Source organism: Sciurus carolinensis, unplaced genomic scaffold (genome assembly GCF_902686445.1).
Source record: "Sciurus carolinensis unplaced genomic scaffold, mSciCar1.2, whole genome shotgun sequence".
NCBI classification, from domain to species: Eukaryota; Metazoa; Chordata; class Mammalia; order Rodentia; family Sciuridae; genus Sciurus; species Sciurus carolinensis.
In genome coordinates this window covers 582,657-654,745 of record NW_025920140.1, presented here as the reverse complement: position 1 = coordinate 654,745, position 72,089 = coordinate 582,657, and the positions used below count along the sequence as shown (strand labels likewise).

Here is a 72,089-nt window from a genome sequence, read left to right as displayed (position 1 = left end):
ACCCATATCCCTTTCTCACACAAGATGATTCTAATGGCCCACTGATAGGCAGGTTTCTCCCAACTTCCCTTGACATATACACAAGTGGATATGGTTACAATAACACACCCTGAAGCTGGTCCCCAGACTGTCCCAGGTGTATCCAACTCACCTGGTTTGGAGAGACAGTTTGAATCAAACCCATTTCCTCCTTCTGGCCATGTGGGTGGTCCTGAAGAAGTCATTATGCCTTACAAGACCTGATCACTTTTGCCATTTATTCCCTGGTATTATTCTAGGATATGGATTTGAAGTTGTCATCAGGTGTATAAAGCCATTTATATTATACGTACTATTTGGGAACCCTAATATTTGAGTCATATGTGTGTAATGTACCAACATTCAGAAAACACAACACAGAAAGGAGAGGGACAAGGGATGCCATACAATTCTACCATGATGTGAGTTGAACAGTGAAAGAGGGGAAATCAACTTCTACCTTGTCCTTGTTTCCATTCTACCCCACTGGAAATTTGCAATGACTGACTTTCAGAGATAGAGAGCCATAGACTTTCCAATGTTTCTTGTGAAAATTAGAATTGTTTCAATATTTCTTCTCATTGTATGATATGGGTACACTACAATGGATCACTGGCACCAAGAGTTCTATTGTCCAAAACCAGTAGCTTCCCCATCTTATTGAATCCACATCAGCATCTGGTTTCAAAGAAAAATAAATCAGCAAGAGCCATGGTATTTCACTTCCAAGATGTAGTCATCAGAAGTCTCATTTCTTTGTCTCCATAGTCCGACAGCAGTGGGACTGCTGTAATTCCAAAGATTTTTGGAAAAGTTTGTGTGGCAGCAGGCAAAGTTACAGGGACCCCATTAAATAGCAAGGAACTGGCATTTCTGTTCCATTTCTAAATGCCTCACATAGATAAAAATATTTTGGTTATAAAATTCATGAATGCAATTTTTATCAAGAAGAAATGATAGTGTGAAATTGCCAAAATTTGTTCAATACCATGGTCATAACCATGGGAGTGGAATTCTCTATTTCTTTATGGAACATCTGTACTGCTTCTTTCAAAGTCACAGCAGGTCACTTCTATTTGTGTGTATTGTTGAAGACAGTTTATTTCTATTCTTCTATCTAAAATTTGGAAAGGAGGCCCAGTAGAAGAACAAAGAACCAACTCAAAAGTCAATATTTATTCAACAGCTAAGGTTACTGGAGCAGAGAGAATGACTGACAATTCAGTTTTGATAAATGGAAAAGGACAACGTAACCACTCTCTTCAGGGGATAGTCATTAATCTAATGCTGGTTTCTGAGTAACCTGTGCCCACTTTTGAATGAACACAAGAAGCTGATCTCTTTCTCTTCTATTAAGAAATATCAAAAATTAGCAAACCATCTCAAAGATTTAGAACTATCTTGCTTGTGCACACAGAAATAATTGACTTCTCATTACCATCCCACAAAGGTGAGAGTCTGATGATAGACTACTGGTTTGGAAAGACTCATATGAACAATCACCCCTGTTGAGGACTCCCAGGATAGTGCATTGCTGAAAGCTTCTGTGTTCCTTGAAATTTACTGGGGAACAAAAATGGAGAGGATCACCACAAAAAAGTCCTGCAACTCTGAATGGTGCTGAGTTTGGTAAGGCCTGAGGCACCAGTGAATTCAAGAAAAGGAAAGTCCCTGTTTTTTAGGCTGCTAAAAATCAAAGTCATGGAAAATTCTCCCCACTTATCTCCTTCTCCTATAGGTATTTATCTTATGACATTATGGCATTATGTGATAACATTCCCTATCCTCTAAGTTTCTTCAGGAAGGAGAAAGAGCCCTGTATGAACTTTGGCAGGTCTGATAGGACCATGAAATGAGCAAAAGTTCAGTTAATTTCCAAGTCACTGTAAAAAACCTTTAAGCTAACAAGGTCAGCTAGTGATAATTTATCTTCATTGATAACTCTTGGAAAATGCCTAAAAATTGATTTGCTGGGATCATTGCTTAATTCTCCAAAACAGGAGAAAAAAGAAATCACAGAAAAGGTGTGATAAATCCTGGGTTCCAGAGTGGTTTGATTCCACAGAAAACAGATTCACTGTATTAACAAAGAATTCCCATGAACAAGTGTATCAATAAAGCCTTCCTGAGTGTTATTCCCTTGTCTCTAATACAACTTTCTACCAATATCCTCAAATGGTTCTGTACCCAGTTGTCCCAGTCCTGACTTTCACACTCTGAAGCACAACATCACCAGATTCAAATACTGAGGCACAAAGCTCTGATGGTGTACTCGTCCCTTTCTAAGAAGGGCATCCAATACAAAGGTGTAGTGCACCAAACTCTCTATAGAAAAATCACCAGAACATGCACTTTTTTAAATTATGATTTTTCTGACAGCTAGACCAATATAGACAAAATAAAAATTTTAATGTAATATATTATGACCACAGCTTCCCTACTGAAATACAAATTAGGCAAATCTCGTGATTAAAGGCCACAGGGAGAAGCCCAGAACAATCAAGGTCAGTGTGAGATGGAGACACCCTGGAAACACAGCCCACAGACTTTGCCCTCTGGTCTTGTGTTAGCAAGGAGCAGCAAGGCAATGCAGGCTACATATGTCTCTCTGCATGTCCTCATATCTGCAGCTGTGTACTCAGGGTTTGGTGATCCTGACAAAGAGATCATGGAATTTAGGGACTACTTGGTTTGTCTCAGGTGCAAGACTGCAACTCACACCTGAAGTGTCAAATGCCAGGTAGCATGAAGCCCTGTGTATGACTGAGAAATGTTTCATTGAATTTGCATTATTGGTGACAGGTTCCTCCCAGAGAAGTGGGACAAAGATCATGCTTTTTATGTGTCTTGATCAGCTGCCCTCTGAACTCTCTCAGTTACTGAGCATGGATTGTTTCTAATGGAGTCCTGTTGAGAACTTGCATCCTGGTTCCAGTTAGTGCTCTGTCTTACCTCTCTGCTTGATGCCAATGAAGCTCATGAATAGCAGCACTAATCATGAGAATTCTATAATAATATGGATTCTATAATAGGACTACAATCCACAGGACAACTATTATATCACTTTTGGATGGTGTAGTATTGGTATTACTATTAATAACTAAGGACAGATATTGCATTATCTTGAGGTGTTTTATTATGATATTATTTTTGCAAAATAGACTACATAACAGCTATTATATTTGTTATGGATGTTCTTGCTCACCTCTTCTATCAATATCCAAGGTCTTTAGAAGCTATTATGTAATATTAAATGCTATACTATGGAAAATGTAATAGTATTAAAATCTCAGGGCCATTATTATATTAGTTGTACTTCCTATAGAATGAATATTACATCAATTTTAAAAGGCAGCTATCATATCAGATTGATATGTCATAGTATTGATATCATATTAATATTAAAAGTCACAATATAAATTTTTAGGTCATTTTTAGAAACTCAAGTATGCATATCTTAGGATTAAAGTCAACATGGTAGTTAATACATTAATTTTAATGATAACTCAAAATTATTTAATGCCAAAATGCAGATATTTTATTAACATAATATTGTATAATATAAATATGCTAATGTTAAATGCTACAGAACAACGATTTACTAGTTTTAGATGTTATATCAAGGATATTAAGTGAATATTAAAATCCACAAGTAAGTTATTTTATTGGTTCCAGGGTTTATAAAAAAGATGGCATAAAGTAATATTAAAGGCTACAGGACATATATTTCATTGGTATTGTAGGTGATAATATAGATGTTATATTTGCGTTTCAAGGTAGACGGGAGCTAGTATATTCATTTTAGATGCTTGGTTATGAATAACACATTAGATTTAGAGGCCACAGCACAGCTTCTATATTCATATTTGATACTCTAGTATGGATTTTATATTAGTATTTGAGTACTCTGAATGGATGTGTTATCCATTTCTGATGTTGTAATATCAGACAAATTATATTATTATTAAAGGACAGAATAACTCTTGTATTGTTTTCCATGCTATTGTATGCATATATTGTTGAAAAGAGGACATGGAACAGCCATAATAGGAATATTGTATTATTATTGAAGTTTACAGGGGAGCTATTATATGTGTTTTAGATGGTCACTGTGGGTATTATAATGATATTTAAGGTCCCAGAGAATCTACTATATTTGTTTAATGTGGAATAGTAAGAATATTTCTTTAATATTAAAGACCACATGGCAGCTATTAGATTTAGAGGGTACAACAAGTTTATCATATTCACATTATGGGTACCAGGCAGCTATTTTGTTAGGTTTAGATTTTATAGAATGGAAAGCATGTTAGTATGAACAGCCAGAGGCCAGTGATTACAGGAGTTTTAATGCTATAGTATGAATATAATATCAGTATAGAAAGAACAAGGGATAGTTTAGAAAAGTAAGATAATTCTTTTTTAAATTTAATTTAATTTATTTATTTTTTATGTGTTGCTCAGGATTGAACCCAGTGCCTCACTTGTGCTAGTCAAGTGCTCTAACAGTAAGTCACAAACTCAGCACCAATGGACAGTTTTTTATATGAGTTTAAGAGGACACATATTCCATATTACATGAATTTGAAAGGACTCAGGGGAAACTATTAATTTTGCGTGTAAAATTATTGATAATATGTTGGCATTAAAAGTCAAATAACAATTACTATATTAGTTATAAATTCTAATGTATGAATATTATATTAATACTAAAGGACACAGTGCACACTAAGAATATTATGTGAGTGTCAGCAGTCACATTAAGGGTGTTAGTGTCTTCAGTCACAGTGAGTGTATTATGTGAGTATCAGGTTCCCAGTGAGGGTATTATGTTAATGTCAGTGGTCAAGTGTAAATATTATATGAGTGTCAGAGGCCAGAGTGAGGGTATTTATGTGAGATTAATGTGTCAGAGTTATGATAATATATGAATGTAAGTGGTCAAGTGAGGTAGGTATTAGATTTTGTTTTGATGAATATTCATGTGTGGAAAAGCATGATATTCACAATGATCTCAAATACATAAACTGTGATGTTGGGTATGTATACTCATGACCTGGAAGCCATGTCTGAGTAAGCTGCTTGCAAATTAATAAGTTTGTTCTTTGCTTATACTTTCACTTTTTCTGTAATTTACATGTTAATCTTTAAAAAAATGGTATTTTTTAAAAAGTGGTCAAGTGAGGATTGTATATGAATGTGAGAGTCCACAGGGAAAATACTTTGTGAGTATTTTAGGCTACAGTAAAGATATTATGTGAGTGTTAGAGGTCAAGGGATAATATTATGTAAAAGGAACCAGAATGAGGATAAGTAAGTGTCAGACCACATAAGGATATTCTGTGTCAGTGGCTATAATGAGGTAATTATCAGAGTGTCAGAGGCATAGTGAAGGTATTATGTGAGTGCTGGTAGGCAGATTAAAGATATTATGTAAATATGAGTTGCTGGAGTGAAGATATTATGTGTCAGAGGCCTCAGTGAGGGTAATATCTGGTTTTCAGTGGCTATAGTGAGGACAGTTTGTCAACATTAGCGGTCAGAGTGAGAATATTATGTGAGAACCTGAGGCCATAGTAAGAATATTATATGAATGTCAGAGGCCAGATAAGGACTTTATCTGAGTGTCAGATGTTATAGTGAGGGTAATATGAGTTTAAAAGGTCACATGGAGGATATTTTATGTGTGTCAGAAACCAGAAGAAGAATCAGAGCTTACAGTATGAACATTATGTGCATATAATTATTCATAGTGAGGATATTATGTGAATGTCAGTGTTCAAAGTGAGGATATTATGTGAGTGTGAAAGGTCATATGTTGTGTGAGTTTCAGAGGTACAGCGAAGATATTATGTGAAAGTCAGAGGCCACATTGAGGTTTTTATGTGAGTGTCAGGGGCCATAATCAGGGTTTTATGTGAGTATCAAGATAACACTAAGGGAATTTTTGAGTCAGATCAAGGGAAGATATTATGTAATTGTCATGGCAACAGTGAGTGTATTATATGAGTATCAGAGGACACAGGAGACTATGTGAGAGCCAAAGACCATAGTGAGGTTATTGGGTGTCAGAAGGCACAGTGAGGATTTTATACAAATTTTTGAGGCCACTCTGATGACATTATATCAGTGTCAGAGGTCACACTATGTTTATTGAATGTCAGAGGCCTCAGGGAAGATGCTCAATGAGTGAAAGTGGTCACAGTGGTCACATGGAGAATATTATGTGTCATTGGTAAGAGTGATGATATTATGTGAGTGACAAAGGCTACAGTGAGGGAATTATGTGAGTCTTATTGGTCAAAGTGGGTATTATATTAATATCAGAGGCCACATGGAGGATATTTTGTGAATATCAGAGGTTTAATTGTGTATATTATGTAAGTGTCAGAGGACACAGTGGTGGTATTATATGAGTGTCAGAACCAAATGAAGATATTATGTGAGTGGCAATTGTCCCAGAAAGGATATTGTATGATGCGGGGGCATCCGGAATTCCATCCAGTGCTTGACAAAGATCCTCTGGAGGATGATTGCAAAGGCTCATCCTAAAAGGAATTGCTGGATGTTTTGCTCTGGAGCATAGTGTTTTTTCTGCTGTGTTTTTCTGATAATATATTACTCATTTCAGTCTGAACGGATTACTTAAGGGGACGAGGGGAATACAACAAAATTCCAGAAAATATTACTTACAATATGAAAAACAATGGGTCTTTGCCACTACAAAATTAAAAATAATTTTGCAACCATGCAATGAGTCCCTGAAAGTCTCTGGAGAAAATAGTTGTAGATCTGCCTTTGTCTCCAACAGACTGGTTAAATTTTAACGATGGTTTTGTTCATGTGTGGTGGTGAGGTAAGAAAATAAGGTTTCACAACATTCCTTCCTTCCTACAAAGAATATGTCACCCCTATAATAAACATTGGTACACAATTACAATTGGGATGGCTGCCCTACTGTAACCCTTAACTCAGCAATTTAGATATTAACCAGATGGACCTAGTAGAGATGGTCACATGAGATTACTTGTCTATTGTTTTAACCACGAGAATAATAACCACGAGAATAATAAGAATAGTCTTAGGTCACATAGAGTTTAGAAATTAAGGAAGTAAATATTGTATTAGTTCATCGACATACTTAGATAATCTTAAAACAATTGTTATTAGGTAAGGATAATCTGTAAGGTTGCTGTTTTCTGCCTATGCTTTGGAAACTTCTTTAATATTAACCATAAGACTGTCATTATAGCCTGAAGAAAAATGTATATAAACCCAGCCTTCCCCAGAATAAAGTGGGATTGATTGTACCAGAACTAGAGTCTGTGTCTTTCATTCTCCATCCATCGCCGACGCTGTCTCCCCACGCCCCGTTTACCAGTGTGGAACCCATGGACTCCTGCTAGGGCTGGATCCCGGCAAGTGACGCCCAATGTGGGCCCTCTGGTAACCCACCCATTTATTAATATTAATTTCTTTCCTTTTCAAGACAGCTAGGATCCTGCCTGGGGTGCCGCGGATCCCTCAGTAGAGAAGGCTGAGAAAGGATAGGCAGGGATAGACAGAACAGCTACCATGGGAGGTAGTGAAAGCATAGAAAGAGCATTATTTATTGATATTGCTAAGCACTTATTAATTAAAAGAGGAACGCATGTAGAAACAACTCAAATAAAAAGATTTTTTCATTTTGTGCAAGAATGTGCCTCTCGGTTTACTGAACAGGGAACCTTAGATGTTAAAACCTGGGAAAAGGTAGGCGATGCTATGCATACGCATTATAGATTATATGACAATGAAAGAGTCCCTGCTGATGCTTTTGCATTGTGGAATCTTTTTAGGGACTGTTTAGACCCTAGACATGAAAGTGAGCAGCTAAGTAAAAGGGTAGGATCACCAGACGAAATGTTAGAAAAGGAGCCTTTGCTGACAGCCTCCATTAAAAAATATACAGAAGAAACTCAGAGTGAAAGTGAAAGTGAATCAGATGATGATGAAGATGGAAAACAGGAGAAAGGTCTACCTGATTAGCTCTCCCTGTCTGATGAGGAGGACTTGGAAGAAGCTGCTTTCAGATATCATAATGAGGATCCACCTTTGGTGGCTCCTGTTGTGACAGCCCTTCCTAAACCCCCAGATAAAATAAAAAGGAAAGTCCAAAAGGTAGGATTTCTAGGTGCTTTTAGTGAGGCACAAAAACAGGGAGATGAGGACTGGGGAGATAGCTCAGCTGGTAGAGTGCTTGCCTCGCAAGCACAAGGCTGGGGAATTAATTAACAGCCTGGTGTTGGCATGATGAGCAGTTTCACAGGGCATAACAGCAGGTTTGAACATAGACTTTGCTGAAACTGGTATGGGCCAAAATTTCCAAATTGAATATTCAAAATAGAAGAAAGGATATTTGTGGGGCAAAAAAGCTGAAGGTTGTTGATCCTGGAAAACCACTTCAGAGAAGAGATGCCATGAAACTCGCCATTGTTCATGGTCAACCCACAAACTCGATGACATATATTCAGCCTCAACCTACACTACAAATACAGGAAGTAGTTTATGCCTGTTCATTCTCTATGCAACCACGAATACTGATCCTCATTCCCCTTTTAAGGACAACAATGACCTTGCAAATTCCTGTCTCTTTTCTGTTGCTCCCAAGGGACAGCCAAATATATGTGTGATGATACTTATTTTTTCTGGCACAAGAACCATGAGCAAAGGCTTTCCCAACTTCACAGCACCTTCCCCCATGGCCTACCATTTAAACCAGTTGATCCTGGGATATGCAACACTAATCCCTGGCTCTCCAAATGAAGAGTGCTCCAAAAATCTCAGAAAATTATTCACCAAAAGTTTACAAATATTCAAGTGTGAATACCCTACACCGGCAAAACCTGAATATCAAATTGCAGTTGTTCCATAATAACCAACATGTAACAGAATTACTGAGAAGAAAAGTGTACCTCAAGCATTTGAAAATTGTCAAATCCATTCTTCTCCTTGACTTGTTTCTATCCACCACCAACATGCCTCATGCCTAATGTCTCTGATTTCATTCATCTGGTGTGAGTTCTTGCAAAGAGGGGCTCTTGTGTCTTTCCTTACCCTCCAAAGCACAATGCATTAATTCCCAGATCTGTGTTAAACATGAGAACAACACACAACCCGAGTTGTTGTTATGCTTCACCCAATTCTACACTGCATCTCTTGAGGACATCCATCAATATTCACTAGAGTCTATAAAAGGCCTCCATTCCTCTTGACACTGCAGGTTCAATGATATTGGGTGAGTAGTTTGTAAATTCCCCATGATCCACCTGAGTGGTCTCAAGAGAGGCTAACATCGATTGAGCACCAAATCCTCACATTATTCCCCAAGAAATCACAAACAAGACTCTGCAAGGCAAAAGTGTGAGAGAAATTCCAGGGACAAATGTGGCTGTCTTTTGTGTTCACCTCTTGGATTTTCAGTTGACATTGAGGTTCACGTGGAAAGTGCTCCAGTGTGGAAGTCCCCTTCATTGACAGAGAGTATGGCAGTGTGTCCAAGAGGCCTGGATAGTTCCAGGTACAAGTGCAGTTGTCATTTTGAATTGCCTTCCACTGAAACCTGGTGCACAATGTGCAGCTAAAGAAGGTGCTGAAGAATTATCCTCATAAGCATACTCATGAGAACCCGTGATCTCTGTCATAAAGAGAGTAGAGTGAGGTCATGGAACAAATACTCTGAAGAAATGCAGGTGACAGGGCAGCACTGCTGTGTTGGAGTGCAGTGGTCTGCTGAAAGGTGTTGGTGGAATTGGGTTGCATATGAAACTGGTGTTGTTTTAGAGTGTTGATTCCTTTTGTGGCATGAGGAGAAAAGAAAATGAAAAGGAGAGAGGATGGAAGGTTCAGAGGCTCAGAAATGGTTTCATTTGTTTGTTATTTCTGCTATCCCAAAGTGCTGGGGACTCGAATCAGGGCCACAAGCGTGCGAATCAGGCACTCTACGTGATGGGCTATATCGCCAGCACAGAGATGATTCCTGTGAGTCACAACACTTGACCACGTACAGACTTGCTTTGTGAAATTGTGTGCAGATAAACAATCATGAACAAGCCAAGCAATGGCTAAGCAATTCTTAATTCTCCTGTTCACAACAATCCAGCTAGAATCTTCTTGCATGGGAATACACATGTCTAGCGCTGAGTCCTGACGGAAAGGTTGTTCCCCTCTTCACTTAAGGACGAAAACTGATGTAGCTGATTGAACTTTGAGCAGAAAACCAAATCAGGCATCCAAGTTTCCCATGAGCAGGGGCAGAGGCAGGACTATGTGGGATTGAGAATATGCTCAATTGGTGAATACGAATGCAGATATTGAGGATCATTCACATAAGAATCCCTAGCCACTACACTGAAAATCTACTGACACTTTCCTCGAGAGTATGTTTTTACTTATTTTTCCTTTTGACCTTTTTTTGAAAATTCTACACAGCGGAGAGCTGTGCATAATGCACAAGCCAGTTCAGGTGCTGGATCTTGCCCCTCATCTCAGGAATGGGTGAGGGAGAGGTAGTTATGCCTCCTGTGCAAGCCCTTTTTCCCTCAGTAGGGCATGCTTCAGCAATTTAGCCAGATGCTGTTGGGAGTTATAAACAGACAAAGGCATGTGGTGTTGGCTCATGTGGTCTGGGGTCCCAGAACAGAAAATTGTTGGCAGAAAGAAAACCTTCCTCATCCAATTTTCATCTTCTCCTCGTTATGTTTTCAGTTATTACCCTCAAGATTTATTACAGAGAGAAAAGAGACTAAAGTTATATCCTTGATCCTTCATTCATTCTGTTGCAATCAATTCCAATCAGAAAAATGTAAAATTTGGTTAGCAGTTCTCCTATGACATGAGAGCCATACATGGGAGAACTCCACAAATCAAAGGGGAAGGAGCAGGCATTGGTCAGCTTGGTGTGAAAGGTGCGTGGTTTCCAGGCTCTGGTAGGAGAAGGCACTTGATTGCACTCTCCAGGGTGTTTGTGAAGCCTTAGTCAACATGAACTTTGTTGAGTGGCTCCAGTGATATGGCGTCTGCACCCCAGATTCCACCTGAGGTCACAGAGGAGCAGCTTGAGAACATGGTGGTGTCACAGTTCCCATGGCAACCAGAGATCATTCAGCTCCTGGCCACTTCAAACCCACATTCAAGACATTAGGCGGCTCAGCTGTGAGTGTAAGAGGATAGGCAAAGGGAGCGGGTGCCAGGGTATTGGGTTTTTGAAGAAATGAGTGTATCCTTGTTGCCCAGGCGATGAGGAACTAGGCTGTAAATGGTATGGAGTCCTGTGACTGATAAATCCCCCCATATCCAGACAGGACAAGGGATCCCATTGAAGTCTGAGAGCTCGCAATTCCACCAAGGTCTGCGAGGTGGGGCTGTGCTCTGTTGTCCACACCATTCATGCTGACAGGCACTCATCTGGCTCCAGATGCAAAATATTAGCCCTCACAAATTCCAGTGGAACAAGCTGGTACCGACGGGTGCTTTAGAGCACTTGGGTCAAAACTCTTAGCACTGGCACAATTGGATTTGCTCTGCTTCCCCACACCTCCAGGACTGGGACAACCTGGGTTTCTTCAGACTCAGGACACTAGCCTATGTACCTAATAGCCTCAGGGAGAGATGGGTGGGGAGTGCTGGGCTCAGTAGAGCATGCAGTACAGTGCCATGTTTTAGGCAATCATTGATTTGGGTCACATCACATTCCATCTGTGGGGTTTCTCCACCTAACCTATGACATCTGGAAAGGAGACAGCTGGTACATGGGACATACATGTTCCGTGTGAAGGTGAGTGGCTCCTCTGGTGGCTCATGAAGGGAGGAGGGAGTCATTCACTCAGCATATTTGAAGGAGGACAGGTCGAATCCTGACATGCAAGGAGAGTTGTTCTGTGCTCGCTCCAACTGCTGGAATCCTCCTCCTTGGCTGTTGCCTTACAACTGGGCTGCACCCAGAAACTTACCTGCTGGGAATTTTCCAGGGGCACAGCAAATCTCCACAAGATGCAGAATTGTCTTGCCAATCTGTATTCACAAAATGGCTCATCTTCTTGACCAGAATAATACCTCTCTGTCACAAGAGCCTGTGGGATATTGCCAGGAGCCCTCTTACCAGCCCGAGGAGGAAGCACAACACAAGTTGGGGATGAAATCACATCCTGGTGATGGCATTTTGAGCACAGTTCCACAGGGCATAACACCAGCTTTGAACATAGACCTTGCTGGAAGTGGAATGGTTCAAAACTTCCAAGCTGAATATTCAAAAGAGGAGAAAGAATGTTTGGGGGGCAGAAAAGCTGAATGGTGTTGATGATGGAAAACTACTTCGGTGAGGAGACACTATGAAACTCACCATCGTTCATGGTCAACCCATAAAACCCACGACATATATTCAGCCCCAACATGCACCAAAAATATAGGAAGTACTTATTGCCTGTTCATTCACTATGCAACCATGAGCACCGACCCTCATTCACCTTTTAAGAACAACAATGACCTTGCAAATTCCTGTCTCTTTTCTGCTGCTCCCAATGGACAGTCGAATATATGTATGTTGATTCCTATTTTTTCTGGCACAAGAACCATGAGAAAAGGCTTTCCCAATTTCACAGCACTTTCCCCCACGAACTACAATTTAAGACAGTTGATCCTGGGATATGCAACAATAATCCCTGACTCTCCAAATGAAGAATTCTCCACAATCTCAGAAATTTAATCACTGAAAGTTCTGCAAATATTCAAGTGTGAAGACCCTACATCAGCAAAACCTCAATATCAAAACAGAAGTGCTTCCATTGTGGGGGCATCCAGAATTCCATCCAGTGCTTGACAAACATCCTCTGGAGGATGATTGCAAAGGCTCATCCTAAAAGGAATTGCCGGATGTTTTGCTCCAAAGCATGGTGTTTTTTCTGCTGTGTTTTCTGATAATATATTACTCATTTCAGTCTGAATGGATTGCATAAGGGGATGAAGGGAATACAACAAAAATTCCAGAAAATATTACCCAAAATCTGAAAAACAATGGGTCTTTACCACTAACAAAATTAAAAATAATTTTGCAACCATGCAATGAATCCCTCAAAGCCTCTGGGGAAAATAGTTGTAGATCTGCCTTTGTCTCCAACCTGGTTAAATTTTAATGATGGTTTTGTTCATGTGTGGTGGTGAGGTAAGAGAATAAGGTTTCACAACATTCCTTCCTTCCTACAAAGAATATGTCACCCCTATAATAAATGTCAGTACACAAATAAAATTGGGATGACTGCCCTACTGTAACCCTTAACTCAGCAATTTAGATATTAACCAGATGGACCTAGTAGAGATGGTCACATGAGATAACTTCTCTACTGTTTTAACCAGGAGAATAATAACTGTGAGAATAATAAGAATAGTCTTAGGTCACATGGAGTTTAGATATTAAGGAAGTAAATATTGTATTAGCTCATCAACGTAGTTAGATATTCTTAAAACAATTGTGATTAGGTAAGGATGATCTGTAAGGTTGTTGTTTTCTGCCTATGCTTTGGAAACTTCTTTAATATTAACCACAAGACTGCCATTATAGCCTGAAGAAAAATGTATATAAACCCAGCCTTCCCCAGAATAAAGTGGGATTGATTGCACCAGAACTAGAGTCTGTGTCTTTCATTCTCCACCCATCACCGACGCTGTCTCCCTGTGCCCCGTTTACCGGTGTGGAACCCATGGACTCCTGCTAGGGCTGGATCCTGGCATTCCATAATAACCAACATATATTAGAATGACTGAGAAGAAAAAGGGTACCTCAAGTATTTGAAAATTGTCATATCCGTTTTCCTTCTTGACTTCTTTCTATCCACCACCAACTTGCTTTATGCCTAATGTCTCTGATTTCCTTCATCCAGTGTGAGTTCTTGTAAAGAGGGGCTCTTGTGTTATTCCTTACCCTCCAAAGCACAATGCATTAATTCCCAGATCCGTGGTAAACATGAGAACAACTCACAACCTGAGTTGTTGTTATGCTTCACCCAATTCTACACTGCATCTCTTGAGGACTACCCTCAAAATTAACAAGAGTCTATAATAGGGCTCCATTCCTCTTGACACTGGAGGTTCAATGATATTGGGTGAGGTGGTTCTAAATCCCCCGTGATCCTCCTGAATTCTCTCAATTGAGGCTAACATTGATTCCACACCAAATCCTAACATTATTCAACAAGAAACCCCGTGCAAGCCTCTGCAAAGCAAAAATGTGAAAGAAATTTAAGGGACAAGAATGGCTGTCTTTTGAGTTCACCTCTTGGATATCCAGTTGACATTCAGGTTCATGTGAAAAGTGCTCTGGTGTGAATGTCCCCTTCATTGACAGAGAGTATGGCAGTGTGTCCAAGAAGCATGGAGAGTACCAGATACAAGTGGGTTTCTCATTTTGAATATCCTGCCACTGAAACCTGGTGCACAATGCGCAGCTGCAGAAGGTACTGAAGAATTATCCTCACAAGCATACTCATGAGAGACATTGGATCTCTGTCCTAAGAGAAAGCAGTGCATCCTAAGGAAAGCAGAGTGAGGTCATGGAAGAAATACTCTGAAAAAATGCAGGTGACTTGGTAGTCGTGCTCTCTTGGAGCATGGAAGTCAGTGAAAAGGGAGTTAAACTGCAGCCATGACAGGCTGCATTTAGGGCATAAAAGATTTCAGGACTAGATAGCCAATTCCAGGAAGGCTACTAGATAGGACTGTCCTTTGGCAAACAACCAATCAGGAGCTAACAAGCCATGCCTAGCATTCCAAACCATAAATGTCAATATGTTAAGACCTGGGTACCCTAAGCCAATGAAAACATGCCAAACCACACATGTTGGAAGATCAGCCAACTGCGTACTTTGCTTTGTTCAAATTTTCCGCTCTACTTGGAACTCAGAAAAGTCCCACTGAATTGAGACTCAGGACTCTCAGTCAGTAACTGCAGCATCAGTGAATGCTGTGAGTCTGAGCTCGAGGTTGCAATAAAGACCCTTTTGCTTTTGCATCAGAGATGGCTCCCTGGTGGACTTGGGGATTCGCAATCTGGGCACAACACTTGGGGGCTCATCCGGGATCCCCCAAGACCCCTGGGACTCCCGAACCGGAGGGTCAATCACTGGCCGTTAAGTGTGTCTGTGTTTTTGTGTGTGTGGTGCCTTTTACCCTGAAGAACTTGAAACTGATCAGGTTCCTGTAGAGGCCTTTTGTATTAGAGTTGGCAGAGAACCTAAGCGGATGCAGTGGAGGGTCACCAATGGAGGGTCTTGGAAGATTTTCCAGGCCCTCCTGAAGGGAATGTATGTCCCCCTGAAAAATTTGAAATTGGTCAAGTCCCTGTAGGATTTGAAACCAGTTGTGGGTCACTCCTGCATTACATCATGAGGCTGTTGGTTTACTTTTGGTTCTGTTTTAGGCCGACCTCTGGCATTTTTCTGTTCTTCTTTTGTCCGTTTGTTTTCTTAAGTCTTTTGTTTGTGACTATTTTTGTGACTGAAGACATGGGACAAACTCAGACGACTCCCTTGACTCTGGTGACTGATCATTTTAAGGATGCACACGCTCATGCTCATAACCTGAATGTGGACATAAAGAAAGGAAAACTAAGGATTCTTTGCAGATCTGAATGGCCCACTTTTGGAGTAGATTGGCCGCCTGAGGGAACATTTGATATTTGGAAGATCAGAAGTGTAAAATCAAGGGTCTTTCTCAGAGGACCCAAAGGGCACCCAGAACAAATCCCCTACATTTTGGTCTGGGAGGATCTTGTCGAAAATCCCCCTCCCTGGTTAAAACCATTTATTCCAGCAGGAAAAATTCTGGCACTAAAGACACAATCTGTGGAGGAAGATCGTCCCAAACCTAAACACTCTGCTCCCGCACATTCTTTGTGTTCTATTTTTCAGGGAGGCATGGAGGAAAAAGTCATCTTTCCCCCCTGTATCAACTCAGAGTTCCAGCACCCCCTGAAAACCAGCCCCACCCAGCTGGCACAGCTGTGGCCACCCAACAGGTCGCAGGACCAGCAGCTCATACCCAAGCAAGGAGCCACTAGGCAGGCTACCCTGCTGCTCAAGGACCAGCAGATTCAAGGGTCCTTCCCCTCAGGGCCATGGGACCCCCTGATGAGGAGGGAAACAAGCAGTACCATTATTGCCCCTTTGCCACCAATGATCTCTATAATTGGAGGTCCCAAAATGCCTGATTTTCTGACAATCCTAAAGATTTAATTAGTCTTTTAGATACCTCTTGTTCACCCACCAACTGACCTGGGATGACTGTCAGCAACTCCTCCAGGTCTTTTTCACAACAGAGGAAAGGGAGCATATCCAGATGGAAGCCTGGAAATTGGTTCCAGGAGACAATGGGCAACCAACCACCAACATAGACACCATCAATGCTGTTTTTCCTCTGTCTCGTCCCACCTGGGACTTCAATACAACCGAAGGTAAGGAGAGGCTCCGGGTCTACTGCCAGACTCTAATGGTGGGTCTCAAGGAGGCTTCATGAAAGCACACCAATTTGGCCAAGGTCAGTGATCTGCAGCAAGGTAGAGAAGAGAGTCTAGCCATGTTTTTAGAAAGACTTATGGGGACTTTTAGGCAATACACTCCTATGAACCCAGAAGCCCCTGAAACGAGGGTTGCAGTGATCATGGCATTCATTAATCAGGCAGCCCCAGATATCAAAAGGAAACTGCAGAAGATTGACAGGCTAGGAGAAAACAGTATACAGGACTTGATGGTGGTGGTGGAGAGGGTTTAAAATAACCAGGAGACACCAGAGGAAAGAGAGACTTGGATAATAGTGGAAGAAAGAAAAGTTAGGGCAAATGAAAATGCCAGGCAGGCCTGCAGCATGGCTAAAATCTTACTCTTTCCTCCCGGAGGAAAGAGAAAGCAACTAAGGCAGTTAGCAGCTGGGCAAGACAAGCACCAATACAGGCCTAGAGTGCAGAAAGACCAACATGCCTACTGCAAGCAGATAGGACATTGGGCACGGGAATGTCCCTGTAAGGCAGGGAGAAAAACCCAAGATTTTGAAGGTAGATGCAAGGTGCTGGTGATGGAATCTGGGGACATCAGTGACTGCGGGGGGCAGGGTTTGGTTCCCCTCCCCAAAACCAGAGTAACCCTTAAAGTGGAGGGGACCACCATCAACTTGCTGGTGGACACAGGGGCCCAAAACTCAGTATTATTACAACTCAAGGCAAATTGTCCACCAAGACTTCTTGGGTACAAGGGGCCACTGGGATGAACAAATACTCATGGACTACAAAAGAACAGTGGACTTAGGCATGGGCTGGCACTTGTTCATGGTGATCCCAGAATACCCATACCCACTCCTGGGGTGAGACCTGCTCACCAAGATGGGGGCCCAAATTAGTATTGGGCCTGAGGGAACATCAGTCTTAGATTCATCTGAACAACCCATCTGGGTGCTTACAATTAGTTTAGAGGACAAGTACCGTTTGCACCAGGTCCCCGAGACACCCAGTGATAACTTGTACTATTGGCTCAGAGCCATTCCTCAAGCTTGGGCAGAAATGGGGGAAACAGGTCTGGCAGATCATCACCCACCCCTCTATATTGAATTGAATCCAGGAGCTGAACCTGCCTGAGTCCGCCAATATCCAATGGCAAGGGAAGCCAAACTGGGAATCACACCTCACATCAGGTGCCTGCTGGAGGTGGAAATCCTGAGACCATGTCAGTCAGCCTGGAACACCCCCCGTTGCCCATCTGCAAGCCCATTCAAATGATTACAGACCAGTACAGGACCTGAGGGAAGTTAACAAGAGAGTAATGGATGTGTACCCGACAGTCCCCAACCCGTACACCCTCCTCAGCTCCCTCCCTCCTAACCAACAATGGTATACAGTGCTGGATCTTAAAGATTCCTTTTTCAGCCTACCATTGGCTCCCAAAATCCAAGACAACTTTGCCTTTGAATGGAGTGACCATGACAAGGGATTCAGTGGACAATTGACCTGGACCTGACAGCCACAAGACTTCAAAATCTCTCCCACCATCTTTGATGAGGCACTCCATGAGGTTCTTGGTGAGTTCCACACCAACCACCCTCAGATCACTCTTCTGCAGTACGTGGATGACCTCCTCATAGCTGCAGAGGACTGAGAGACTTGCATGCAGGGCACACGAGATATACTCCAGACATTGGGGAGTCTTGGTTACTGAGCATCAGCTAAAAAGGTGCAAATTTGCAGACAGGAGGTGAGCTACTTGTTAAGGGATGTTAAGGATGTTAAGGCTATATGTTAAGGGATGGTCAGAGATGGCTGACAAATGTCAGAAAGGAGACAGTTCTCAAGATCCCCAGACCACAAACTGTCCGACAGGTTTGTGAATTCCTGGGGTCTGCTGGGTTTTGTAGGCTGTGGATCCACGGGTTTGCGGAGCTAGCCAAACCCCTCTATGAGGTCACTAAAAATCAGGATCTCTCTTAGTCAGAAGAGATGGAGGCTGCCTTCACAAAAATTAAGGCCGCCTTCCTTTCGGCTCCAGCCCTTGGGCTCCCAGATGTGACTGAACCCTTCCACTTGTATGTGGAAGAGCAGAAAGGAATAGCCAAAGGAGTTTTGACCCAATACTTGGGGCCTTGGTGAAGACCAGTGGCATATCTATCAAAGAAACTAGATCCCGTGGTGGCCATTTGGCCACCCTGCATACGCATGATAGTGGCCCCTGCACAGAGAGTCAAAGATGCCGATGAATTATCGATAGGGCAGGAACTTTCTGTGACCACACCCCACGCCATTGATGGGGTGCTCAGATAGCCGCCTGATCAGTGGATCAGCAATGCCCACCTGACTCATTACCAAAGCTTATTGTTGAACCCTTCTAGGATTAAGTTCCAGATACCCTCGGCACTGAAGCCTGCTACCCTGCTGCCAGACCCTGACCTCAAGATCCTCCTTCATGATTGCATGGAGATCTTGGCTCAAGTCCACGGGTCTCAGGTATACTTGAAGGATCAGCCACTGGCAGTCGCTGAGGACATCTGGTACACTGATGGGAGCAGCTTTGTACAGAACAAACAGAGGTATGCAGGGGCAGCAGTGGTGTCCAAGACAGAGGTGATTTGGGCTGAGCCCTTGCCAGCAGGGACTTCCGTCCAGTGCGCCAAACTAATCACCTTGACTAAAGCCCTGACTATGGCAAAAGGGTGAAATTTAACAGTCTACACAGACAGTCGTTATGCATTTGCTACGGCACATGTCCCTGAGGCCATATACAAAGAGAGAAGACTACTAACAGCTGAAGGAAAAGCAATTAAAAACAAAAAAGAAATCCTTGCTCTACTGGCTGCCCTATGGCTGCCTAAAAAGCTGGTCATAGTACACTGCCCTGGTCACTAAAATGACACCACCCTGGTAGCCAGGGGCAATAATCTGGCAGACCAGATGGCTAGGCAGGTGGTTCTGCCAACAAGTCAAACCCTCAGTGTTGCCCTGGTGGATCCTGGGCCAGCCAGCCTACCAAAAACTCTCCAATATACCAAGGAGGACTTAGAGTGCATCAGACAGCAGCCCACTACTCAATGCACAGATGGGTGGCAGAAGGCTGCGGACAGCAGTGTAATCCTCCCTGAGGATGTGGGGAACAAAGTTTTAACCAGGATGCCTTGGGCCACACACATGGGCACCAGAAAAATGCAAGACCTGATTAGGCATGCAAAGATCCGAATCAAGGATGCCAATGTCAAAATTGAGAACATCCTGGCAGACTGTAAGGCCTGTCAACTGACAAATGTGACCAAGACCTCAGCAAATCCAGGATCCCAATTAAGAGGGAGCAAACCAGGAGCATACTGGGAGGCAGACTTTACTGAGGTAAAGCCGGGCCACTATGGGTATAAGTACCTATTAGTTTTTATAGACACCTTTTTAGGATGGGCTGAAGCATTCCCTACCCAGCACGAAACAGTTCAGATAGTGGCAAAAAAATTGTTGGAGGAGATTATGCCAAGGTATGGCTTTCCCACTAGGACTGGATCTGACAATGGACCTGCCTTTGTATCCAAGGTAATACAGGGTTTAGCATCAGTTATTGGGGCTAATTGGAAATTACATTGTGCATACAGACCCCAGAGTTCAGGATAGGTAGAGAGAATGAATAGAACTCTAAAAGAGACCCTAACTAAATTGACCATGGAGACTGGTGAGGACTGGGTGGCTCTCCTTCCTTATGTTCTTTATAGGGTCCATAACTCCCCTTATAAGCTGGGCCTGATGCCCTTTGAAATCATGTTTGGAATACCCCCTCCCATTGTACCACAACTCCAGGCAGAATTAATAACTGAAATTAATGATCGTGAACTTTTGTCTTCCCTCTGTGGTCTCCAGCAGGCCACCAAGAAGTTTGGCCAAAGTTGAGGGTCTTATGTGAGACAGGGCCCCCACCTGAACACCACCGCTATCAACCAGGCGACTGGGTCTATGTATGGTGCCACCGGCAGGGGACTCTCGAACCTCGCTGGAAGGGACCATACATGACCATATTAACCATGCCAACTGCCCTCAAGGTAGGTGGGATTGCCACCTGTGTCCATTGTACACACGTGAGACCAGCAGATCCATTCCCTGCCAAGGACGACTTCCTGTCAACATGGAAAGTAACCTGCCACAAGGACAACCCTCTCAAACTAAAGTTGCAATGAGCAGGGGTCAATGATTTTTCTCCTAATCCTACTCCAAGCTCACAGATTCACAGCCAACCCCTACCAACCATTTAACCTTACCTGACAAGTGGTTAATGCAGCTACACAAGAGGTATTAACTTCCACCTCACATGTGGCACCTCTTGGGTCCTGGTTTCTGGACTTAACCTTTGATCTTAGGGAAGTGCTTCAATTGACTAGGAATGATGCCTTCATCAAACATCATTATTTTTATGTTTGCCAGCACATTGGACAGAAAAAATGACTTGGAAAGAATGCAAGGGAGGACAAGATTTTTATTGTGCTTCCTGGTCTTGTGTTTCAGTGGGACACATTTGGTGGAACACCCCTATACTGGGGACTTGATCACCCTGTCCCGGCTCCTGGGGTCCCCACGCCTACTGTGCAATGAGTCAAAGCTACCTGATGAAACTGTTCAAGGTAAATGTAATCCTGTGACACTCAAATTTACAGCCAAGTGTAGGCAGGATTCCAGGTGGATGGGGGAACTAACATGCGGTGTCCACCTTTGTGAAAAGACAAGATTAGGAGCTAAAGATCCAGGAGCCCTTTTCACTGTGTGGCTCAGAAAAGAACAATTCCTGGCTAGAGCAATAGGACCCAACCAAGAGATAAGAATTAGACCTGTTCAGCCACCGGCAACAAATACAGTAACTGCACCCCATCCTCCCAGTACTAGTTCAGAGCCACCCACTCCGGTTCCTAGCTCATTGCCTCTGTTCTTGGAAGAACCTCTGTGGGACCTAATGATCAAGACCTATCAGATTTTAAGTGTGACCAAACCTGATCTCACTGAATCCTGATGGCTTTGCTATGATATTAGCCCCCCCTACTACGAAGGCATAGCCATGGTTGCTAATTTCACCAGTGGTTCAAGGGCCGAAGAGTGCAGATGGCAACACAGAGGCTCAACCAGACTGATTCTACAGTCAGTATCAGGGCAAGGACTGTGCGTTGGGCAAGTGCCTCCCACCCATTGGCATCTATGTAACAAAAATATTCAACTGCCATCCTCCAATTACATAATGTCCCCTGACAATGGATGGTGGGTGTGTTCCACTGGGCTCACTCCCTGTATTCACGGTGGGATCTTAAACTCTGCAGGGGTTACTTTGTGTTGGTACAACTCTTCCCCCAAGTACTGTATCATAATGGGGACCAAGTATACCAAACATTGACAAGAAACCCATCACCCCAGGTTAAGAGGGAACCCATAACAAAGATTACCCTCATGACTCTGTTTGGACTCGGATTAGCAGGTACAGGAACAGGAATCTCCTCCCTTGACTCCAGAGAAAATACTACAGCACCTTAAGGGCAGGCATAGATGAGGATATTGCTAGGATTGAGACTACCATCATCCATCTTCAGGACTCACTGACATCTCTGTCAGAGGTTGTCTTGCAGAATAGAAGAGGACTAGACCTAGTGTTTCTGCTGAAGAAGGTTTATGTGCTGCCCTCGGGGAAGAATGTTGTTTTTACGCAGACCACTCAGGGGTAGTTAAAGAATTCATGGCTAAAATCAGAGAGGGATTGGCAAAACAAAAAAGAGAGAGGGAACTGCGAGAGGAATGGTTTGAGTCATGGTTTAACTCATCTCCTTGTCTAACTACCCTAGTTTCAACGCTTCTGGGCCATTTGATTATTTTACTAATGTTGCTTACCTTTGGTTCCTGTATCCTTTATAGATTGGTCAATTTCATGAAGGACCACTTAAATACAATTCAACTTATGGAGCTTAGAACTTAATATAGGCCAATACAGGAGACAGAAACTGAATTTTCAACACAGGATCCATGATTGACTCTCCTAGGTACAAGAGAAAGGGGGAAATGAAAAGGCAACTAAACTGCGGCCATGACAGGCTGCATTTAGGGCATAAAAGATTTCAGGCCAAGATAGCTGATTCCAGGAAGGCTACTAGATTAGGACTGTCCTTTGGCAAACAACCAATCGGGAGCTAACAAGGCAATGCCTAGCAATCCAAACCATATATGTCAATATGTTAAGACCAGAGTACCCTAAGCCAATGGAAACATGCCAAACAACACATGTTGGAAGATCAGCCAACTGTGTACTTTGCTTTGTTCAAATTTCCCACTCTACTGTGGAGCTCATAAAAGTCTCACTGAATCGAGACTTGGGACTCTCAGTCAGTACCTGCAGCATCAGTGAATGCTGTGAGTCTGAGCTCGAGCTTGCAATAAAGACCCTTTTACTTTTGCATCAGAGATGGCTCCCTGGTGAACTTTGGGGATTCACAATCTGGGCACAACACCAGCTGAAAGGTGTTGGTGGAATTGGGTTGCATGTGAAACTGGTGCTGTTTTGAGTGTTGATTCATTGTATGTGTGTGTGTGTCTGTGTGTGGTACTGAGGATCTAACTCAGGGCCTTGTGCTTGCAAGGCAAACACTCTACAAGCTGAGCTATCTCCCCAGCCCATCGATTCATTATGTGTCGAGAGGAGAAAAGAAAATTAAAAGGAGAGAGGGTGGAAGGATGGGAGGCTCAGAAAGGGTTTCATTTGTTTGCAAATTCTGCAATGCCACAGTGCTGGGGACTCGAACCCAGGCCTCGAGCATGTGAGTCAGGCACTCTAAGTGATGCACAACATTGCCAGCACAGGGATGGCTCCTCTGAGTTACAAAACTTGATCAGCTACAGTCTTACTTTGTGAAATTGTATGCAGAGAAGCAATCATGACCAAGCCAAACAATGTCTAAGGAATTCTTAATTCTCCTGTTCACAAAAATTCAGCAAGAAACTTTTTTGCATGTCAATACCCAAGTCTCTCGCTGTGTCCTGAGGGAAAATATTTCCCCTGTTCACTTAAGGATGAAAATGGAAGTAGCTGATTGATCCCTGAGCAGAAAAATATATCAGGGATCCAAGGACACCAGGAGCAGGGGCAGAGACAGAAATATGTGGGATTGAGAATATGCTCAATTGGTGACTACAATTGGAGATATGGGGGATCATTCACTCAGGAATCCCTAGCCATTACATTCAAAATCTACTGACACTTTCCTCGAGAGTATTTTTTTTCTTATTTTTCCTTTGAAATTTCTTTGTGAAAAATTCTAAACAGCAGAGAGCTGTGCATAATGTACAATCCAGTTCAGGTGCTGGATCTTGCACATCATCTTAGGAATGGGTGAGGCAGTGGAAGATGTGTCTCCTGTGCTAAGACTGTTTCCCTCAGTAGGGAGTGCTTCAGCAATTTAGCCAGATGCTGTTGGGAGTTATAAACAGGCAAATGCATGTGGTAGTGGCTCATGGGTCCTTGGGTCCCAGAACCAAAACGTGGTGGCAAAAAGAAAACATTCCTCATCCAATTTCAATCTTCTCCTCATTATGTTTTCAGTTATTCCTTTCAAGATTCATTACAGAGAGAAAGGTGGCTAAAGTCAAATCCTTGATCCTGCATTCATTCCGTTGCAATCAATTCCACTCAGAAAAATGTATCCATTCATTACCAGTTCTCCTGTGACATGAGAGTCATACATGGGAGAAGTCCTCTAATCAAAGGGGAAGGAGGAGGCATTGGTCAGGTAGGTTGTGAAGGTCACAGGGTTTCGAGGCTCCAGGAGGAGAAGGCACTTTGTAGCAGTCCCCAGAGTGTTTGTAAAGCAATGGGCAAGATGAACTTTGAAGAGTGGCTCCGGTGATATGGCGCCTGCACCCCAGATTCCACCTGAGGTCACAGAGGAGCGTCCTGAGAACACGGTGGCATCATGGTTCCCATGGCAACCAGAGACCATTCAGCTCCTGGCTGCTTCAAACCCACATTCCAGACATGTGGCAACTCAGCAGGGAGGGTAAGAGGATAGAAGAGGGGAGCAGGTGCCAGGGTCTTGAGTTTTGGAAGAAATGATTCTCTTCTTGTTGCCCATTGGATGAGGAACCAGGCTGTAAGCAGTATGGAGACCCGTGAGTGATAAATCCCCCCATATCCAGGCAGGACAAGGGATCCCATTGAAGTCAGAAAGCTCACACTTCCACCCAGGTCCGCTACGTGTCGCTGTGCTCCATTGGCAGCACCATTCATGCTGACAGGCAACTCATCTGGCTCCTGATTCAGGCTAATAACCCCACAAAATCCAGTGGAACAAGCTGGGACCGAAGGGTGCTTGAGAGCAAGTGGGTCAACAATCTTAGCACTGGCACCATTGCATTTGTCTTCCAACCCCACTCCTCCAGGACTGGGACAACCTGGTTTTTCTTCAAACTCAGGAAACTAGCCTAGGGGCCTAGCAGCCTCATGGAGAGATGGGTGGTGTGTGCTCAGCTCAGTAGAGCATGCAGTGCAGCACCATGATTTAGATGATCATTAATTTGGGACACATCACGTTCCACCTGTCAGGTTTCTCCCCCTAACCTATGAAATCTGGAAAGGAGACAGCTGGAACATGGGTTGTCCATGTTCTATGTGAAGATTATTGGGTCCTCTGGTGGTTCATGAAGAGAGGAGGGAGTCATTCAGTCAACATGTTGGAAGGAGGACAGGTCAAAACTGACATGCAAGGAGAGTTGTTCTGTGCTCACTCCAACTGCCAGGACCCTCCTCCTTGGCTGTTGCCTTACAACTAGGTTGCACACAGAAACTTACCTGCTAGGAATTTTCCAGGGGCACAACAAATCTCCACAAGATGCAGAAATGTCTTGCCAATCTGTATTCACAAAATGGCTCATCTTCTTTACTAGACTAATACCTCTTTGTCACAGGAGCCTGTGGGACATTGCCAGGAGCCCTCTTACCAGCCCCACAGGGAGCAGAACACAAGCTGGGTGATGAAATCACAGCCTGGTGATGGCATTTTGAGCAAAGTTCCCCAGGCATAACACCAGCTTTGAACATAGACCTTGCTGAAAGTGGAATGGTTCAAAACTTCCAAGCTGAATATTCAAAAGAGGAGAAAGGATATTTGAGGGGCAGAAAAGCTGAATGGTGTTGATGATGGAAAACTACTTCAGTGAGGAGACACTATGAAACTCACCTTCATTCATGGTCAACCCACAAACCTCATGACATATATTCAGCCTCAACATACACTACAAATACAGGAAGTACTTATTGCCAGTTCATTCTCTATGCAACCATGAATACTGGCCCTTATTCCCCTTTTAAGGACAACAATGCCCTTGCAAATTCCTGTCCCTTTTCTGTTTTTCCCAAGGGACAGCCGAATACATGTATGTTGATTCCTATTTTTTCTGGCACAAAAACCATGAGTAAAGGCTTTCCCAACTTTACAGGACCTTCCCCCATGAACTACAATTTAATCCATTTGATCCTGGGATATGCAACACTAATCCCTGGCTCTCCAAATGAAGAGTTCTCCACAATCTCAGAAAATTAATCACCAAAAAGTCTACAAATATTCAAGTGTGAAGATGTTACATTGGCAAAACCTGAATATCAAAACAGAAGTGGTTCCTTAATAACCAACATATAATAGAATGACTGAGAAGGAAAAGGGTACCTTAAGCAGTTGCAAAATGTCAAGTCCTTTTTCCTTCTTGATTTGTTTCTAACCACCGCCAACATGCCTTATGCCTAATGTCTCTGATTTTCTTCTTCCATGTGAGTTCTTGTAAAAAGGGGTTCTTGTGTCAATCCTTACCCTCCAAAGCACAATGCATTAATTCCCAGATCCGTGGTAAACATGAGAAAAACTCACAACCTGAGTTGTTGTTATGCTTCACCCAATTCTACACTGCATCTCTTGAGGACTCCCATCAATATTAACAAGAGTCTATAAAAGGGCTCCATTTCTCTTGACACTGGAGCTCCTATGGTATTGGGTGAGGAGGTTGTTCTGTGCTCACTCCAACTGCCAGGCCCCTCCTCCTTCATTGTTGCCTTACTAGAGTATGGCAGTGTGTCCAAGAAGCGTGGAGAGTGCCAGGTACAAGTGCGGTTGTCATTTTGAATTTTGTGCCACTGAAACCTTGTGCACAAGGTGCAGCTGCAGAAGATGCTGAAGAATTATCCTCATAAGCATACTCATGAGAGACCTTTGATCATTCTCCTAAGGAGAGAAGATTGAGGTCATGGAATACATACTTTTCTGAGGGAAAGTTTTTTCCCTCTTCACTTAAGAATGAAAAAGGAATTAGCTGATTGATCCCTGAGCAGAAAAATATATCAGGGATCCAAGGATGCCAGGAGCAGGGGCAGAGGCAGAACTATGTGGGATTGAGTATATGCTCAATTGGTGACTACAATTGGAGATATTAGGGATCTTTCACTCATGAATCCCTAACCATTACATTCAAAATCTACTGACACTTTCCTCGAGAGTATTTTTTTCTTACTTTTCCTTTTGAACTTTTTTTTTTTGAAAAATTCTAAACAGCAGAGAGCTGTGCATAATGCACAAGCCAGGTCAGGTGCTGGATCTTGCACATCATCTTAGGAATGGGTGAGGCAGTGGAAGATGTGCCTCCTGTGCTAAGACTGTTTTCCTCAGTAGGGAGTGCTTCAGCAATTTAGCCAGACACTGTTGGGAGTTATAAACAGGTAAAAGCATGTGGTGGTGGCTCATGGGTCCTTGGGTCCCAGAACCAAAGCGTGGTGACAAAAAGGAAACATTCCTCATCCAATTTCAATCTTCTCCTTGTTATGTTTTCTGTTATTACTCTCAGGATTCATTATGGAGAGATAAGTGGCTAAAGTCATATCCTTGATCCTTCATTCATTCCTTTGCAATCAAGTACACTCATAAAATCATAACAATTGGTTATCAGTTCTCCTGTGACATGAGAGCCATACATGGGAGATGTCCTCTAATCAAAGTGGAAGGGGAAGCCATTGGTCAGCTAGGTTGTGAAGGTCGCAGGGTTTCAAGGCTACGGGTAGGAGAAGGCAGTTTGTTGCACTCCCAGAGTGTTGTAAAGCCATGGGCAAGATGAACTTTGAAGAGTGGCTCCCATGACATGGAGCCTGCACCTCAGATTCCACCTGAGGTCACAGAGGAGCATCCTGAGAACACAGTGGCATCATGGTTCCCATGGCAACCAGAGACCGGTCTGGGCCTGGCTGCTTCAAACCCACATTCCAGACGTGTGGTGACTCAGCAGGGAGGGTAAGAGGATAAATGATGGGATAGGGTGCCAGGGTCTTGCGTTTTTGTGTGAGGGGTGGTACTGTAATTGAACCCAGTGCTACTCTGCTATTGGTATGTATACCTAGGTCTTTTCAGTTTTCATTTTGATACAGTCTTTTTAAATTGCTGGCTTTTGACTTGTGAGCCTCCTACTCCAATTGCCCAGGTAGTATAAGTCACTGCACCTGTCTAGGACAGTTTTTTTTTTTTTTTTCATTTTCTTTTTCTTTCTTTTTGGTACCAGAGATTGAACCTAAAGTTGCTTCAATACTGAGAAACATCCCCAGCTCTTTTTATTTTTAATTATGAGAAAGGGTCTTACTAAGTTGTTCAGGGCCTCACTAGCTGAGGAAGGTTTGGAATTCACAATCCTTTTCCAGAGCCTTGGTAGCCCCTGTGATTGTAAGATTGTACCAAAACATTTGGCTATGACATATTCTTTTTAAAAAATTAGTTATTGATGGACTGTTATTTTATACATTAATTTATATGTGATTCTGAGAATTGAACACAGTGCCTCAAATATTCAAGGTAAGTGCTGTACCACTGAGTCACAACCTCAATCCCCAGGACATATTCTTAATGAGTAATTGAGTACAAGACCTACCTCTTTAAAAAGAAAAGAAAGTAAACATGAATCAAAGAAAATGAACCTACCTTTTTTGAGAGCTAGTCAATATTTTAGACTAAATGCATATTTTTTTTGAAATAGTTCAGTTTATTTATTAAAAAAGGCTTAGTTTATAACCTGGTGAAATGTTTACAATATGTATTTGTTTTCAAGTAGTATATATTGTTTCCTTTAATAAAATTCCCTTTTAAAATAGTAACTTTGACAGGTAGTAGAGAAGAAAAAATAGAAAGTGTTGAATTTCTTCCTCACCAGACTTACTTGAAATAATAATTGGGGGCATCATAATAGATATTAATGAGATTACAGGTAGCAAGGTCTACCACAATCTGATATTGCATATTCCCTTGCTTTCATTATTAACTTGGACTGAAATTCTGCATCTTTTTGGTCAGTGCCTGATAATTGCTTCCATCACATTCTTCCCTTATGGAGTATAGATTTTTTGTTAGCATAAAAATTATTTTAAACTAAATAGAAATGTAGAATACTTTTTCTAAAGTACCTATAATAATAGAGAATTCTGATCACATCAGATTTTTTAAATGTTTAATTTTTTTTTAAATTGTCAAAACTTAATTTATACCATTTCCTCTAAAGTTTAAATGTAACATTATCATATGAAGCAGCAATTCTGTTCCTAGGGTTATTTTCAAAAAAGTTGAAACCAAGTCTTGTTCACATTTTTTGCCACTTATAAATAATTTTTTTTTTGGTACCAGGTATTGAACACTGAACCACATCCTTAGCCCTTTTATACATTTTATTTAAAGACAGGGTCTTGTTGAGTTACTTAGACCCTCACTAGATTGCTGTGGTTGGCTTTGAACTTGTGATCCCTCTGCCTCAACCTCGAACTGCTGGGATTACAGGCATGTGCCAATGTACCTGGCCTAAATAACTTTAAATATTATATTTTAGAAATGTTTCTCCTTGGTAATAGGCATGTGATTATTTAAAGATTCTTTATACAATTTGGGGCAATATTTTCATAGTCTCTGTATAAATAATACTTAAGTTCTTTTGTTTAATTCTCTAATTGACATACTTTTCTAGATGTCTCTCAATAGGAATAGAAGTTCTTAAGGCAAGAATTATATCTTTTATATTCTATCACATGCTTAATCAAAAAGCACATACTAGGTAGTTAATCCATGAAGGAATGGATGTGAACATTGTTGAGATATTTAAAGTTAGCAAATGGATAAAATGGTAATATTAGTTTTGTGATTATCAGCTAATTTTTATTACATGAGAAAGGGACAGATATTAACCAACTTACAAGTATTTTAAATATTTTTATAAATATTTTCATAGGAAATTGTTTTAATCTGGCTTTATATGAATAGTCATAGACATGAGTTTATATGTAGTGATCTCTGTTACAACTTTTGTTTTCTGCTTTGGCTTTGCTTTCTCAGTCCTTCTCTTGTTCTTGTGATCCTGAATCTTGGACTGGTGATGGAAGGATTTTCAAATACTGTGAACTACCAGAGTCTGTGGTGAAGACTGGCAGGCGTCCACCATCTCACAGCATGCATTCCTCCTTCCACCAGTTCATGTGGTCCTTCAAGAAACTCCAATTGCAGAGATCCCACAGTGTTATTTGAGGAAGCCTTGGCTCCCTCATGGCAATGCCCAGAAATGGAAGCAGATTTAGTAATTTGTTCATTTGTCTATTTTATCTAACTTTCTGCTTATAGAACATGCATGTTGTAAAGTTTTAGTCAGTCCAGCCTTTATTATCTGATTTCTCTTGTCAGTTAGAAAACAAGTTAAGAGTAGAAAGAATATCAGAAAGATGGAAGGTGCTAGAGAGGGTATTGTTGACACTACAGAGAAGTAATATTTGATTACGTGTCCATCAGAAAGGAAACAAATCCCATAAGAAGGACATGCAGAATTTCAAAATGATTGGCAGCTTAGGGTGGTACTTAATTTGTTCATACGTCATTAATGCTTGAAATAATCACTATAGACTAGTACAATAATTAGATTATCACCTCAGTTGTTACTCTTTTATTGCTCTGTCCTTTTAAATATCCAGAAAAATACATATCTGAAAGTTTCTGTTTATTTTACATCTACTTCCCTGATCATTTTTGGGGATGTTTACATTTAAAATTTTCAAAAAAATTTTTAGTTGCAGATGAGCACAATGCCTTTATTGTTTTATTTTTAATGTGGTGCTAAGGAGTGATCCCAAGTGCCTCACATGTGCTGGGAGCACACATTATCACTGAGCCATAATCACAATTCTGCTTTTTTTCTTAATTCATGTTTGATTTGACTTTTGCCACATGCAATGCTTGTAAACAACAATTCAAAAGTTTTTGAAAATTTTGGGGGCTACCAGGATTGAACTCAGGGACACTTGACAACTGAGTCACATCCCCAGCCCTATTTTATATTTTATTTAGAGACAGGGTTGCCCCAAATTGCTTAGTGTCTTGCTTTTGCTGAGACTGACTTTGAACTCACCATCCTCCTGCCTAAGCATTACAGGTTTGTGCCACCACACCCCTTTCATGCTCAAAACACTAGAAAAAATTGGGGTAGTAGGAACACTCCTTAACATTATAAAGGCAATCTACGCTAAGCCCATGGCCAATATCATTCTAAATGGTGAAAAACTGAAAGCGTTCCCCCTAAAAACTGGAACAAGGCAGGGATGCCCTCTTTCACCACTTCTATTCAACATAGTCCTTGAGACTCTAGCCAGAGCAATTAGACAAACCAAAGAAATTAAAGGGATACGAATTGGAAAAGAAGAACTCAAACTATCCCTGTTTGCTGATGACATGAGTATATATTTAGAGGAACCTGGAATTCCACCAGAAAACTTTTAGAACTCATAAGTGAATTCAGTAAAGTACCAGGTTACAAGATCAATGCTCATAAATCCAATGCATTTTTGTACATAAGTGATGAATCTTCAGAAAGAGAAATTAGGAAAACTACCCCATTCACAATAGCATCGAAAAAAATAAAATTCTTGGGAATCAATCTCACAAAAGAGGTGAAAGACCTCTACAATGAGAACTACAGAACACTAAAGAAAGAAATTAAAGAAAACCTTAGAAGATGGAAAGATCTCCCATGTTCCTGGAGAGGCAGAATTAATATTGTCAAAATGGCCATACTACCTAAAGTGCTATACACATTCAATGCAATTCCAATTAAAATCCCAATGATGTACCTTGCAGAAATAGAGCGAGCACTTATGAAATTCATCTGGAAGAATAAAAAACCTAGAATAGCTAAAGCAATCCTTAGTAGCAAGAACGAAGCAGGGGGTATTGCAATACCAGATCTTCAACTCTACTACAAAGCAATAGTAACAAAAATGGCATGGTATTGGTACCAAAATAGACAGGTAGATCAATGGTACAGAATAGAGGACATGAACACAAACCCAAATAAATACAATTTTCTCATACTAGACAAAGGTTCCAAAAATATGCAAGGGAGAAAAAATAGCCTCTTCAACAAATGGTATTGGGAAAACTGGAAAACCATATGGAACAGAATGAAATTAAACCCCTATCTCTCACCCTACACAAAACTCAAATCAAAATGGATCAAGGACCTCGGAATCAGACCAGAGACCCTGCATCTTATAGAAGAAAAAGTAGGTCCAAATCTTCAACTTGTTGGCTTAGGATCAGACTTCCTTAACAGGACCCCCATAGCACAAGAAATAAAAGCAAGAATCAACAACTGGGATAGATTCAAACTAGAAAGCTTTCTCTTAGCAAAGGAAACTATCAGCAATGTGAAGAGAGAGCCTACAGAGTGGGAGAAGATCTTTGCCAACCATACCTCAGATAGAGCGCTCATTTCCAGAATCTATAAAGAACTCAAAAAACTGTACACGAAGAATACAAATAATCCAATCAACAAATAGGTTTAGGAAATGAACAGACACTTCAGAGAAGAAGATGTACAAGGAATCAACAGATATATGAAAAATTGTTCAACATCCCTAGTAATAAGGGAAATGCCAATCAAAACTACCCTAAGATTTCATCTCACCCCAATTAGAATGGCGATTATCAAGAACACAAGCAACAATAGGTGTTGGCGAGGATGTGGTGAAAAAGGAACACTCATACATTGCTGGTGGCGTTGCAAATTAGTGCAGCCACTCTGGAAAGCAGTATGGAGATTCCTCAGAAAGCTTGAAATGGAAACACCATTTGACCCAGCTATCCCACTCCTTGGCCTATACCCAAAGGATTTAAAATCAGCATACTACAGAGATACAGCCACATCAATGTTCATTGCTGCTCAATTCACCATAGCCAGATTGTGGAACCAACCTAGATCCCTTTAGTTGATGAATGGATAAAGAAACTGTGGCATTTATATACAATGGAATATTACTCCGCAATGAAGAATGATAAAATTATGGCATTTGCAGGCAAATCGATGAAATTGGAGAATATCATGCTAAGTGAGATAAGCCAACCTCAAAAAACTAAAGGATGAATGATCTCACTGATAAGCAGATGAGGACATATATTGGGGGGTGGGAAGGGTTAGCATCAGGTTTAGGGTTAGGTTTAGGGTAGGGATAAGGAGTGTGGTAAGAATGAAGGAAAGAAGGACTGTATAGAGAGAAAAGAGGGATGGGAGGGGTGAGGGGGAAAGAAAAAAAAATAATGAATCAAACATCATTGCCCTATGTAAACGTATGATTACACAAATGGTATGCCTTGACTCCATGTACAAATAGAGAAACAACATGTATCCCATTTGTATACAATAATAATAAAAAAAATAAAAATTTTATTGTTTCATTAGATAATTTTATTTTCTAAAGTTTCTGAGCATTTTTTTCTAGTGCTTACATTCTTTCTTGCCATTGCAGATTATTTCCTGATGTGTTTCATGAATTTTGGAAATATGTACTCATGCAGTTTATATCTGTAGGTAATGTATGTAGCCTTTACCTGTTTAGGTGTGACCCTCAGAATGGTGTGCTGCAGTCAGCTCACACTAAGAGATGATTCTTAAATTTTCAGCAATTTTGCCTGTTAAACATAGCTATTGTTATTTTTTAATTATATGAATTTATAATTAACATAAGTTCAAAAACTAAAGTAATGAATATGCAAGAGTCATTATTTCTGATTGTTCTAGTGCTTTTTACTATGGTTATCTCTGTGATAAGAGTTACTTCTGTGGTATATTTATTACAGAGTACCATGTAATGGTGTGCTACTGCATGTTCTTCCCATTGTTACACATTTAGTGTCATGTTCGTAGCATGAATTCTGTTATGGAGGAAATCAAAACACTACAGGTTAGGGCTTTGAGTTAATGTTTTGATCTCTTATCTGCACACATAAAAAGTCAACTATAAAAGATGGTAATGTTCTGGTTTTTGTATGTTGGTTGTCTATATTTTACCTGCAATGATAATTAATTACATAGTAGGATAAAATAAGTATTTGTTAAGTTAAATATTGTCTCATTTTCTGATACAGATATTGTTCACAAATATCTAAAAATGGTATCAGATATTGAGAGTGACCAAGCTTCTTGGAAGTCATCTGATGAAGTTCACTGTACCTTTTTTAGCTATTATTTCTGTTTTTATGCACATTTCAAAGGTTTAATTCAAAATAAGGTGCAACTCATTCTAGATTGTGAACTCATGAAAGTGGGGATCATGTGTGTCTTCTTCCCTGGATGCTTAGCAACTAACGTGCTTGGCAAATGTTGAGTAAATGAGTATTGTCTTCTGTTCTCTGAATAATTTCCACTGGAGAGCATGTAAATAAGCTAGTGATTATATCTATTGTTAATCTTGTGTTCAGCAGATAAAATGCAATCACATTTTTCTAAATATTCCATTTAAAATTTTATTAATTATAGTAATTATTATTCAGGGTTTAAAATGTGGGGATATTGCAGTAGCTTTACTCTTTGAGTTAAGATCTGATAGTTCACTAATGTAACTGCCTCTTGCTTGAATTCTCCACCTGCTTGCATTGGTGGAATTCAGTAGTGCTGTTTATATTAGAGACTGATTATTCAAATTTAACTTCATAATTACAGTATAATAATTGTTTTTGTTTACATATGAATTTATTTTTAATGGGCACATAATTTTATAGATTTATTTGGTATTTTGACATTTTAATACATGTTTAAATGTGTGCTAATTAGATGAGATTAACTGGCGTATCTATCACCTTAAATATTCACTATTTCTCTGTGTTGGGAACATTTAAAATCCCCTCTACTTGCTGAAATACACAGTTAATTATTGCCAACCAGTTACTTAAAAAAAAAAAAGAGTTTCAGTATATTCTAATGTCATTAATTTTTATTCTCTGAGGAGTGGTTCTTAAGTCTTTCTTGTATCCTTTTTAAGTTATTCCTTACACTGTATAGTCACTTTTCATCTTTCAAAACATTAATTCGTAGTCAATCACTTATGTAACCTATTTTTTTTTCCACTGGCATAATCTTTAAAGCAAACTGCATTGTTTTTTTCATGATCACCACTAGACCAAAGTGTACTTCATATTAAGGGCATCCTAGTATTTGCTTAAGATACACAAATGAGTAAGAAAATTTCCCTACTACTGAGAAGAAAAGGTTTCTAGGTCAGTCATGTCTTCTCCTGAACTTCTCTTTGTTATAGACAATGACTTTATATACACTTTTTTTCATGGATACTCATTATTTTGTTCATATTGGCTTATGTTTGTTTTCAATGTAGTGTTATTTTCCCTCAGTAAAAGATGACCCAAAACTTGAAATTTAAGTTGAAAGTGCAGTAGTTCCATGTTTGTTAGTTTAAACATCTGAAGGCCACACATGTATAAGAAAATAATGTCATTTTATCATAGTTTCTTAACCTTGGAAGTTTAATATAAAGTGAAAAATTATTGGAATCAGGCTATCATGTACCAGAGAGTGGCCTGTTGGCCACATTTTCCATACTGAAGTAAAATTCTTCATTTGTTTTTGGAAATTGTTGTATCTTGTAGTTTTGTTTCATTATTCTGTACAACTATTGGTAGTAGAAAGCAAGAACTTAGTAAATAATAAATTATATACAAGACAGAACCTGGGTAGGTAGTATATGATGGTTTTAAAACTTCATTTTTCTAATATAATATTTTTCATGAAAAGCATCATATACATAAAGCAAAAAGGTAACAATAAAAGCAAACAGAAGCAGTTTTTCAGTCATGTAGTAGTGTAGTACCTATGACTAGAGTTTTAGTTTTTGAGATTTGAATTAAGCACTTCTTAGTTGGACCTGCAATTTTCTACATCATTTTAACTTGGTGTATGTCATTGTAACAAAAGGATAAAAACAATTCCTTTGCGGGACCTCTTCTACTTTTGGCCACTCAACTTTGGAAAGATTATTGTTTTGTCTAAAGTAGTGAGTGATGCCAAGACTAATCATCAAGTATCAGCTTTATTTTATTTGACAGCTCCAGAAAAATTGCAAATTTAATTATCTAGGCTGGAGTACAATGCAATATTTTATTAATTTAATATGATTTATATACCTATGAAAACTGAAGTTATGCATTATTTCCTATCACTAGCATTTTATTTAAAGACATTAGCATCTTCTGTGAAGGAAGTGAATCATTTTTTTATATTATTATTGTATCTTCTATTGCAAAGGAATTTTAGAAAACAATTTTAAGGAAATTCTTTTTCTTGGCTTCTGTTTACTATTTTTTTTTAATTTTGTTCTTTCAGTTCCTATTTTCCACCTGTCTATATTGCTTTTCCAATCTTTGATATTAAGGTTGCTTACTTTGTTTTTTTAAATTTTCTTTTAAAATATATATTGGATATATTGTGTTTTTGTGACATATTTTGATATATTCCATCTACCTCATTTATTGACTCCGTAAAAAATAAGTGGTGAGTTTAAGATTTAAAAGAAAGAGTTTAGAAACTCACTTTTAAACTTTTAAGGAGAGAGAAATGAGACTGACATTACTGGATTTGTGTTTGCATGTGTCCTGATCTACAGTAGAATGTAAATTGGTTTTCTTTTTAATTGTATTATGATTGGAGAACCTGAAACTCATAGTTTTAGCATCTTTTTGGTTTCAAGGCTCCATAGAAATTTAAAGATTGGTCAGAAAATTATATTGTATTTTTTTTTTTTTTTTTGGTGGTAGTGGGGATTGAACCCAGAGACTTGTGTTTGCAAGGCAAGCACTCTACCAACTGAGCTACATCCCCAGCCCTGCTATTTTGTGATTTCATTAAAAGAAAAATCAAATAGTAATTTTATAAGATTCTTTAGTATCTTAAAATAAAAGTGGTAGGTTAAAATTTGGGTTCTGTGTTTGCAAGGCAAGCACTCTACCAACTGAACCATATTCCCAGCCCTGCTCTTTTGTAATTTTTGTTAAAAGAAAAATCAAATAGTAATTTTATAAGATACTTTAGTATCTTAAAATCTGTGGTAGTATAAAATTTTGGTTCTTAAAATAAAACAAGACATTCACCGCAGACCATTATCCAATCCATATGTAATGTAGGTTGACTGTTTCAATTATGATTACTGATACTTTTCACCCTTTCAATATTCCAACATCAAGTATATTTTGAAACATGAGAGATGTTCAACAATTTGGCTGTAACTAACTGTTTCTATTCTTAAACACTGTAGAATTGGAGAGTTTTTGATGTTGAGGAAGAGATAAAATTTTAAGAATAAATACTCAACTTATCATAGTTTTTTTTTGCAGTCAGAAATTGGGCTTGGGAAAATGGAAACCTACATCAAATTAGAAAAACTTGGAAAGGTAAGTAAATTCTTATTTTAAAAATGTAAGACTTTTTTGTTCATCATCTAAGTGTATGGTTTTGCCAACCTGGAAACTTGTGAACATGATTGTCTAAAGAATTATATCTTGCTCTGAAAAGAAACAAAATTAGGAGGAATGAAGCTTTCAATTCTTGAAAGTATCCTATCAGTTTGAGAGGAAATGTGTAATTTTTAATAGGCTTAAAATATTTTATTGAAACAGAAAATATTTTGCTTTCTTGGTAACACAATAGAATTCTGATTGTTTAGCCTCCTAGCAGTCTCCTGTCTGTGCTGTCATGAAAAATTGCATGAGTTAAAATTTCTTTTTTTTTATTGTATACAAATGGGATACATGTTGTTTCTCTATTTGTACATAGAGTCAAGGCATACCATTTGTGTAATCATACATTTACATAGGGCAAAGATGTTTTTTTCCTTCCCCCCCACCCCTCCCACCACTCTTGTCCCTCTATACAGTCCTTCTTTCCTTCATTCTTACCGCTCTCCTCATCCCTAACCCTAAACCTAACCCTAAACCTAATGCTAACCCCTACCACCCCCCATTATATGTCCTCATCCGCTTATCAGCCAGATCATTCATCCTTTAGTTTTTTGAGATTGGCTTATCTCACTTAGCATGATATTCTCCAATTTCGTCCATTTGCCTACAAATGCCATAATTTTATCATTCTTCATTGCGGAGTAATATTCCATTGTATATATATGCCACAGTTTCTTTATCCATTCATCAACTAAAGGGATCTAGGTTGGTTCCACAATCTGGCTATGGTGAATTGAGCAGCAATGAACATTGATGTGGCTGTATCTCTGTAGTATGCTGATTTTAAGTCCTTTGGGTATAGGCCAAGGAGTGGGATAGCTGGGTCAAATGGTGTTTCCATTCCAAGCTTTCAGAGGAATCTCCACACTGCTTTCCAGAGTGGCTGCACTAATTTGCAACGCCACCAGCAATGTATGAGTGTTCCTTTTTCACCACATCCTCGCCAACACCTATTGTTGCTTGTGTTCTTGATAATCGCCATTCTAATTGGGGTGAGATGAAATCTTAGGGTAGTTTTGATTGGCATTTCCCTTATTACTAGGGATGTTGAACAATATTTCATATATCTGTTGATTGCTTGCACATCTTCTTCTGTGAAGTGTCTGTTCATTTCCTTGGCCCATTTGTTGATTGGATTATTTGTATTCTTCATGTACAGTTTTTTGAGTTCTTTATAGATTCTGGAAATGAGCGCTCTATTTGAGGTATGGTTGGCAAAGATATTCTCCCACTCTGTAGGCTCTCTCTTCACATTGCTGATAGTTTCCTTTGCTAAGAGAAAGCTTTCTAGTTTGAATCTATCCCAGTTGTTGATTCTTGCTTTTATTTCTTGTGCTGTGGGGGTCCTGTTAAGGAAGTCTGATCCTAAGCCAACAAGTTGAAGATTTGGACCTACTTTTTCTTCTATAAGATGCAGGGTCTCTGGTCTGATTCTGAGGTCCTTGATCCATTTTGAGTTGAGTTTTGTGTAGGGTGAGAGATAGGGGTTTAATTTCATTCTGTTCCATATGGTTTTCCAATTTTCCCAATACCATTTGTTGAAGAGGCTATTTTTTCTCCCTTGCATATTTTTGGAACCTTTGTCTAGTATGAGAAAATTGTATTTATTTGGGTTTGTGTTCATGTCCTCTATTCTGTACCATTGATCTACCTGTCTATTTTGGTACCAATACCATGCCATTTTTGTTACTATTGCTTTGTAGTAGAGTTGAAGATCTGGTATTGCAATACCCCCTGCTTCGTTCTTGCTACTTAGGATTGCTTTAGCTATTCTAGGTTTTTTATTCTTCCAGATGAATTTCATAAGTGCTTGCTCTATTTCTGCAAGGTACATCATTGGGATTTTAATTGGAATTGCATTGAATCTGTATAGCACTTTAGGTAGTATGGCCATTTTGACAATATTAATTCTGCCTCTCCAGGAACATGGGAGATCTTTCCATCTTCTAAGGTTTTCTTTAATTTCTTTCTTTAGTGTTCTGTAGTTCTCATTGTAGAGGTCTTTCACCTCTTTTGTGAGATTGATTCCCAAGAATTTTTTTTTTTCGATGCTATTGTGAATGGGGTAGTTTTCCTAATTTCTCTTTCTGAAGATTCATCACTGATGTATAAAAATGCATTGGATTTTTGAGCATTGATCTTGTAACCTGGTACTTTACTGAATTCACTTATGAGTTCTAAAAGTTTTCTGGTGGAATTCTAGGTTCCTCTAAATATATACTCATGTCATCAGCAAACAGGGATAGTTTGAGTTCTTCTTTTCCAATTCGTATCCCTTTAATTTCTTTGGTTTGTCTGATTGCTCTGGCTAGAGTCTCAAGGATGTGTTGGATAGAAGTGGTGAAAGAGGGCATCCCTACCTTGTTCCAGTTTTTAGGGGGAACGCTTTCAGTTTTTCACCATTTAGAATGATATTAGCCATGTGCTTAGCGTAGATTGCCTTTATAATGTTAAGGAATGTTCCCACTACCCCAATTTTTTCTAGTGTTTTGAGCATGAAGGGATGCTGTATTTTATCAAATGCTTTTTCTGCATCTATTGAAATAATCATGTGATTCTTAACTTTAAGTCTGTTGATATGGTGAATGACATTTATTGATTTCCTGATGTTGAACCAACCTTGCATCCCTGGGATAAAACCCACTTGATCGTGGTGCACTATCCTTTTAATATATATTTTTATGCAATTTGCTAAAATTTTGTTGAGAATTTTTGCGTCGATGTTCATTAAGAATATTGGTCTGAAATTTTCTTTCCTCTATGTGTCTCTGTCAGGTTTGGGTATCAGGGTGACATTGGCTTCATAGAACGAGTTTGGGAGGGTTCCCTCCTCTTCTATTTCATGGAATAGTTTGAGGAGTATTGGAATGAGCTCTTCTTTAAAGGTTTTGTAGAATTTGGCTGAGAACCCATCTGGTCCTGGACTTTTCTTTGTTGGTAGGCTTTTGATGACCTCTTCTATTTCATTGCTTGAAAGTGGTTTATTTAAGTTGTGTATGTCCTCCTCGTTCAGTTTAGGTAATTCATATATCTCTAGAAATTTGTTGATGTCTTTGAGGTTTTCTGTTTTGTTGGAGTATAGATTTTCAAAATAGCTTCTAATTATGTTTTGTATTTCACTCGTGTCTGTTGTGATGTTTCCTTGTTCATTCCAAATTTTAGTAATTTGAGTTTTCTCCCTCTTTCTCTTTGTTAGTGTGGCTAAGGGTTTATCAATTTTATTTATTTTTTCAAAGAACCAACTATTTATTTTGTTAATTTTTCCAAGTGTTTCTTTTGTTTCGATTTCATTGATTTCGGCTCTGATTTTAACTATTTCCTGTCTTCTACTACTTTTGGTATTGATCTGCTCTTCTTTTTCTAGCGCTTTGAGCTGTAGTGTTAAGACATTTATTTGTTGATTTCTACTTCTTTTTTTGAATGCGCCCCATGAAATAAATCTTCCTCTAAGTACTGCTTTCATAGTGTCCCAGAGGTTTTGATATGATGTGTCTTTGTTCTCGTTTATTTCTAAGAATTTTTTATTTCCCTCCTGATGTCTTCTGTTATCCATTCATCATATAATAGTGTATTATTTAATCTCCAGTTATTGGAGAAGTTTCTGTTTTTTATTCTGTCATTTATTTCTAATTTCAATCCATTATGATCTGATAGAGTACAAGGTAGTATCTCTATCTTCTTGTATTTGCTAACAGTAGCTTTGTGGCATAAAATATGGTCTATTTTAGAGAAGGATCCATGTGCTGCTGAGAAGAAAGTGTATTCGTTCTTTGTTGGATGGTATATTCTATATATGTCCGTTAAGTCTAAATTGTTGATTGTGTTGTTGAGATCTATAGTTTCTTTATTCAATTTTTGTTCGGACGATCTTTCCAGTGGTTAGAGAGGTGTGTTCAAATCACCTAGAATTATTTTGTTGTGGTCTATTTGATTTCTGGAATTGAGAAGGATTTGTTTGATGTACGTGGATGAGCCAATGTTCAGGGCATAGATATTTATGATTGTTATGTCTTGCTGATTTATGCTTCCCTTAAGCAGCAGGTAATGTCCTTCTTTATCCCTTCTTACTAGTTTTGCTTTGAAGTCCACATTATCCGCAATGAGGATGGATACTCCAGCTTTTTTGCTGTGTCCGTGTGCATGGTATGTTTTTCCCCATCCTTTCACCTTTAGTCTATGGGTGTCTCTTTCTATGAGATGAGTCTCTTGCAGGCAGTATATTGTTGGATTTTTCTTTTTAATCCACTCTGCCAGTCTGTGTCTTTTGATTGTTGAATTCAGGCCATTAACATTCAGGGTTATTATTGTGATATGATTTGTATTCCCAGTCAATTGACTCATATTTGTTTTTGACATGATTTGGTTTCTCCTTTATTTGGCTATTCCTTTAGGGTAGCACCTCCTGTTGCTGATTTGCATCATTGTTTTTCATCTCTTCCTCATGGGATATTTTGCTGAGAATGTTCTGTAATGCTGGCTTTCTTTTTTAAATTCCTTTAGCTTTTGTTTATCATGGAAGGATCTTATTTCATTTTCAAATTTGAAGGTAAGTTTTGCTGGGTATAAGATTCTTGGTTGGCATCCGTTTTCTTTCAGGGCTTGGTATATGTTGTTCCAGGCCCTTCTAGCTTTTAGGGTCTGGATTGAAAAATCTGCTGATATTCTTATTGGTTTCCCTCTGAATGTAATTTGATTCTTTTCTCTCGCGGCCTTTAAAATTCTGTCTTTATTTTGTATGTTAGGTATTTTCATAATAATGTGCCTTGGTGTGGGTCTGTTGTAATTTTGTATGTTTGGAGTTCTATAAGCCTCTTGTACTTGGTTTTCCATTTCATTCTTCAGATTTGTGAAATTTTCTGTTATTATTTCATTGAATAGATTGTTCATTCCTTTGGTTTGTTTCTCTAAGCCTTCCTCAATCCCAATAATTCTTAAATTTGGCCTTTTCATGATATCCCATAATTCTTGTAGATACTGTTCATGATTTCTTACCATCTTTTCTGTTTGGCCAACTTTGTTTTCAAGATTAAATAATTTTTCTTCAATGTCTGAGGTTCTGTCTTCCAGGTGTTCTATCCTATTGGTTATGCTTTCTATGGAGTTTTTAACTTGGTTTATTGTTTCCTTCATTTCAAGGATTTCTGTTTGTTTGTTTTTTTCTGTATCTCTAACTCTTTATTGAAATGAACTCTTGCTTCCGTATTTGGTCTTTTAACTGTTGATTGGTGCGATCATTTAATGCCTGCATTTGCTCTTTCATCTCCTCCTTCAATGCCTGCATTTGCTTTTTAATCTCCTCATTAGCTTCCCTGATCGTTTTAATTACGTACATTCTGAACTCCCTTTCTGACATTTCTTCTGCTGTGCTGTCATTGGGTTTTATTGATGTAGTATCTAGGTTTGTTTGGGACATTTTCTTCCCTTGTTTTCTCATATTGGTCAGCTGTCAGTGGGACCCTGAGATATTGCAGTTTTCTGCTATTGGCTTATAGTGTCCCTGTAGATTTCCAGTGTATCACCTCCCAGCCTTCAGTAGCCTGCTGTCTTGGAGGAATCTGATAATGCAGCGCATCCAAAGAAAACTGCCCCTAGCCCCCTACTGGTTCCACGGTTTGGAGCTGGCTCTGTGCGGAAAGGCTCTCACTGTGGGCCTGCACTGTGTAGCTGGCCATGTGGGAGGAGCCCACTGCCAGAGTGTGGAAGGCTACCTTGGGAAGACTCTAGCTGCCCTGCCCGGCTCCGATAAGCCACCTCTATCTGGGCCTGCCACCCGGGCCGAGCTTTACCCAGTGGGCAGACTCACCTTTGGCTCTATTTCAGTCTGAGTCTCTCAATGCCTCCCCTTCTTAACTCCTGGGTTCTGGAACAACTGGAAGTGCATTCACCCTCTAGGCCCCCATCTTGGTTCGCTCCGTGAAGAAAGCCTGCGGCCGGAGTGGGCAGAGCCGCCTGAAGAGGTCTCTGGCTGCCCTGCTCTGATCCCAGAGGCTGCTTGCGGATCGAAGCTCTCCGTTAGTTTGGGTGCTTGTGACTGGTTCTATGTAGAAAGCCTCTCACTGGGCGGTCTGCTTCGAGAAGCTAGCCTTGAAAGTGAGTTAAAATTTCTTAAAAATAACTTTAGAAATAAAAATATTTCATTGAAGGCTAAGAAATTCTTAAAATATGCTTTTTTCTTTAACTTGTATCTATCTGTAATGCTATTAATTTAGAAACATTCTATCTTCCACAGTAATAAAGTGCAAGAAAATATTAAGTAAAAAGTAATAAATAAACAGTAAGTAATAAAAAATGTAGAAGTAATAGAAAATAAACAGCAGGAAGGAAAATAATAGACTTAGCTGACAGGGAATCTTCTTTTCTTTTTCAAATAACTAATGTGCAAAGATTTTGAAAAGTTTGGAAACCTGGGTAAAACCTTTTTTGATTTAACAGTGTAATGATTCTTTCATTTTATTGTGCTCAGTGTCAGTCTTCATATACCATTACAGGGAATGCACCTTTGATTTTAATACTATTGATCTAAATCTTAATTTGAAACAAAGCACCAAAAGTAAAATAAATTCTTGTTTTATTCTTTTGAGACCCTTTCAATCTTACAAAAACCTGAAAGTTGTGCATATGTAACTGAAAGTCATCTTCGCTATAAGAAAGTCTAATTCTGGACATTGTGGAGTTTCTTTGCAAGATGCAATTCAGCATGTTTACAAATTAGAAATTCAGTTATTGTTCTTCATTGTTACCCTCTTATGGTACTCTTGACTTTTTCTTCCAAAATATATTTTATAGGGAACATATGCAGCAGTTTATAAAGGAAGAAGTAAACTGACAGAGAATTTGGTGGCATTAAAAGAGCTCTGTTTGGAAAAAGAAGAATGCACACACAGAATAGCAATAAGAGAAGGTATATTTGTTTAGACTATTTTAAAACCAAAGTTATATAAGAGTAATTTTAATAAATAAAAGAAGATAGAAATAATAGGTGACCAGAAGATATAATTCTTCAAAATTTATTTCTAAAAGTAGCATATTCAGTGGAAAGAAATTAATTTTCTTAATGTATAGTGAAATACTATGAAATCATTAAAATTACTGGCATAGATAAATATCTGATAGAGAAATTTTATATACTGGAACATGGAACACATGTTAACTGTAAATTAGCTGCATATATTAAATATAGGAAATAAATGAACTGTGTATAAACATGTCATTGTACCATTTTATTTAAAAAGTGAATTATTCAAAATTGGTTTGAAACAGGCATGGTGGTAAATGCCTTTAATCCCAGTGGCTCAGGATGCTGAGGCAGGATGGCAGGCTTGAAGCCAGCCTCAGCAACTTAGCTAGACCCTGCCTCAAAATAAAAATTAAAGAAAAAGCAGAGGGGCTGAAGATGTGTCTCAGGTTCAATCCCTTGTACAAAAATAAATAAATAAATAAATAATGTTTGAGGCAACTGAGATTAGCAACATGGTGGGATAAAAGCATATTTGTACTATAATTAATATTAGAGGCTCAAAAAGTTAACATTGAAGGAAAAACAGCAGAAGATGGAGAGTTGTAATATTAGAGATGACTTCAGGTACTATAATATCAAACTCAAACTCATAAAAAAAGAAAAAGTTGATACATTTAGTTTTTCTACTACTAATCCCCTTGGAAAATTGCTGTTTTTAACTTAAGAGAATTTTACACGCAGTTGGTTTATATGTTAAACTTACTTCGTGTTTTTGTAAAATCTTATCTTCCACAGACTAAACAATTGGCTTTCATTTCTGTTTTACAGTTTCACTCTTAAAACAATTTAAAGCATGCAAACATAGTAACATTACAAGATGTTGTTCACACAGAAAAATCTTTGACCCTGGTCCTTGAGTATCTGGTAAGCTTTTAATAAAACCTCAGTATTTTAGTTTGCTTTAGTAATAGAAATTTAGACTTTTTAAACAGCCTCAAGGTCATTTTTGTTTATTTATTGGTATTTAAATAGATTAGGTGGTATATTCTGTATCTCTTCCTGAAAATCTATTTTCTTTAAAAAATTAAACACTATTAAGTGAATTAGTCATTCATTCTGAAAACTATGTTACCATGTAGTAAAATTTTATGATTTTTCAGGATAAAGACCTAAAATAGTATATGGATGACTGTGGGAACATCATGAGTATGCACAATGTAAAGGTATGTTTATTGTGTATTGTTAAAGTGTAAAGAAAATGAGTTAGATTGCACAGGGTAATACACCAACCTCAGCCAGTCTTTGCAATTTTATGTTTGGCTTATTTACTCAACTTCTGTTTACTGTACTACAGATTTCCTAGGATCATACATTTTGTAAAACTGCTTCATTTTAAAAGTCTTCTAAAAATATTTTTGATATTTTCTTTCACATTGCAACTGATTGTCCTATATGTGTAGGATAAATCTGTGGGTATATTGTACTATCTGATATAAAATCCAAATGATGGATACATTCTGCCAAAGGTCACCTTTAAATGTTGAACTCCCCTAATATATTTAAAATTGTATTAAATTATAAAATAACAGTGAATTTTCAGGGTTATGCATTATGTAAGACAAGAAACATATAGTTATTGTGATTTCTTTGCTTGAAGTAACTTTCTGTATTGTTAGCAGAAATCATAAGTTAATTGTGTTTTTGTAGTACATCTAAGAATTCAAAAAAGGCTAAAGAAGTTTTCTATAATTATCAGACCAAGAAGAAATCTAGATGTTATCAGATAAATAAAAGCACTTGACATACCTGTGTTCTTATAGACTTCTTGTTCTGAGTGATATATTTTACATTTTCAAAGATTTTATTTGTCCAAAGTTCACCAACAGTTTATAGAAACCTATTTTGGAAATAAAGTGTCCCATCTGGTGTGTTTGAGACCTTTATAATTCCATAGATAGTAAATCAGTAACTTCAAACGTGCATTTTTATTAAATAGTGAATTTGGTAAATATAAAAGAAAGCCAGTTTCTGTTAATGAAAGAGAGGTCTGAACATATTGCTAGCACATTGCTAAGAATTTTAGAACAAGGCTTTAAAAGTATTTCAATATACATTCCATGAGGTTTGTTTTCATCGTAGTTTACATTTTCCTTTGCAAGGTGTTGTGAAGGCTATTTTTAGATCTCAGTTTTTAAAATTCTGTTTTTTCTGCTTTTATGTTAACAATAATTTGGAAAGAAAATAGTCTATAATTATAATTTGACAGAGGTTTGAGAAGTCTTTTAAATCAGGTCTAAATAGTTGCAAAGTATTTTATTGTTTGTTAAAATCACATTTAATATTTTCCAAATGTAAAATTTAATAGGAATATATTGAAAGGTAGTGGTGTTTACCACTGTAAACCCAATGCAACCCACTAGGAGTATAATAAAGTAGTGACTTTAGAGTTTTCAAAACACATAAATAATTATGTGGAATCTGAAGACTTCACAACTTATAATTTATTCAGGCCAGGTATGGTGGTGCATGCCCACAAACCAGCTTCTTGGGAAACTAAGGTAGTAGGATCACAAATTTGAGACCAACTTGAGCAATTTTATTAGACCCTGTCTCAGAATTAAAATGCAAATTTGTTGGTGGCATTGCTCTTATGTAATGTGCTCCTGAGTTCAATCCCTACTACACCCTCTCCAAAAAACCACCAAAGGCATTCCTGCCATTAATCATCTGCTGCCTTGGCTTATTCTTGGTATTTTTATCTACAAGTGAACCAAAGTTACCTCTTGATTCTTCAGTACTTAAAGTTCTTTTTGGTAACTCCAGAAATTCATGATGTGTTCCACATCTCTTTTTTTCACCACAATCCACAAAAAAACCTCTAACATTAGCCTTGTAGGAATTGCTTTTTTCAGAGCACTAGAGTGCATTACCCCTCTTTGAATCACAGCTGATTTTAAAACTGAGTAGGAGTTGCTAAAAGTAAAATATCCAGGAAGTAGGTGTTAAAAGCTGATTGAGTTATTTATATAACTGGTAATTTGCCAGGGTATGCAGCCCCATTCTCTCTGATACCTGAGACTTTACATAAAGCCACTAAGTTCAATGCTATATTTAAAGGTACTGAACCAGATCAGAAGTTTTATTTTTTTAAGGAAGGAAGTGCCTGTGTTTGATTGACATACTGGAATTTTATAATCAAACTATAAGCTTCAGTAGTATAGAGGATACATCTGTTTAGGCTGCTTTCTCTAATAAATGAACTATCACTATGACAACAAAATTTTGTTATATTTATAATATTTATTTTCATAGACACTGTTGACAAAAATGATAGATGCCTCAGATTGAATAATGAACTAAAATTGAGAAAACAACTCAAAATGGAAAAGGCATTGTCCTTAAAATTTTATAATTTTTTGTTTTTTTTTTCTTTTACTATTCTTGAACAGTTGCTTTTCTACTTACCATAGCTTATGCTAATAGCAAATTATATCTTGATATCTGTAAGAGTAATTTTTACTTATTTGCTTTTGTAGGTGTTTCTCTACCAAATTCTATGTGGGTTAACTTATTACTACAGAAGAATGGTGTTGCATTGAGACTTGAAATCACAGAACCTTCTCATTAATTATTTTTTTTAAGTTTACATAGGGTAATGATGTTTATTTTATTTTTCCCCTCCCCCCACCCCTCCCACCCCTCCCACCCCTCTTTTCCCTCTTTCCTTCATTCTTACCGCTCTCCTTAGCCTAACTCTAAACCTAACCCTAAACCTAATGCTAGCCCCTCCCACCCCCCATTATATGTCCTCATCCGCTTATCAGCGAGATCATTCGTCCTTTAGTTTTTTGAGATTGGCTTATCTCACTTAGCATGATATTCTCCAATTTTGTCCATTTGCCTACAAATGCCATAATTTTATCATTCTTCATTGCGGAGTAATATTTCATTGTATAAATATGCCACAGTTTCTTTATCCATTCATCAACGGAAGGGCATCTAGGTTGGTTCCACAATCTGGCTATGGTGAATTGAGCAGCAATGAACATTGATGTGGCTGTATGTCTGTAGTATGCTGATTTTATGTCCTTTGGGTATAGGCCAAGGAGTGGGATAGCTGGGTCAAATGGTGTTTCCATTCCAAGTTTTCTGAGGAATCTCCACACTGCTTTCCAGAGTGGCTGCACTAATTTGCAAGGGGAATTAAAGCTAGCGGATTTTGGTATGGAATGATTAAATATTTATCAATACTTCCAGGTGATTAGGTATAAAAGAACAACCATTGTCACAATGTGTTATCACTTTCATGTGAGTTTGGAAATTTTCTCTGAGCCCACTGAACAATATTTGACAGAATTTTGTGGGTGGTTTACAGTAGTTGTTAGCAACAAATACTTAAAGGTGTGGGTTCCCAGGTGTGGCCCATGGACCCCTGGTTTCTGATATCCTTTTAAGGGTTGTCCAGAGGTATAAAATATATTGGCAGAAGTGCACTAAATGTTATTTGCTTTTTTCCCTTTGTTAATATTTGCACTGTTGATCCAGAAGCAATAAGGATAAAACTGCTGTTTCCTGGTATACATTCAAGCAGTGCCACCAAAGTATATCATGGAATTCTTCACCACTGAGAAAAAAAGTCTCAGTTACACTTAAAATATTTTGCAAAGCAGTAAAATGCATTAATTTTATTAAATTTCCTTCTTAAGTAAATGACTAGTATTTTTGTGTTGTGTATGTATAATAAATATGAATTATATAAAAAAAAACACATGGAATGCACACAGAAATACTATAGTTATCTCAAGGAAAAATTTTTGGGTGATTGCCTCCACCCTGAACTAACCCCCTTGTTTTTTTTTTTACTTTTCAAGGAACATTATTTTTACTAGAAAAAATGACCAACAGACATACTGTGGCTATTCAGAATTAAATATTTGGCAGATTTTTCTTGAAAATGTATGAACTAAGCTTGTCACTTCAAGAAAATCAACTGCAGGTATTCCTTGCCAATAGTAAAATTCAGGTTTTCAATTACAAATTAGATTTTGAAAATTTAGATCTGCTACTTTAAGCTTAATATTTTCCCACTACTTAGAAACTTTTCTAATGGGATCAGTGGTGATATTAACAAATACAGGTTTTTCTTTTCTTATTTTGATGAAATTATATAAAAATTTTAATCTATAACTCAAGAACAAATATTTTTCCAGCTATCACCACCTCATGTTATAGAATTATGTTGGTAAAAGGTTCATTTAAAGTGCAAGATAGACTAGTGAATTTTAATATAAGTATGAATAGTTTATTGATAGAGTTTCAGTTACCATATAACCTTTGAGAAAAAACTTACTCTAATTCAAATATATCAAAGAACACTATCCACAATTAGAAAATACTTTTTAAAAGTTTATCCTCTTTTCAAACTTCATATCTGTGAGATTTTATTTTCTTCTTATAACTATGTATATTATGATATATTATGATATGGAGTAAAGCATCATATCACAACAGATAGAAAGCAAAAGCAAATATAGAATACAGCTATCTTCTATCAAAATAAACTCCAAACACATTTATTGAAATGTTAAAAAGTCCATTCTTAACTAATTTTTTTGGAAATTTTTTTTTATAAAAATGTTATTTGTGTAACATGAGAGGTGTTTTTAATGCATAACTAAATGTTTTAATTTTTTTTCATTTTATGGCAAACATCAGCTCTAATAAATATAAGAAAAAATATTTGGGGTTTTTAATCAATTTTGAGAACTTAAAATAAGTCCCAAGACCCAGGAATTTAAAAACCACCTCTGAAATTGGAACACTTATATGCTTGCCACCATGACTGCATTTATTATGTGCTTAATAATTTAATTGGTAGTTTTTTACTTATATCATTTTAGGTAATCTGATTTTAAGGGACTTGAAAGTAAGACAAAATTAGATGTCCTTTTTGTTTTGAGTAAATTATTTCTACTAGAAAAAGAAAGAACTTTGTAGAGTAGTTTTGAAATTTTTGTTACTCTCAGAATGCTTTCATAGAACTTGGTTTTAAAAAACCCATGCAGTTTTCCAAAACTGCATTTTTAATTTTTCACAAATTATTACAATAGATTCACTTTTAGAAAATTTCACTAAATTTTATAAGTATGAGTTTTTCAGGTCATCACCCAGTAATGGATTAAAAATTTACTTTTTAAACAGTGAATTTGTCTTTGGCAATTTGTATACTTCTACTCACTTAGTATTTTGCTATTTGTTTGAAGCATAAATTCCTATTTATATTTCCTTTCTTACAAAGAAAATGAGTGGGCCACCTATGTTTAAACAAAAATTACAAGTTATTTACATGTTTGCACAGATTATACAGTCTCTTCTTGAACAAAGTTTATGTTGTTATTTCCCTTCTCTCTTTGTCAAACTGCCTTTACTATTCTTTGACATAACCGCTAAATCAATGGGTGTGACAGACAAACCATGCGTGAGTATTCAAAATGCAAAAAGAATGTCAAAGACCATCAAAAATCCACTTTTATCTGGGAATACTCTGAGTGCTTTAAATTTGGGCTCTAACTTCTTCAAAGGAAGCAAAGCAAATTTTATCTTCTCACAGGCCATTAAGAAATTCCGATTACTGCCAGGTACATTGATGCATGCCTGCAATCCCAGTGGTTTGGGAGACTGAGACAGGATGATTGAAAGTTCAAGGCCAGCCTCAGCAAGTTAGCAAAGCCCTTAAACAATTTAGCAAGATCTTAACTCAAAATAATAACTTGTTGTGCCCACAAAGACCATCAGAGACCACGATCAATGTAAGCAACAAACTCATTTAGTAGCAAGCTCGAGCCTGGTCCTCCACACACTCAGTAACTGGTGACACTAAGAGGCCCCGAGCCCTTGTTTAGCAGGGTTTTTATAATGAAAGGCAAGCAGTTTTACAGTGTTCTTTTTAATTGGTTAACATATAAAATTGTATACAAAGCAAGTTATTTTAAGCTCTGGGTCACCCTGACCTCCGAGAGGAAGGTTGTCATTATCTTTAAGTTTGCTTTTTGTGCCAGCAAAGTTTGCTTTTGGGTCAGCCACCTGGTCCTTACAGATAAGATAAAAGATGAGACAAAAATTCTTTGCAGCTTTTATGAGGGGTTGAGGGCAGTTTGGGAAGAGCCTTGTATTTACACAGGTGCAAGCTTTTTCTATCTTTTCAAACTCAGTTGTAAAGTGGCCCTGGGTTAAATCTCCAGTACTTAAAAAAAGGGAGAAGAAAATAAAGAAACAAAAAAGAGAGAAAAAAGAAATTCTGATTATCCCATGAGATAATATGGTCATCTTGGTTGCTTTCATTATTTATATATTTTATTACATACTAAATACACTTGGGGCTTCAAGTAAGTGAGGACCAATTAAATTTGAATCTTTACACTGTAAGTTGTTATTGATCCTTATGAAAATTCTACCTTTTTTTTATGACCAGTGAAAATCAGAGGTTTAGGAATTACAATATAGTCATTTTCATTAATGATAAAAAGTTGCTTGTGTGTAATCATGTGATATTTAGTTAGTTGACTTTGAGAGATAGTTTATTTTGTTTCATACCAATACCAAAATTCTGATTGTAGAACAGAAACCTATTTGGACAAGCATGCTAGTTCATGATCTTCTCATGAGCAAGAGAGTAAAGCATTGGATGAACTACAATTGACAACTTGCAAAGCAATAGGATAAGCAGATTTATAGCTCTGTCTGTTACCTCCTTATAACTCAGTCTAAGCACCTGAAAGATAAATTAGAAAACTGCCCTCCATCTTTTTAATTACCAAAAATTATAGAAAATAATTTGTTGTCCTTATTTCCCAAAGTTGGGAGATTAATAGTAAAATTGATAATAAATAAATTGGTGTCAGCATTGTTCTATTTACACTGTTAGCCATGATTTAACTTTTTGGTATTGCTTATGCAATTTTTATCCAATGTAATGAAGTATTAATTTAACCTTTTTGTTATTCTTCATATTTTAATCAGATACATAAAGTTATATGTAATATAAAGTTATATGTAATAGTAATCTCAGTCTAAAATAAATTTTCTCTTGTTTGAAATAAAATATAGGGTAAAAATTAATTTATTTTCTTAAGGTACCTTTCAAAATTGCTCCTTCTTCAAGTTATCAGGATTTAGAAGCTTACAGAGATAATAACTCTAGTTTTCATTTCTGGATAATTAGTGTATTTCATATTAAATTGGCAAAGGGATGGCAAATGTTTTGCATCATTTATAGCAATTAGTAATACTCAAAAGCATTGAGGTCTCTCTTAGACTAAACTTATCCATGTAACAAGAAGAGTATGGAATGCATTGTAATTTATATTCCATGGGTACCTTTTCTTAATGAACTTCTGCAAGGAAATTGTCAGTAAAACTCAACTGGATTGTAAAATAATGACCAGAATTTTTAATAAAAAATTGGCATAGTAAGTGAATGTTAGAATTATGTTAAAGGTGATAAAAGCTTATAACTGTGGCAAGTAAAATTGTGAATTTCAGTGTCATTGACCTATTTTGGATTAATTTAATTTCAATTATAATTTTGGCACCATGACTTATGGACAAAAGGAAAACATCTTTAGCCTACATTAAGGTAAACTAAACTTCTACACATTATGCCAGGTACATTCATCACATAAAAGTAAGTAAAAATCTGTGGTCATATACTTATTGTACTTAGTTTAATTATATAATGATATGCTGGCCCAAGACCACATGGACTCAGCAGAATTTATAAAACCAACTTTGTTGAAGCTTCAAGAAGCCATGGAGTAGCCATCTCAGAATCCTTGTGAATGGAGACATGGTGAGAATAGGAACTAAGAAATCCTCTATATTCTTAATGGATTTCAGTACATTTAATTCTTTGTTTCTTTCTCCCTATGAAGGACTAGTCAGATCCATGTCAGTTCCCACAGGACCTACTCAAGTGATGTCACACTATGGTATCAGTTACCTGATGTGCTTCTTATTTCTGCAGAGTACTCAATGCAGATTGACATGTGGTAAATATATACAGATAAAAAAATTACTGCATTTATAATTTTGAAATATTGTTGCTGATAACACAGGGCATACTAATAGTGATCTTTATTTTATTTTATTTTTTTGTTTTTTGGCACTGGGGATACAAACTCAGGGCCTTGATGCTTGCAAGGCAAGCACTCTACTGACTGAGCTATCTCCCCAACCCACTAATAGTGATCTTAAAAGTTATTTTAAAAAGTCACAGCATAAATAGTGAAAAAGAGATCTGGAATGGTATCAAGATTATCTATGTTTAAATACCAATTCCATTATCTAAATCACTGGCCTGTGCCTTAGATTTCACACTTAAGTAAATGGGAATACTTAACAATAACTACTTTAATGTTTTGTACAAAATGTAAAAGTTAAATTAATAGCACATTAAAAAATTAGAAAAGTATTGATTGACAGTGTAATTGAAAGCAAAATTATTTTATCATTATTTAATATTCAACAGAATCTACCAGTTTTAATTTGTTCTAAAAACAATAATCAAAATACCATAACATCCTTCTCACACATCACTTTGACCTTGATATTCCCTTATTCAAATACCTTTGTGACCAGTGCACTCATTAAGCTATAAAGTGCATTTGTTAATCCAGTACTTAGAGATTTTTATAAGATGTCTGTAAACTACTTTTTCCAACTATTTCAAACTATTTCTCAATGAAAATATCCCCTTTTAGCTAAATGGCCTACTCACTGTACTTCAGAATAACCTGGGTTTTCCCATCTTTGCTCTTTGTGTTCGTATCAGTTCACCCATCCCAATTGCCTATTCTGTTGCTCTAACCGGGGCCTGTGCCTTGTAACCTTCAAAACAAAGTTTTTCATAAATCCTCTCCTGAATACAACCTAGCCTCTGGGTGCAATTCCTTCCTCTGACTGGAGGTTGCATTTATTTTCTGTATTTATGTACTAAGTTATAAAATTATATCATTGTCTTGAGCAATTTTATTAAATTTTGTTTTGTGTAACATATTTTTCTCTTTATAAAATTCCAGTAATATATGTATAACATAAAATTTTTCATTTTAATCAGTTTCAAGTGTATAGTTTTCAGACATTAAATACATTCACATCATTGTCCACCTGTGTCTGTCTTCAGAACTTTTATCTCTCTGCAAAACTGAAACTCTGTACCCATTTGACAGCTTCCTATTCCACCCCTTTCTCCAGTCCCTGAAAATTACCATTCTTTTTGTCTCTGAAATTTACTGACTACCTCATAGGAATGGAATTACACAGTATTTTTTGTAACTGACTTATTTCAATTATTTCCCTTAGTATAATGTCTTCAGGATTTGTTCATGCTGTAGATTGTGTCATGAGGACTCTCTTTTCAGGCATTTACATATGTTCCACAGTTTGTTTATTGATTCCTCTATCAAAGGACTCTGCAGTTGCTTCTATATTTTAACTTCTGTAAACAATAGTACTATGAATGTGGGCATATAAACATCTGTTCAAGATTGTGCTTTCACTTCTTCTGGGTTTAGATCTGGGAGTGGTATAACTGTACAGTGTAATTCTGTTTTTAACTTTTTGAGGGACCACTATACCATTTTCCATTTCAATCATATCATTTTACGTTTTGTATAATATTGTAATATTTAAAATTAGATTTTACAGAATTTTTAAATATTTGCTAGATTGTGAGATTTTAATGGAAGAACTGTCTTAAGTTCCTTTGTATTCACACAGATCATATGTTGTAGTGTCAATACATTGAACCTCCTTCATTTTCTTCGCTTACACACACACACATATACACACACACCACCCTGCATCTGCATATTGTCTCTGTTTTCTGCTTTAGAATTATTTGCTTCCCTTTATCCCTGTTACCTTATGCTTTACCTCAGACCATGATCATCTCCCAAATTATCACAACAATCTCATTTGTTGGTCCTCCTTGTTGGTTGCCCCTTTCAGTGCATGGTCACAGAAGGATTCAGTGAGAAAAGAGTTCAATTCTGAAAGTTTCGAACACATAGTAAGCATCCATTCACTATTAGCTATTATATTATTCCTTCCTAGCACAGGGGAGCTAGACATTTTAAGTCTAAAAATGATTTAACCTTATGAGCATATGGAATGTGAGATGAGTAAGGTAAAAGTTAATAAATTACCTGGATCTTAAAAAAATCTCTGTAGGAGATTTATAAGCAGGCTGATACAAAATTCTCCAGAGACATACTCTTTAAGGAGAAATTCTTGTGCTTCATAGTATAGAATGGTTTTTTTTTCCTCTGTGATGTATTTTGAAGGGGTGTCAAATGCATTTTCTTTGAAATGGCTTCTGGAAGACCTCTGTTCTCAGGAAAAACTGAGGAAGATGAACTGCACTTAATTTTCTGACTACTATATAACAGGAGGAGTCTTTTTCCAGTGATTTACACCTGCAATTGACTGGCTGGATTAATCTGTATCTTTAAAAAGTATTTTTAAAAATTTTTTACTGAGACAAATGTAAATAGATGTTATGTTTAAGGCTTACAGTTGGCTTGATTACTATGAAGAAATCTTGGTAACTTCTTTATATTTACAGAGTTTCATCTTTGCAATAAAGATTTTATGAAAGAAGAGAGGAGAAATATTATTGAAAATTGAACTTCAGTGTATTCTTAAGGAATATTTCAAGCTTAGATGGTGTCATCTGGGTAGAAAAAGGGCCAGACACCATCATATTCATAGCATCATTACACTGTCCAAAAATGAGCCCATAAGTACTTATAATTTTCATCATTTTAATTTCAGTTGAAATAAATTATCTAATAAATGTAATATGTTCTCTAAGGCACTTTCTTAGTAATGCCTACATATATGTTCATAAGTATAATTTACATGAATATGTATAAGTATAGATAGATTTTAATTCAGGAACTCCATCTCAGGAAACTTGGCCAGATGTTTCTTCAGATGATGAATTCAAGAACTGCAGCTTTCCAAAATATAAACCACAGCCTCTACTTAACCATGCACCCAGGTAATTTTTTAAGTGAGAAGGGGAGAAACTATATGATTCTTTTTAATTTCCCAAAGTATTTGCCACAATAAAAATTCCATACAAATAATATACACAAAAAAAATTTCATACAAATAATACACAAATATTTTGGGATGTAATATATTTAAATTCTTCCCTTCCTTTGTCATATTAGTTTTATGATTCAGTAAGAAAAAAAATAGTAAAGTATGAAGTAGCAATGAATTATAAATAAAATGAGCATAGAACTTATGTATTAGAATTCTAGAATTTATCTTGGTAGATAAATTCCTTTTCCCAGAAAGAAAGCATTGATTAATGCCTTATTTGGTACTATAAAAATCATGGTACAATTTTTGTTTTGCTTTCTATAGAATCATTCTCTATTTACTCACAAAATATTTAAGTATTATAAGGAAAATTTTGACTGATGCATACATCAGATGACCCATAAGTATTTTGTTCAGAGTTACTGACAGAATTTGTACTTGAAGACTATAAACTGTGACTTCACAGCAAAATGTAATGTCCTGAATGTCAGCAGTTCAGTTGAAGTTTCTTCTCACAGCTACATCTAGATCATTCCATAACCCCCAGTAAAATTGGTCTGAATATTTTGACTTGTGGAATGCAGTAGCTTATATTTGCAGTAACAAATAATAACCCCTTGTCTTTATTTTCCATTAAAATTTTTAAGTCACCAAAATATCAAATTAAGGGCATTGCCTACTTTAATAAAAAAATTCACATTGCTTACAACATAACATACTTCTTGAACTTCCATTTCTTCTCAAACTAGGGAAGTAATAACAAAACATTTCTGATACCAGAAATATTTTTAAATATTTGTATGTGCTGATATTCTTATTGTTAGTGTAACACCTGATATTCTCAGCTACACATTCTTAGGAAGAATAGCCATGTATGCTGGACATTTTTGTGTTTCTCCAAAGTAGTAGTATAATTACTGTTTTGTTACACACACACACGCACACACACACATGCACATATGTTTAAATATATATACCATTGCCTATGATAATGTTCAGTGTAGAAGGTTGACATCCTGTGAAGCAGATTGTCCATGAAATTAGCTCCGAGCTTGTCAGTGCTTAAGATTCTCTGGATAGGTATCAGAATGACAAAATGCTGAGGACTGAAAGAGTCTGGAGAATGTCTAGGCTTCCAGGATCACCAGGACCTACTTAGAGTACTCAGGGGAGAATATTTCTCTACTTGTAATGGTACTTTTATCAGTGAAAGGCAGTGAAAGATAGACCCTGTGATTTCTCAACCAGAGATAATCCCATTAAAATAATCCCTACCTCCACTACTCCTAGCTATGTTAATTTTATAACTATAATTACATTTCTTTATTAACTACTGGCTTGGTGGTATTGGTTAATAAAGTTGTATGAAGTTACATCACATTTAAATTGAGCTTGGCACCCTCTAGTACCCATTGCTGTAAAAATTTATTGAATGGCTTGTCTCTGTTTATCTTGAACCACACTGATATATTTTGGGGTCACTTTTCTGTGTTTTTACCCATATGATAGGAAAATGATGCTTTTATGCACTTGCCTTCATTCTGGTACTGTGAAAATTGATGTAGTCATTAAGCTCCCTTATTATAGAGAACACTTGGTTTTGAGACAGAATGATGACTCAAATTCAACATCTCTGATATTTTTCATGAACATTAAAGATGTGAATTGATGTTATTTATGGTCTCTTCCTAAGGCAATGAAAGATAAGCCTCTTTAGACTAAAATAGTTTTGAGTTTAGTTGAACTCAACAAGACTATCTGTTTTAGGGCACTTAAATTTAGTAAACAAAAACACATAGGAAACAGTTTTAGCTGAAATGTTTCTATCACCTAAGATAAAAATTGCCACATTTTTTATTGTTATATCTAGGTTAGACTCTGAAGGAAATGAGTTGTTAACAGAATTTCAACAGGTAAGTCACATCTTATTTTGTAATTCTTAAATGTCATTAAGCCTCTGTTTCCTCAAATGTAGAATGATAATGATTATTTATAGTAGTATCCACAATGTTTCAGAAACATGATTAAGTTAAACATATTATATATATATATTATATATATATATATAATATATATATATATAATATACAAGACATAATGCAATATATGTTATATTTATTATATAGTTTCTCTTAATGATCTGGATCTCTCATTTTGATCAAGAACAACTGCTGGAATTGATCAACTATATCAAGGCCATGTTCTCCAAATTTTTGATCTCTTATGTTCTTTTTTTCCTTATAGTTAATGCCTTTCAGGTTGATGCTGCCCCAGACACCACTCACATTTCCTCCAAAGCAGGAACAAGAGGGAGCATAAGGGTGGTAACAACCAAATTTACTCTTATATTTTGAAAACAAAGCTTTTAGTAGAAACCACTGAAAAGTTTCTTCCCAAGTCTCATTGGCCAGCACATTAATTGTAAGAGAGGCTGGGAATTAGGAGCAGAATTGTTGTAATCAGCCTAAAGTTAGAAGCAGTCCTGATTCATGATCTGTCAATTAACAAGGAAAAGGGTATTGATAGGTTACTAAGAACATCTGCTATAAGGACATTGAGTATATTGTCCACAGATTTTCATGATTCATGAAGAAAAGTGAAAGAAAAAATTGAATGTTTTAATTTTCATCCCTTCAGAAAATAGAGGAATCTAAAGTTTTACATAAGATCCAGACTTATCTTGAAAATGTGGAACTGATATATAATTAATACTATATAATCTCAATAGCAATTCAAATTCAAGTGTATCTGAAGTACTCCAAATTAGTACTTGAAAATAGTTATCATATTAAATAACCAAGATTTTTAAAAAAAAGCTCTCTAAATACTGATTTGTCCTTTTCCAACTTTTATAGTAATTGAGAGTAAAAGTTAATAAAGCAGTTCTTTGCTTTTTTACAGTTTGAATCTAATAAAATGGTTTCAGCAGAAGAGGCCATGAAGCATGCATACTTTCAAAATCTGGGTTCAAGAATACATGCTTTACCAGAAAGTAAGAAAATCCAAAGTTTTTCCCCTTTCATATTAATTTGTCTAATGTTGGGGAATGAGATGGATTAGAGGTTTAGAAAGAGATGGTTGCTGATTGTAAATCAGAAACATTGGTCATTTTTGAAGGTAGATCAAAATATCTTAGAGGAAGGAGCCCCACTGTACAGTTTTTCAAATCAATCATAATTTTTCCTTCTGTATAAATGTTTTAATATATATATTTTTTCACCACTCTAAGAAACTGTAAGAAACCCATAATACTTAAATATGGGTCATCACTCTTACTCTATTTAATTTGAAATATACCTTCTGTGATGACATCTGTTGGCCTAATTTAACTTCAATTCAGTTTTAAAAGTGGATTTTTATAAAGATTAATGAGACACAGTTGAAAAATAAGATAGTTTTCTTGTGGAAGAAACTTACCTTAATATTATAAAGATGATTTTCCTTTCTGGGGGTCACTCTGACTTTACTGTTCCTATGAAAGGGGTAGTGTATTATCAGAACCATTAAAATAGTACAATTCCCATGTGGTAAGTAACTTTTCAATTTTACTTCTGACATTCTTTTTTTTAAAAATTAGCCCAGTATTTTACTCTAAAATGGAGTAAGGTAAGTGAGGAATTAGGAAAATATTTGAGAACTGAGCTATGAAAAGCTTTCATTTATTTACCATTCTCATTTACTAGACAATAGTAATTCTTTGAGATTTATATAGCAATCATCAACAAGCAAATTGAGTAAGAAATACTTTAGACTTTTTATTTAGTGTCGGGGTTTCGGCCGGACCCCTGGCCCTAGGTGTGGCAAGGCTAAGATGGCGCCTGGCAGTGAGCCAGAGCAATTAACTTTTGCACAAACAACCGACACATTTTTGAGGAAGTTCCAGGGATTGGCTAAGCTCCCTGATGGACAGTACAGGTCCACTGTATGCCTGCCCTTGCTGCCTGTATCTGTTATGCTCCCCCCTCGTGCGTAAATGCTGATTGGTTACTGTACTATAGATATTGTAGTGTAAGTTCCTCACAGGAGAAACAAAGAGAGGACTAGGAGAAAGTAAGCACGCAAAATAAAGAGCTCTTAAGAACCAGGTTTGCGTCTCGTCTCTCTGCGGGCAGGGAGCGCGACAATTTAGCACATAACAGAATATTTTTTAACATAAGTCTACCTCCTGAGAGATTGGAAATGAGAAATGAATTATAGGTGTTTTTTAAAAAGTTTATATTTCATTATTAATACCGAATTTCAGTTTGAGGTAGTATCAGCTACCCTGTTTCATGTTCTTCACTAAAAATCTGAAGGTAGTTTGAGGACCTGATACCTTTATGCCATCCTGAGATAGTGATAAAGTACAGAGAGAATAAGAACCTGGTAATGCATTTGATGAGGTCTCCCAAACCAGTAAGTTCTGAAACAAATAGCATGTGTTTTTATCCTCAGGAAAATTCCTGCTTCCACAGTACTTTAAAGCAGAGTTTAGGGAAGGGTTCTGAAAAGGGATTACTTCCTTTCATTTCCTCCTGAAAATGGACAAAAAAAGGCAAAATCTTTGAGTAGGACTATATAGATTTATAAGTGCAGTATAAATGTTTATGTTGGATCACTATATACTTTTTAAATGCTCTTCTGTAGTTGGATTGTATATGTTTGTAATAATGTTAACCTTCACCTAATGACTTTTGTCTGTGCATTTTGGGCATGTCAGTATTCAGTTTGAAAGAGATTCAGTGTAAAAGGACCTAGGTTTTTGAAATTCTTCTTACCCAGGACAGGTGTGTTTGTCATAAACCATTTCACATGTTGGTCATGAATTTTTGTGTGGAACCAAGCTTTTGATTTATAAATTGATGAGTAAAATTATCAATGTAAAAGTCAGCAAACAGGGTGGGCATTTTGTCTCTGTGATAGAGTATTTGCCTACCACCTGTAACAATTTATTTTCAAATGTTTGTTATAAAATGTATGGCTAGCAGATCTCTGTGACCCTTTCTGGCACAGTTGAGGTACTGAACCTGTCAGTCTGTGTCTCCATTTTTCCATTATTTTCTCCCACCTCTCCTCCCCTACATACACACCAGTCTTCCTATATCAGACACAGATGAAGATGGTTTTGAACTCACCCATGAAAGCCAGAGCTAGGTCAGCCTGGAAGTGACATTGGGTAGAATAGTAACCTTTGTCACCAAACTTGGCAGTTCACATTCTCTTTTACCAAAAAATGTAGCCCAAAGGAAGAACAGTGGTTCAGGTTCTTTCCTTCTCCATCACTTCTCCCTTCTCAGTACAGAGCAATTGATAGAATTTAAGATTCAAAAGATCAAGGGACCATTTTTCAAACCCATTCCATGCTCCAAAATTTAATCTCAATAATTATATGTACTTCTTTATATAGCTGCATTTAAAGGTTTTTTTTTTTTTTTGAGTGCCATACTTAAGGGTAGGTAAAAAGATACATTTCCAAACTTGTTTCTGTATGGAAAAAGTCAAGTTTGGGTCATTCCAGGTAAATGGAAGAAAACCAACATATCTTTCTCTAAACACCTTTTATCACAAAGTATTTATTTCACAAAATAATATCAGTACAAATGGTACATATATGAAAGTTAATGAATATTTGCAATCACAGAAAAGACATGCACAGAGACCAATGTTCAGGTTTATAGTTCTAAAAACTTCAGTCATAGCACTTTAACACTGATGAAGCAAACATTAAAAGAATATGGGGGGTTGATGCCCTTTGGAACCTATTTTGACTAAAGTACTTATTTTAAGAACACACACAGCATGAGTCACTGCTCTGAGCATTATTCTCCATTTTTACAGTTGACCCTGCATAAAATATTTTGATCAATCAAAAATTTTATTCTTTCATTTCTAGTAAGTGGAACTAGAGTGCAGTTAAAGTATTTTGAGGAGAAAAAATACCAAGAATTTGGTATCTGGTCATTTGAATATTTCCAATCAGCATTTAGTTTTAAAAGTATATGAAATTTTTTTTATTGAAATTCTTGCCCATTGACTTAGTTTAGTTTCTCTATAATCTTCTTGCATTTTTAATGTGTTCTTTTGTCTTACAGTTTTTTTTTAATTTAGTTGTTAATGGACCTCTATCTTATTTGGTTATATGTGGTGCTGAACCCAGTGCCTCACACATGCTAAGCAAGTGCTCTACCACTGAGTTATTATAACCCTAGCCCTTATCTTACAATTTTTAGTTTTGGACCAGTAGTAGGTCTTGGGGAAATGAAATTTAATCACCCATCACTGTTCTACCTTCAATGAGTTCAGTGGCCCAAGGCAACTCTCAGCTTTTTCTGCAAACCTGTCCTGATCTAAAAACATGTGGAGGAAAGCATTCTCAAAGGCCCTTTTCAGCTCTTCTAGTTCACACATTTCACTTTCAGTAATTGTCACTGCCCTGAACCAGCTCCTTTTATTTTAGTAAAGACTTAACCTATGAGGGAGTATCAGTATGTCTGTTTATGAATTTTGGAGTCAGTCCCATTACTTTGTGATTACAGCTTACTATAGTGTTTAAATTTTTTTCCCTAAAGCCTGTGTCTCCACACAACAGAGAGAAGCTTGGTTCCAATTAAAAATATGAATTTCTAACTAAAGCTAGCTTTAGATTTTGAAAATTCAAGAAACATGTTTTCATAAATTTCACTTTTTAGCCTTTTCATAATCCCTGCAATTTAATGCCTGGTTTAAATCAACTGGTCACATTTCAAATAGGTTTCTGTAACTTTGTAGTTAAGGATTATAGTTAACCTAATCTTAAATGAGCATTTTCTATTCATTGATCTTCTTTGGAACATCTCTGCTTCATGTATACTTTTGGTGCCACTGAAATGAGGCCTAATGATTTTTCTTTTTTTCTACAGAACAGAAAATGTTTCTTTTATCACTATTCCAAACTACACTACAAAAAAAAATTTCTTTGGTGTATCTGCAGGTAGTTCTACAGTGATGTGATTCCTGAAGATTTTTTTGCCAGGTTTTCTTCCATTGTCACCATCAATTTAGTAAAATAGCAAGTAGTTTATCATTTCTGTTTCCACAAGCAATGCCTTCATTACTTAGGTCAATATTTGATTTACAGTACAGTTTTTTTTGTTTTTTTGTTTTTTTTTTTTGTGATGCTGGGGATCAAACCCAGGAACTTGTGCTTGCAAGGCAAGCACTTTACCGACTGAGCTATCTCCCCAGCCCTACAGTACATTTTTTGATTCATCAAAAATTGTGATTATCCTCACAAAAGTGCTAAAAAATTGCTTCTTTGTTGTTTGAGTTCAACACCAGTGAACTTTCAAAATATTAGATTTTTAAATATTAATTATGTTTTCAGGTATTTAGAGAAACATCTCCTATTGATACAGTAAATATATCAGGTGAATGTGATTTTTCTCTAGGAACAATCAGGGCTAATCTTTTGAAATGAGAATATGCTCACCTAAAAAGTATAGTAGTCTGATGCTATGGACTAGTGACTTTTCATTTCAGATTTACATTAGGGAGAATAAAAGATATGAATATCTAAGTGACTTCAAAGTTTAAAAAATGCTCTTTAGAACATTTTCTCTTATGAATGCTTATTGTTTAAGTATGACTTAGTTTACTCATAAAAATGTTACTTGGACATCATATTTATGTAATTGCAATGGACAAGAGAATCTAAGGCAATTCTTATACAATTGAAAGCTAAAAGGAAAAAGTGATATGAATATGCATTCATATTTTGCCTACTTGTAAAAAATAATGAAATTTTACTAGAGAGTTTGTGATGCAAATTTTTGTCTTCCAGATATTTTCTCTTAATACTAAAAATATATAAATCATTTACAGAAAACTGAATGCAAAGGAAGGCACAGCTGGTTTTAGTGTGTATACATGCACAGTTCAGCATATGCAGGATTAAAGATAAAAAATGGTTCACATCCTTAGTAGTTACAATGATAACCATTAAGAAAAGTTCTTCACTGACAAGATTTCAATGCTTAAGACTAAGAGCATATAAAAACAAAAACATTAAAATTTTCTTAATATAACAGATTTTCATACGAACTTGAATATATAAAAAAGTTTTTAAAACATTAACATAAATGTAGACTACCCATGTTATGTAAATGCAAACTGAATGGACAGATGGTTTCATAATGTCCTTCTTTTGAAACAGGTAAAGTAGTCCAGGGGGACAAACTTGATCAGTTAATGAGTCCTTAATTGCAGCCAGATGTTTTCAGGATTTCTGAGAGATCAAAGAAAACAATATTGGAGAAGCAATTCTGTCCAGACTGGGGATTGGCACTGGCTTGTTGCTGTTAAGCAGTATGGGGAACTTCAGGGGGCAAAAAAAAAAAATTAAAATAATTATTACAAATCCACTGGGAAAAAATGGAGTTCCTTACATTCCCAATCAGACCATAGCAGTTTGATTCTCTCATCACCCCTGTGATGAATCAATTGCCAATCCATTTTGTAGAATAATTTACAGATGGCAATTGCAAGATTACCTAGAGAAAAGAATAAAGCACATAAAATGTCCTTAATTGATCTATATGAAAGACTCCTAGAAAAGAGTATGTAATTTAGATGTTGCTAAAGCATATTCAAATACTACTTTTAAAAAGTTCTAGGCTACTATGAATGCTGATCTGCTTTAAATATTGAGGAAAAAAATTAAATCAGACTCTATAAATCTGTAAGTTCTAATACTATATTTTGGAATTTGTCATCAGTTCTCCAGAGCACTTCAAAGATGTTTCTCAGTAAACTAAAAATGTGGATTGTTTATCTTGAAATATTTAGAAGAAGTATCTCTTGTAGAGTTGAAAAAGTATTTTATTGTTTTTATTTAGTTATACATGACAGCAGAATGCATTGAGATTCATTGTGCACAATTAGTTTTTTTTTTAGTTGTCAATAGACCTTTATTTGTTTATATGTGGTGCTGAGAATCGAACCTAGTGCCCCACATATGCTAGACAAGCCCTCTACAACTGAGCTCTAAACTCCAGCACCTTAAAAAATTTTCATTGATAATATCAAATTTATTAGAATGATGACTCATAAGAAAATAAAACTTAATTTGTACTAATTTCTGTATCACTAGCAACTATGACAATAAATGGCAGGATAACAAGGTATATGTTTTAGTGACAAGTGTCAAGTCTGAAGCAAATCCATCATCTGTGCTCCCAACTGAACAAGCTGAAGAAAAGCCTTACTGTTAATATCTGACTGTGCACCTAGATATTTTATTGCTTAGATGATATGTGTCAAAATGATTTCCTATACTGTCTTGTAGCTGAATTCCTATTTAGCCCAGAGTAAGTTTAAATATTAAACTTCACTAAATATCAAACTATAGAACCTGGCACCTGTTAGAAGTACAATAAATATTTGTAGAACAAGTAAATATATTTTTGCAACTTTCAGACTATTTCAGTAACTTATTTACATAATTCATTACATCTGTGCTTTCTTACTTATTAAGGACTGTCATTTCATTTGATATCTAGGGGCTCAAAGTAAGTTTAATTATCTCCATTTTACAAATGAGAAGACAGTTAAAGATCGGATTACATAAAGGTCACAGCTAATAAACAGAAACACCTAATTTTAAGCTCTGACTGGAATTTATCTGTACTAAATTTCCCATCTTCTAACTTTAGTAGAGGTAAAGCAGTGTGTTAATTACTAGTTCAGTCTATTCAAAGGTTATTGGTATATTTAAGGTTCCCTTCTTTCCAGGTGCTTTAAAATTTTATTTTATTTTTCTAAAGTGTTATCCACTTCAACTAGTTTTCAAGTTCTTCACATATACCTTACACTCTTTTATTTATGCTCATAGCCACTATTCTCATTGATTTGGAGGGAACAATGGAGGAGAGAAAGTCTTGAATTTTCATTGTTAGGGGTATTTTAATCTTTTGTTTGGGGCTTTTGTCCACCTTGTTGATATTTTCAAAAGAATCCCCTTTGGTTTTATTAGTCTTATCTGTTGTTTTAAAGAGATTGCTGACTTCTGCCCCTAATTCTTTATTTCTGGGCACTCAATTGTCACAGTTCTTGATTAGCATGACTTTGACATGTTTCTTAGTCCTTACTATTGGCTCTTTACTACAGTTTCCCCAATTTTCCTTCACATAATGAGTATTTCATGGAAATGGGGGTACTAAAAGCACAAATTATGTTAAATGAAAGACATCCAACAGGTGGTCTAGAATGTAGCTAATGTTGGCACACATGTCTGGCAGAAGCCACCAGCAAAGCTGGAGTCCAGTGCTCCAGGTAAGACCCCATTGGTCCTTGGACTTTATTCACTCCCATTTCCTATCCTTCATCATCTAATCTGTCCCGACCCGCGGGACATCAACGCAGGACGGCAAACCTAAGAGAGAAGGAATGAAGGGACAAGAGACACAGGGAGTGACAGCAAGACAGGAATTCTGATCAAGCTGCAAATTTTTATTGTTCTCAAGGATATTTATGCTGAGGGAATGAGGGGTATGATGAGACACAGGCTGGTTGGCTGTGTTTTTCTTTTGGGCTCCTGATAAGGTGCAAGTTCACGCCAGCGGGCCATAGGCAGAGCTATCAGCCGGGAGTGGGGAGGGGGTGCGCTCTGGGAATCCGTCAGCCTTCAACTGCAGGGTGCCTGAGTCAGCTGCAGGGTGTTTGTGCAGGGGAGGCAACCGCAAAATGCTCCCTGGGCTGCTGCTTATCATAAAGGTCAGAACGTCCTCAGAATGAGAACTTCTTCTTGGTCCCTGACATTTCCCCCTTTCTTATATAAAATTATTGACCATATTCTGAGAGCCATATTTTAAAGGGGTGATAGAGGCTATGTGGTGAGGTGGGGGCATGGCCTGCCCGAACAGGTACAGCGCTGGAGTGACAATCCCTCGGGAACTGCGCCTGTCTTAGGTTGTCCGTGGCAGAGCAACATCCTTACCCGTCATTGGATAATGAGGCTCTAGCCCTCATTTCCTGTCTTAGGTTGGTATGAGCTCTCACGAATCTTACCCGTCATTGGCTGTCCAGTTCAGCTCACAGGGGTGATGGTTTTTTAAGATCACCATCATGATCCATCATCTCCAGTCGATGGTAATGAACCTGAATAGGTTTCGCCAGTATAGCCTCAATATGAGCTCTAAGAAAAGCCATGATCTTATTGAATATCAAAGGACCTATAGATATGATAAGCAGCAAGCAAAGGAGGGGACCTTAGCAGGGTCCTCAAGTCCTGCATGGCTGTGGGAGAGCAGTGAACAAGCAGCCATTATCCAGAGAAGCAATGGTGTGCAGTCACAGGGTTGGCCATTCAGGGAATTTTTTGCATAGATTGTCGGCTGCATCTGTAAGAGAGGAAGATTCATCCTCAGGGGGAAGGTTTCCGTCCCTGGGTTGTGGTAAATCATTGACCTGTTTGACCAGGCGTTCTGGTAACCATCTTGGGGCTGCTTGTTCCTGCAGGGATGGCCGCTATTCCGTTAATAGCTGTGGCCAGTATTTTAATTTCTCCAGTATAATCATTATCAATGATGCCAGGGAAGACCTGAACACCTTGTAAGGTGGTAGAAGCTCTCCCAAGAATAAGAGCACACATATGAGGTGGAGGGGGGCCTATAACCCCAGTGGGTATTATTTGGGGTCCTTGCATAGAGTCTAATATTGTATCGGTGGAGGCACAGAGGTCCAATCCTGCGCTGCCTGGGGTAGCGTGTTGGAGGGAGGTGATTGTGGAGAAGGACAGGGGGCCTGGATTGGGTTGGGAGTCTGAGAGGGAACAAACCTTATTGCCCCTGGGTTTGCTCTGGGGGCAGTCGGGGCCAGGGGCTGGCCCCGAGAGGAGTTTCCCGGGAAGTTAGAGGGAATAGGCTGTCCAAGGGCATTGATCTTGGATCTACATTCCTTGGCCCAGTGGCGACCTTTACCACATTTAGGGCAAAGGGTGAGCGGAGGTGGTTTAGCCCCTGTTTGAGGAGATATGGGTCCTTGACCCAGTCTCCCTGTTGGTCACTCTCGCGCAAAATGGCCAGGTTGTTTGCAAGTAAAGCAAGTACGTGGGCCAGGGTTGTGAAGGGCCTTGGTGAAGGCGGCGCCAATAGCGAGACCCATGGCATGGGCCGTTCCTACCCCAGCACACAGCCTAATGAAGTCAGAAAGGTCCCCTTTATCTTTATGGGGCCGAAGAACATCTTGACATATTGGGTTGGCATTTTCAAAGGCAAGATATTTTACAAAGGAGCTCTCGCTTTCACTTGGTCCAAGTAAGCGCTCCGCAGCTAGATTAAGCCGGGCAACAAAGTCACTGTAAGGCTCGTCAGGACCCTGACGAATTTTTGCTAGGGAGGTGGTGGCGGAGCCCTTTTGAGGGAGCCGTCTCCAAGCGTGCAAACCAGCAGTTTGAACCTGTGCTAGGAGCCCAGTAGGGAAGCGCGCCTATTTAGGGTTAGTATCAAATGGTGCATTACCCACTAGTTTAACATAGGTCCAGGATTTAGAGGAAGCCTTGGTTGAATTTTTTTGGGCAGTTTCCCGACAGTATTCCTTAAAGTCTGCGTTCCACAACAGGAAGTCACCTGCACTGAGGGCGGCTCGGGCCAAAAATTTCCAATCATTAGGGGTGAGCCATTGTGTACTATGGTTCTTTAGCAAGGCCAGTGTATAAGGTGCAGTGGGACCATACTGAGCATAAGCCTTTTTAAGTCTTTCAAGAAAACGGAGGCTCAGCCTTTTATAAGAACCAAGGGCTCCACTCTGTCCAGAGGTGGGCTCCTCCTCATCCTCTGATTCCTGGTCCTCCTCTTGTTCTCCCTCTGGTTCTACCTCTTGTTCCTCCCCTGATTCCTTTTCCTGACCTCCTTCTAGACCCTCTGCCTTAGTCTGTGCGAGCTGATCTGCTTGACTGCGAGTAACTGGAAAGGCAAGAACAGGCTGATCATGCGGCTTCACCTTATGAGTATTAAGGGGTTTGGGGCCAGTTTGTGTTAACTCCGTGCCCAAGGCCAGTGAGCAAAGTTCGGCATCAAGGGCTTTTAGTTCTTTTAAAAGTTGGATTTGTTCCCACCTATGTTGGAGAGACTCACGTAAAGGGGTTAGATTAGGCAAGGGAAGCGGGGAAAAAATGTCTGGGGGGGCAGTAGGTCCCTGAAGGGCCGGAGCACGAAAGGCAGGGGGTGTATAAGTGGGAAGTGGATTTTTAAGAGGTGGCAGGTCTGGAGAATGGTGTTGAGCTGCTGCCTCCTCCAGGGTAGCCTCCTCCTCTGGGGTCACCTCATCATAGGGATTTAAAACCGGATAAATCTTAGGGGGATTTTTAGGGGACTCTTTTGGTAAGGTGGGGTCTGGGAGGGTCCCGGGGTCTGGGAATGTCCCAGGGTCCTGAGAAGGCTGAGTAGGGGGCATTTGAATACTAACTGAAGGGCATGCCGAGGGGGGGGGCGAGAGGTGGATTGCATTGCCTGCTCCCCAATTTTTACAAGTTTTAAAGTACCACTTTCAAAGGGTGAACTTTTAAGAATCTCATTAATTAAATTCCAATAAGAAAAGGCAGTGACAGGCACCTTTTGAGGACCCAAAGTCTCATAATAATCTTTGAGGCAGTCTCCTACTCTGAGCCACCTTTTACCATCAATTGACCCCTCGAGGGGAAACCAAGGACACAAATCCTCTATGTATGAAAAGAATAATTTTAAGTCCTTTTTGTTAACACGCGCTCCCCGAGTCTTGAGGGCCTCCTTGAGACCCGACAGAAACAAATCATGTGACAAAACTGCTTGTCCCATGGTGTGTCACTCACCTTGCGCCGGCCTCACTCTCCTCCTGGATCTGACTCCGGGTTGCGTTTACCAAGGCAATCCCGAATCCCGCTTGGCCAAGTCTTCCCCGGAGGGCGGCGTTTGCTTCTCTGGCAAAGGTTCCAATCAACCACATTGGGCGCCAACTGTCCCGACCCGCAGGACATCAACGCAGGACGGCAAACCTAAGAGAGAAGGAATGAAGGGACAAGAGACACAGGGAGTGACAGCAAGACAGGAATTCTGATCAAGCTGCAAATTTTTATTGTTCTCAAGGATATTTATGCTGAGGGAATGAGGGGTATGATGAGACACAGGCTGGTTGGCTGTGTTTTTCTTTTGGGCTCCTGATAAGGTGCAAGTTCACGCCAGCGGGCCATAGGCAGAGCTATCAGCCGGGAGTGGGGAGGGGGTGCGCTCTGGGAATCCGTCAGCCTTCAACTGCAGGGTGCCTGAGTCAGCTGCAGGGTGTTTGTGCAGGGGAGGCAACCGCAAAATGCTCCCTGGGCTGCTGCTTATCATAAAGGTCAGAACGTCCTCAGAATGAGAACTTCTTCTTGGTCCCTGACACTAATCTATAGAGTAGGGATGGGCAGATCAACCCTGTAGCATCAGAAAAATGTTTGAGATAGCCAACCTGAGAAAACCTGGGCAATTTTAAGAAACCAAAAGGAAAATGTGCTGGATAGAAAGGCACATCAGTTTCTGTCTGAAGGCAGTGTGTTGTGTGTGGGGAAGAAGTGGGGGATGGGAGGCAGAGAAGGGGGATCACAGTTCTTTTTATGCTGCAGCATAGGCCAGACTTCTGTCCTCAGCCTACTCTTCTCCCTAGCCATATCTGGACCTGACAACTATTTCCATTTTAGATGTCCCCAGCCAATACTTCTTTTCCAAGAAAGCTGTTCTTCCCTGCTGCTCTAAGTCAGTGAGAGTAGTTGTTAAGAATGCAAACTAAATTTGAACCAGGTTATGCCACTTACTAGTGTGTGATCTTGGGTAAACTTGGCAATATCTCTGTGCCTTAGTGTCCTCAACTTTAAAATAGAACTACTGGTAGCGTTAAATGAAAAATCATGATGAGTGGCCCAGACTAGCACATGGGAAGGCATCAGTTCATGTTAGCTATTGTTACTAAAATATTGCCAGCCTTCTCATCACTCCAGTTGCCTCTTCCTCATTTTTACTACCTACTTACTCCTCAAACCAAACTCAAGTTCTTCTCAATATTGCTTCTGAAAATCTTCCAAATTGATTCCTATCTCCACTGTCCCTTCAATATTTGAAGTAGTATAATAATTTTCCTTCCACTTTCTACTGAGTTCTTCCTTCACATGGATATCACTCTTGAAGTTGTAACAACACAATAAGGTGAAACTATTCAAGGCCCACGCCTACTTTTCAGAATTTATCTATCACCAGGTCTCTTCATGGATATGCTTTCCCTATCCAAACTATGCAGATCTATTAAATTCTAAACTATTCTTTGCTCTCTATCAGAATCCTGTCCCTTCTCCCAGCTCTTCTCAGGCAACACTTCTTCCTCAGAATCTTTCCAGTCTCTGGATGCAAAGAATCCCTCAGTCCCTATGCACTTTGTTTACTCTCCTGTTAATTCACATGTTGTATATCTCTTACAGTCCTTTCTTCAGAGCATTGCAGATATATGCTGGCTTAGATTCATCAAATTAAATATTTCAGCTCACAGTCTCAAATGTAAATTTAACTAGTCCACCAGGTTTCAACATGTATCTGTACATACTGGATGCATTTCAAATTTGATAAAAATCTATTTAAAATGTTGGAGTGGAACAGACATGTAAGCTCAAAATGCCAAATTATCCAATTGTAAAAGACAT

The 72,089-nt window shown here is 38.0% G+C and overlaps 1 pseudogene; it reads left to right on the top strand.

Annotated features, from left to right (window-relative positions):
• The first annotated feature begins 19,474 nt into the window (after positions 1 to 19,474).
• Positions 19,475 to 61,238, top strand: LOC124974248 (cyclin-dependent kinase 17-like; annotated as a pseudogene).
• The last annotated feature ends 10,851 nt before the right edge of the window (positions 61,239 to 72,089 follow it).